The following is a 72,089-nucleotide window of genomic DNA, read 5'->3' on the forward strand; positions in this document are numbered from 1 at the left end:
TTGATTTTGCCATTTGATTAGGGACTTTCCGTTTTGAATTTTCCTCGGAGTTCAGTATTTTTGTGAATTTCCTTTTTCGTTTGATGTGATTAAGCTTTTGATTTTGCGCCATTCGATTAAGGAATTTCCGTTTTGAATTTTCCTCAGAGTTTATTATTTTTGTGATTTTGACTTTTTTCTCTTTTTTTTGGCGTTTGTTGTATATCAGTGTTCCTGTTGTTCCTTTGTTTTCCTCTTAAAGTTAATGTGTTTCTTCAGGTTTATCCGCATTTGGTTCCTCTTAATCGTTTGATGACATTTGAACAGCGGTATACTACTGTTGCCTTTATTAAGCATCAATTTGATTGACAATGTGTTGTGTTTTAGGTATATCCTAGTGTGTCTATGGATAGCAAAATGGACATATGTGGTGCTCTGATTCTTCCTTACACCATTTGCAGCTATAATAAAAATGTAAAAAGAATAACCTGATGCTTCTTAAGCTTGATAGATCATGCTGCAATACGGGCACTACAAATAACATCATTTTATTATAATAATTAGGAGAAATTGTTTATCTGAAGTAGATAGTTTACTATCTGTTAATGTGGAAGTCATAGATTCTTCCTTTGAAAAAAATAGTTAATTATGTATTTGATTACCAACTTTAAAATTATCCCGTGTATAAAGTGCAAGCCGAGAACTTGCTTCATATACTAGGGTCTACAATAGATTTTATAATCTTCTGGTGTCGCCTTTTATTTGCCTGCGTAGGCATATGATACAAAACTTTGCATATCATCGACAGTAAATATAGGAAACAGAAATAAGAAACCCGTTACCACAGGTTAAAGAAATCAATGTCGCTCCGATTCGCACTTGATTCGTATTGATCGGGTTCATTTTTTTAGAAAACAATATAGTCCCCTAGCAATTCAATTACGTAGGTGCGAGATTTAATCGTATATGTCTGTTAAAGTATGTTAATAGACATTTTGTAATGGTGATACTAGCTTCATATAGTATATAAATTTGAAAATTAAAGTTACCCGTTCCTGCATGGAATTGAGTGAAAACTGGGGAGACGTTGATAAATATCGTTTTACTATATATTACGTAAAAAAACGAATTACAGTTGTTTCTTTCCAAAGTATTCAAGAAAAGTGTCAAACACCTACGATCTCAAAAGCAAAATAGATTGAATACAATAAAAATATTTTAAGCACAAAAAAAATTATGTACACTTACGAAAATAAAAGAAAGACTTAAGTTACCGTTATTGGCAAAGGAAAATCGAGTAACAAAAACTTATAACGGTACTTAACATGAAAAAAGGACAGACATACGCAAATACATTAACAAATGAGCGACGCGTGCCTTGCTGGAAAACAAAAACGGAAAAAGGGGTCGAGGTATTCATCATGTCCGTACCGGGTTACCAATAAATGTCTTTTTCAAGGAGGATGCAAGAGGGGAAGGTTATCTCTTCATGTCTGCACATTCATTATTTCTTATAATGTATAATGAAATAAAATCGACTGCGGTGCATTCGATATAGTTAACCTATTTTTACAACGTGTACCTGTCATCAAGCTTCGTGTGTTTTTCAAGTTCTTTCTCTTTCGCTTTGTGAGAAATGAAATCCAAAAGGATAACGAAAGTAATAGGAGAGGATTACATTTAAAAATATATATGAATCTTGCTTTTATTAGCTGATATTACTAAAAAAATTTCGATGCCTACACTGCATTGGAAAACATTTGAAAATAGATTTGAATTTAATCTAAAGTTTGAAACAACACAATCACTATATTTGACATCGCTATCTTTTTGTCGGAAAGGATTTTGCATTAAGAATATACTTGTATCGTCTTTCTAGACACCAAACCCGTGAGAAGAAATTCATGGAAATATATAATGTAGTCATAGCGCATTCAAAAAGCATGATGCACATGTACTAGGTGTTCATTTACATGTAGTTGTAGTTTACCTTCAACTGTACTGGGTTTTTTTCTCTATTGTTTAAGTGTAGCTACTGTTTGAAGAGGCCATCAGGTAGAATGGTGTTTACTTAAGTTTATCCAAAACAATTTACAGACTCGATAAATCTTAATCTTGACAAACATTTGTATTTGTATATTTATTTAAAGTGATTGACAGATTATGTCTCCGTCATAGGAAATTAATCATAATCCCTGCCTTGAGGGTCTAGTATAATACTATTATGAAATATATGAGAAGAACATAACCCGAAGCATGTCAACAACTGGTTTTAGAATAAATGTATTTATTTCCGATTCAAACACCCTATAAGTGAATCAATACTAATACCAAAATATGTCATTCATAATGACCTGACAATAACTATATCCCTTCTGAATAAATCTGTTGAAAGGTTTGGTTAGTTTTGATGGGAATGCCGATATATTTGTGCTTTGAAAAATATATTCCCATAAAAAATTTGATGTAAAATACCTGAACAAATAAGATTTCTGCATGTTGAATTACGTTCACGAATGATGAACCTATTTGTAATATTGACCAACTTTAATAATATGTGCACGAGATTGGTTATCCGAATAAAGTTCTAAGCTAGCAAAACAGAAAATTCTAAGCTAGCAAAACAGAAAATTCATCATTTCTACTGATGTCACATGTATTGAGATAATTACAGGTGTCAAGCATTTCTGCTAAAAAACACTATTATAATTATTTGTTACTTATTTTGCCAATCATGTATAGATGGATATAAGTTTAAGCTTGACAAAAATCAATCAATCTAATCGGTAAAAATCAAAACCAAACGTTTTATCGTTAAGTTAAGTGTATCTAATCAGGAATTGGATTGGATTTTTTTTATCGATTTTCAAGATTGATATAATATTTAAGTCCGAAAATCAGTTAATATTTTTTTTTGTATAGATCCGCCATTAATTAGTATAAGCAAGGATTTCTATGTCCTCACAGAAGGAGATAACGTGACGATTGATGTAGTAGTAAAAAATTCTCCACCGGGTTCTACAATAACTTGGAGACAGGGGAGAAATAATATATATAACAGTATTCGTCAGACAATTGGAGAACAAAGTAACCCAGACCTCATTATTAGAAATGTCGAAGTGAAGGATGCAGGGAACTATACACTTTTTGTCAAAAATACATATGGAAACCATTCGAGTTTTACCGTGCTGAAAGTAATTTGTAAGTCTTTCCTTAATGTTAATTGTGATTCTCTGTTTTATCATTAGCTTGCGATTTTTTAAATCAACATTTTAAAATAAACAACATATTTCTATATCTTATAAAATTACTTCGTTTAATTTACACATTGTAGTAGTCCTTCATTCTTTTACTCGCTATATTGGAATTTGTTCATCCTATCAAAGGATTTGAAATTGACTTCTTCATGCTAAGAAAAATTAATCCGGGATCATTTACAATATATTATACTGTTTCTTGATGTGTGTTGCTTTCGTCGCTTTTTTTTTTTTTTTTTTTTTTTATCAAATTTGCAACTTTATACACCATCAGTAAATTAATTCATAGAACTTCATGTGGTCAACTCATAAATTGAGACAAATCACTGAAAGGCTTCTGGGCATTGAAATGCCCAGAAACATGTCTATTAAATTATTATGGCGTGTTTTAGCTAGTTTTGTTCCTCGAAACTGAAAAGAAGGCATGTATATTCAAACTCCTCCATTGTTCTTATTTAGAATCTATGAATGAATAAGACAGTGCATAAAATTATGATACTTTTCTATCACAGTAATACAAACAAACAACCATAGGTAAATAAATGAAATTGGTTACTTTGCTAAAAATAATTTATTCATACATGTACACAAAATGACTTTCAAGTATTAGTAAAAATAAGGAATACATAAAGGCAACAGTAGTACCGCTGTTCAAAACTCATAAATCCAGGGACAAAAAACAAAATCGGGGTAACAAACTAAAACCGAATACGTAATAAATTGAAAGTAGAAATGGGGAATGTGCCTAAGACACAACCACTCGACAAAAGAGCAGAAAACAGCCCATGGTCAACAATGGGTCATCAACACAGCTAGAATGTTCCATAATAAGTACTTCTGATTTGCGTATATAGGCAAATATTCTATTTCAATTTTATAATGTTCATGTGTTTGTTTTACTTTTCAAGAAAACATTTGAAAAAGGATTTTATAGTGGTCCTTTAAGGTTTCATTTAATTCCCACATTACCGAAATTTCAAACTTATTGACATGGTAACAGCTTTGTATCAGCATTATTTTGTTTATAATATGTGTTTCTTTCTTTTAAATGTTCTGTTTGACCAGTTGGGTCAGAATTAGTGGCTACATACTATGACTGTTTTGCTGATCACTTGCGTATCATTTACTTATAACTTGACTTTGTATATCAATTCCAGCTGCCACAATTCAAGGAAACAGAAGTAAATTAATCAAAACTGCAAATGATTCAGTTACAATAGAATGTAAAGTGTCTGGTGGAAGTAGGGTTATATGGCGACAGAATGGTGAACAACTAGAAGGAGTTAACAAACTATCACTGAAAATCAATCGCATAACTCGTTCAGATAAAGGAAATTATACATGTGAAACAAGTTTGAAAACCATTACTGCAACGAGCAGCATTCTACAGCTTGATGTCAAAGGTAAAACACTTCAGGATTAAACTATCAAATATATGTAGAATTAGATTTGTAATTGCTAGCAATAACGGATGCCAACCTCGTTTCCCCATTGCCAGGGTAACGGCAGCCATTTAGCAAATTTTAAAGTCATTAATATTGCATTTACATATGTCTATCAACATGTTTGTAAAATGTCAGTAAGTTTGGAGCATTTTGAAGTTTTGGACATTTTGGCTGTTTCCATGGTAACGGCAGCCATTTTAAAAATTCCAAAGTCAAATGGAAAGTCTGAACATGCCAATCGACATTTATGTAAAGTTTCATTAAGTTTAGGGTATTTTCCATATTTTCGCATTTTTTTTCTATTTCCATGGAAACGGTCTCCATCTTGCTCATTCCAAAGTTAGATGCACAACTTCGCATGGTGGTCAACATGATAGCACAATTCCATCAAGATTGGTCCATTCAATTCCGAGAAACAGCGTGGACAAAAAGTGTTGAAGAATATAAATAACTAGATTTGTAATTGCTAGCAATAACGGATGGCACCCTTCCCCATTGCCAGGTGAGCGGCAGCCATTTTGAAAATTCCAAAGTCAAAGACCGCATCTACAGATGTCTATTAACATTGTTGTCAAGTTTCTTTAATTTTAGAGCATTTTGAAAATTTTGAGATTTTTGCTATTTCCATGGTAACGGGTACCATTTCCAAAATTCCAAAGATAGGAGCCACTTTGGGACATGTCATGTTAAGTATCCATTAAGTTGTAGAAGGTTTGATCTAATATTTTTGCAGAAAATGCAGCTTAAATAAGATTTCCCATAGGGCCAATATTAAACTTTCTCCCTGTTTCATTGACAATGGCGGCCATTTTGGAATTTCCTAATATTGCCAAAACATCTGGGCATACCAAGGAACATTACCATAAAGTTTCATCCAGCTAGGTCTTATAATGAAAAATTTAGAATTTGCATTTTTAAATCTCCAAAGTCAAAGAGCACATCTTCACATGCCAATTGACATTTTTGTAACGTTTTAAAAAGATTGGAGCATTTTGATTTTTTTTTAATTTATCGCATTTCACCAGTTTCAATAGCAACGGCAGCTATCTTGTGAAGCCATACCCCGATAGCAAATCTGCACATGCTGGTTAACATTATGGGTTAATTCCATGACAGTTAGTTTATATAATTCCGAGATATTAGCTGAACAAAAAAAATGGAAGAAGAATAATAATATTAAGAAAAAAAGGAAACGTAAAATAACAATATGTCACCCAAACTCCGTTGAGGGTGCCATGATAACGAAATGTCACCCCATTTCCGTTGAGGGTGCCATAATTATTGTAAGATATTTCATTCTCATCTAAGGTTAAATCATATATATATATATATATATATATATATATATATATATATATATATATATATATATATATATATATATATATATATATATATATATATATATAGGACTCTAAAGTGCGATGGGGACGCTAAAGTACGATGGTCACGCTAAAGTGCGATGGTCTACGCTAAAGTACGATGCCTACACACGCTAAAGTGCGATGGCCCGCGAAAGTATAGACGTAATAAACGTACTATGGATTATGACGTTAACAGTGTTTTATACAAACAAAAAATGAACATGCCGAAAGATAAATGTAGAATATTTGATTAACAACTTTAAAGCAAACGTCCATGATTTACTACATGATAACCGTGTTTTGTCGGCTGAAGCAAATGTGGGTTTTTTCGGTGCTAGAAAAAGGACTTTTGTCCTGCAGTCGACCATCTTACTATACAGATACAAAAGTATACGCATAAGTATCCTTTATCCTGTTTCTATTTGAAGCTAACGGATACATTGAAATCATTGTTTATGTTGCAGTTTACTTTGCCGTCCCCGTTCAATTATTGTCGATTTTAATGAAAATTAAAGTCGGTAAAATAAAGGTACGTCATATTTCCATGCGTAAATCATAACTTGTCTGCTAAAAAATTAGAACGAATTTTGTATTTGTAATTTACAATGACGACTTTGAGAGGAGATGTTCACATTAGTGATAGACTGTGTGAACGGCAAGCTACACCAATTATCCAAATATGTGATACCGGCCTGATTAAAAAAAAACATATACAGGATATATAGATTTTTGTCACACCTAAATTACCATTTTAGCAATTATTACATGGTCGTTCTTCTTAATTTAAAACAATGATCACTTAAGCCTACCGGTAATTATAAAGCCTATCAAATATGTCATAAAACCTTGTACTAGCTTTCGCAAGAAGACTATTTTTTAAATCCGTGTTCTTTATACTTTAATCCCTTTAACATTACCCTTTTAGTCCATCGCACTTTAGCGTGATAAACCATCATACTTTAGCGAACAAACACCCATCGCACTTTAGCGTGATACGCCATCGTACTTTAGCGTAGACCATCGCACTTTAGCGTGACCATCGCACTTTAGAGTCCTACATATATATATATTGCATATGAGAATAAAAGACAAAAGTGAGAGCTCAACACCTAAAAAAGACGATAATCTAGATCAAACCACACAGAAAAATCTCAAGTATGCCGAACAATATCGATAATACATTCATGTAATGGTAATTGTTGTAGACATACAAGGTGTACGAAACAAAGCGAAATGTTGTTTGGTATTTTGGAATAGTGTATCGTACATAAGGAATGGTGTGTTGTTTTAAATTTATTGTAGGATTTTGAAAAAAGTATATCGAAAATTTCAATAACTCTTAACACGTTACACCCTTGTCAATATTGAATTCTTCAAATCATGTATGAGCCATTTGAAAAAAAGGACGGGATTGGTGTAATTGTTTATAGGGTAATGGTTTAAGTGGGACATTAACTATAGCTGTTTTATTTGCACTCATTCCACATTTCGAAATTGTATATAAAAAGGATCAACGTATTTGTAATTTTTAAAGGGACAAATGTATGAGATGTTGTACTTATTTTGCCTATCTCACCAACAAATGTTTATCATGGATATTGCATGATGGTCCATTGTGTTAATGTGGTGTTGAGATTTCCAGCAGTAGTCAGGTTCATATAATTAAACCTTTTAATTGTGTGTGTATTTATATTGTACCACTTCTGTCCTTGTGTAAATACAATGAATACGCTGATAACATGTTTTCTTAAAGTTTACTAAAAAAATATCTGACATGGAAATAATCAGCTTTAACATTTCAGACATAGCATTAGTTTTTACGACCAGGGAAAAGGTTGAGGTTAATCAAGGAGGTAAAACAGTACTTCCTTGTTCTCATGACTCCTATCCAACACCGACAAATGTTTATTGGACAAGGAATGGTGTCAACATTTCTGCCTATAGGACAACGAAATATAATGGAAGTACCATTGCATTTCCTTCATTAGTTATCTATGATACTGGAAAGAGTGATTCCGGGACTTATATCTGTTCAGTGTCCAATAACTTAGGTACTGGATACAGTAAACCACTACAACTTCTCATAAGAGGTATGCAAATCTAACTTAAGAGGTATGCAAATCCAACATGTTAAAATGGTATTGTAAGCATCATTTTAGTCTAGTTACCTTAATTCAAACCTATTTGTTTCAATCAATGTGCACTAAAACAGGTTGTAAAGCAGAAAAGCAGTAAGGTCAAGTGTATTATGTTATACTTTGATATACCAGACACTGGATTTGTCTATCGTCTACATTAGACTTAAAAGTGCCGCTCACGTCAATGTTAAGAATAGCTTGAAGTGAAAGTCAATATTTAAGTTGAAAGGCATTCAAAACAGATAATTTTATAAATAGTTATACCAAACCTAATATAAAAACTTACCTTTAAGGCAGACAACTCTGAGTATAATGTGTGATTCAAATTTTTAAAGACTTGCATGTATTTAATCCATTTTTTCAGATATTTTTAAACCGGTTAAAACTCTAATGATGTGATTTATTAGGTTTTGATGTACTTAACGACGAATTATAAAATGTTTAGACTTATAAATCGGAGGCCAAGAGTTAACATTTTCTTTTGAGACATAGAAGAGATAGAACGTGAGAGGCAAACACGGGTAGCCAACATAGCATTATGTCATTTTTGTCATTCAAAGTTTGCAGGACAACAAAAGTTAAGATAAGGACTAGAAAAAAAACAACAGTCACCAAAAATTTATAAATCTCTATATTGAAAATACTCTTGATTGTTATATGCCATATGTCCATAACATTTTGACTAAATTCACAAGGCTAATAACTATGAAAGACCCATTGTTTTATCTGACTGATATTGTTACGGCCAGAAATCGCCTTTAAATTGTAGCCAACAAAAGACACAAATCAATAGTAAAATTTAACAATATTTAATATACAAAAGTTTACAAAAGGTATTACACAAATATTACTGTTAACTTAACTGTCAAAATATGAGTCCAATCTGTTATCTTTATCTGTATCCGGAAATCTTTCGGAATCCAATTTGAATATTACGTTCACTACTAATGTCACAATCCAGTATGATGTTGTTTGTAGAATAAAAGTGTCAATCCAAATGCTGTGAATACTAATGTCTATCAATGTCTATGTCCAAGTTTAATTATAAGAGTTTAACTTTAGTGTCTGTATATATAGTGTTGTCATGGAAAATTCTAGAACACTCTATAATGGAACATTGTGGAAAATCCTGGAAAGTTACAACGGAAGTTTCTGGAATAACGTAGAAGTTTAAATTACGCATCTTTTATAAGGATCATTCTAGAAAGTTCCAATCATTCATAAACTGCACAGTTATAAGATTATTTGGTAAACAACTATCAGGCCATACAACACAAATTAGGCCAACATAAATAAACATAATAATTACAATATCATAACACCTCCCCCCTTAAAAGAAGTTTTAGTGTAACAAAAACTTATCATGAACAATATGAACAAAAATACATAATATATACAAAGTGATTTTATAAGCTCTAGATAAAGCATCAGCTATTACATTATCTTTACCCTGAATATGTTTTACAATTACATCATATTCCTGTAACAATAAACTCCACCTAGTCAACCTCTGATTCTTGTTTCTCATTTTATGCATGAAGGTGAGAGGATTATGATCAGTATAAACAAGAATAGGATATACGGTGGGATTCAAATATACATCAAAATGTTGAAGTGCTGACAACATTGCAAAACACTCTTTTTCAATAGTTGAATAATTTTTCTGATGTTTATCTAATTTCTTAGAAAAATATGATATAGGTTTTTCAACATTATCATCTGTCTCTTGATATAAAACAGCTCCTATTCCTACATCGCTTGCATCAACGGCAAGTTTAAATTGTTTTTCAAAGTCTGGAGTAATCAGAACTGGACTATTAATTAAAAGTGATTTGCTATTTTCAAAAGCTTTTTGACAATTTTCACTCCAGATAAATTTAGAATCTTTCCGTAAAAGATGAGTCAATGGTTGAACAACAGTAGCAAAATTTGAACAAAATTTTCTGTAAAATCCAGTCATGCCTAAATATCTCATAAGTTGCTTTCTATTTGTAGGAGGTGGAAATTTGGAAATAGCTCCCACTTTAGCCATAATAGGTTTTACTTGACCTTGGCCAACTGTATGCCCTAAATAATCAACAGTGGCCCGACAAAATTCACTTTTACCAAGATTAACAGTCAAATTTGATTTTGACAATCTATCAAAAGTATCATACAAATGTTTTAAATGCTGTTCCCAGCTATCACTACATACAATAAGATCATCAATATAAGCATAACAACAGTCTAAATCTTTTATAACATTATTGATCATTCTTTGAAATGTAGCTGGTGCACTTTTCATGCAAAACGGCATTACAGTATATTGAAATAAGCCATCTGGTGTAACAAAAGCTGATATTTCACGAGCTCTCTGTGTCAATGGAACTTGCCAATAACCTTTCAATAAATCAAATTTGCTCACAAATTTTGCTTGACCAATATTGTCAATACAATCGTCTATCCTTTGAATCGGATAGGAATCAGATTTTGAGACTGAATTTACTTTTCTGAAATCAGTCACGAAACGAAAAGTTTTATCTGGTTTTGGCACAAGGAGACAAGGAGAGCTCCATTCACTGTTACTCGGCTCAATAATATCATTGTCAAGCATATATTTAATTTCTTTTCTCATAACTTCAAGTTTGAGTGGATTGAGCCTGTAAGGATGTTGCTTAATTGGACAAGCATCTCCGACATCAACATCATGACAAACAGCAGTGGTTTTGTTTGGCACATCTGGAAAAAGATTTTTAAAAGAAAATACCAAAGTTTTTATTTCTTCTCTACGATCAAAAGACAGATGTGCAAGTTTTGAATCTAAATTTGACAAAATTTCTGAATTTTTCAATCTAACTGTCTCTTCCATAGTTTTACAACTAAAAATTGGTTCAATTACATCTGGTTTGTCATGATTGTTCTCAAATTTAACCATGCCTAAAGTGGCAACTGGTTTACTATCACATAGAACATTAGTACGCTCAAAATATGGTTTTAACATATTAATATGACACACTCTGTTTTGTTTACGCCGACCTGGAGTTTTTACAATATAATTCAAATCATTGATTTTACTCTCTATTGTATAAGGACCACAATATTTAGCCTGTAAAGGATGTACAGGGACTGGCAAAAATACAAGAACCCTATCACCAGGCTCAAAAACTGTGTCCCTGGCATCTTTATCATACCATATTTTCATCTTGCTCTGTACATTTTTTAAGTTTTTCTGAGCAATTTGACAAGCAGTATACAATTTTTCTTTAAATCTAGATACATAGTCTAAAAGATTCAAGTCAGTATGTTCAGTAAGCCACTTTTCCTTAATCAATTTTAACGGTCCCCTTACAGTATGACCAAATACCAACTCAAAGGGACTAAATCCAAGGGATTCTTGAACAGCCTCTCGAACCGCAAAAAGTAGAAAGTGAACTCCATCATCCCAGTCTCTGTCAAATTGAAGACAAAAAGTTCTAATCATGTTCTTCAATGTTTGATGAAAACGTTCTAAGGCACCTTGAGATTCTGGATGATAAGCACTTGATCTGTACTGAGCAATCCCTAACAAAAGGTATTACACAAATATTACTGTTAACTTAACTGTCAAAATATGAGTCCAATCTGTTATCTTTATCTGTATCCGGAAATCTTTCGGAATCCAATTTGAATATTACGTTCACTACTAATGTCACAATCCAGTATGATGTTGTTTGTAGAATAAAAGTGTCAATCCAAATGCTGTGAATACTAATGTCTATCAATGTCTATGTCCAAGTTTAATTATAAGAGTTTAACTTTAGTGTCTGTATATATAGTGTTGTCATGGAAAATTCTAGAACACTCTATAATGGAACATTGTGGAAAATCCTGGAAAGTTACAACGGAAGTTTCTGGAATAACGTAGAAGTTTAAATTACGCATCTTTTATAAGGATCATTCTAGAAAGTTCCAATCATTCATAAACTGCACAGTTATAAGATTATTTGGTAAACAACTATCAGGCCATACAACACAAATTAGGCCAACATAAATAAACATAATAATTACAATATCATAACACCTCCCCCCTTAAAAGAAGTTTTAGTGTAACAAAAACCTATCATGAACAATATGAACAAAAATACATAATATATACAAAGTGATTTTATAAGCTCTAGATAAAGCATCAGCTATTACATTATCTTTACCCTGAATATGTTTTACAATTACATCATATTCCTGTAACAATAAACTCCACCTAGTCAACCTCTGATTCTTGTTTCTCATTTTATGCATGAAGGTGAGAGGATTATGATCAGTATAAACAAGAATAGGATATACAGTGGGATTCAAATATACATCAAAATGTTGAAGTGCTGACAACATTGCAAAACACTCTTTTTCAATAGTTGAATAATTTTTCTGATGTTTATCTAATTTCTTAGAAAAATATGATATAGGTTTTTCAACATTATCATCTGTCTCTTGATATAAAACAGCTCCTATTCCTACATCGCTTGCATCAACGGCAAGTTTAAATTGTTTTTCAAAGTCTGGAGTAATCAGAACTGGACTATTAATTAAAAGTGATTTGCTATTTTCAAAAGCTTTTTGACAATTTTCACTCCAGATAAATTTAGAATCTTTCCGTAAAAGATGAGTCAATGGTTGAACAACAGTAGCAAAATTTGAACAAAATTTTCTGTAAAATCCAGTCATGCCTAAATATCTCATAAGTTGCTTTCTATTTGTAGGAGATGGAAATTTGGAAATAGCTCCCACTTTAGCCATAATAGGTTTTACTTGACCTTGGCCAACTGTATGCCCTAAATAATCAACAGTGGCCTGACAAAATTCACTTTTACCAAGATTAACAGTCAAATTTGATTTTGACAATCTATCAAAAGTATCATACAAATGTTTTAAATGCTGTTCCCAGCTATCACTACATACAATAAGATCATCAATATAAGCATAACAACAGTCTAAATCTTTTATAACATTATTGATCATTCTTTGAAATGTAGCTGGTGCACTTTTCATGCAAAACGGCATTACAGTATATTGAAATAAGCCATCTGGTGTAACAAAAGCTGATATTTCACGAGCTCTCTGTGTCAATGGAACTTGCCAATAACCTTTCAATAAATCAAATTTGCTCACAAATTTTGCTTGACCAATATTGTCAATACAATCGTCTATCCTTTGAATCGGATAGGAATCAGATTTTGAGACTGAATTTACTTTTCTGAAATCAGTCACGAAACGAAAAGTTTTATCTGGTTTTGGCACAAGGAGACAAGGAGAGCTCCATTCACTGTTACTCGGCTCAATAATATCATTGTCAAGCATATATTTAATTTCTTTTCTCATAACTTCAAGTTTGAGTGGATTGAGCCTGTAAGGATGTTGCTTAATTGGACAAGCATCTCCGACATCAACATCATGACAAACGGCAGTGGTTTTGTTTGGCACATCTGGAAAAAGATTTTTAAAAGAAAATACCAAAGTTTTTATTTCTTCTCTACGATCAAAAGACAGATGTGCAAGTTTTGAATCTAAATTTGACAAAATTTCTGAATTTTTCAATCTAACTGTCTCTTCCATAGTTTTACAACTAAAAATTGGTTCAATTACATCTGGTTTGTCATGATTGTTCTCAAATTTAACCATGCCTAAAGTGGCAACTGGTTTACTATCACATAGAACATTAGTACGCTCAAAATATGGTTTTAACATATTAATATGACACACTCTGTTTTGTTTACGCCGACCTGGAGTTTTTACAATATAATTCAAATCATTGATTTTACTCTCTATTGTATAAGGACCACAATATTTAGCCTGTAAAGGATGTACAGGGACTGGCAAAAATACAAGTACCCTATCACCAGGCTCAAAAACTGTGTCCCTGGCATCTTTATCATACCATATTTTCATCTTGCTCTGTACATTTTTTAAGTTTTTCTGAGCAATTTGACAAGCAGTATACAATTTTTCTTTAAATCTAGATACATAGTCTAAAAGATTCAAGTCAGTATGTTCAGTAAGCCACTTTTCCTTAATCAATTTTAACGGTCCCCTTACAGTATGACCAAATACCAACTCAAAGGGACTAAATCCAAGGGATTCTTGAACAGCCTCTCGAACCGCAAAAAGTAGAAAGTGAACTCCATCATCCCAGTCTCTGTCAAATTGAAGACAAAAAGTTCTAATCATGTTCTTCAATGTTTGATGAAAACGTTCTAAGGCACCTTGAGATTCTGGATGATAAGCACTTGATCTGTACTGAGCAATCCCTAACAAAAGGTATTACACAAATATTACTGTTAACTTAACTGTCAAAATATGAGTCCAATCTGTTATCTTTATCTGTATCCGGAAATCTTTCGGAATCCAATTTGAATATTACGTTCACTACTAATGTCACAATCCAGTATGATGTTGTTTGTAGAATAAAAGTGTCAATCCAAATGCTGTGAATACTAATGTCTATCAATGTCTATGTCCAAGCTTAATTATAAGAGTTTAACTTTAGTGTCTGTATATATAGTGTTGTCATGGAAAATTCTAGAACACTCTATAATGGAACATTGTGGAAAATCCTGGAAAGTTACAACGGAAGTTTCTGGAATAACGTAGAAGTTTAAATTACGCATATTTTATAAGGATCATTCTAGAAAGTTCCAATCATTCATAAACTGCACAGTTATAAGATTATTTGGTAAACAACTATCAGGCCATACAACACAAATTAGGCCAACATAAATAAACATAATAATTACAATATCATAACAATATATGCATGGAAAATTCAGGCTTTACACTTCTCCCTATCTACCACCACGTATACACTTGTGTCCATCGAGATCGCCTTCTTGTATTACTAGTGAAGGTGATCTTGCAACATTTTCTGGCTTACCTAGTTTCAGGGTAATTTTTCTAAAACAAAGTGTACATAGATCCAAACACACGGAATTAATTGTATTTCAATCTTCTTTTGCAAGACCAAAATTGGGACCTTTGTATTTTTATTTCAACAAGATGCCAATTTTGTGTTTATAGTCAGACTATAAAAAAGTAAAAACACAAAAATACTGAACTCCGAGGAAAATTCAAAAAGGAAAATCAAAAATCAAAAGGCAAAATCAAAAGTCCAAACACATCAAACGAATGGATAACAACTGTCATATTCCTGACTTGGTACAGGCATTTTCTAATGTAGAAAATGGTGGATTGAACCTGGTTTTATAGCTAGCTAAACCTCTCACTTGTATGACAGTCGCATCAAATTCCATTACATTGTCAACGATGCATGAACAAAACAAACATACTCAAAGAGTAAAAATGTCAAAAATAGGGGTACAACAGTCAATATTGTGTTATCATCTTAATATCACTACATAAACAACAAATGTAACAAAGTAGCACAAAAAGGCATACATCAAATTTAACATTCTCATTTTGCTTTTCTTATACGGCTGAATTTATCTATGTAAAGTCTACCCATAAATGAAAGAAGGTTTTCATTACTGGTGTAAAATTGCGCGTTTGAAATTCGCATAGGTAGACATAAAAATAATTTTGTTGTATGACGGCATACATAAATGCAGACTCACGTAAAGTAGATATAACAAAAAACAGACGTACAGTAAAAATAATAAATAAAATAATGGTGTGGTTCAAAGTATGACGGGATACATAAGTACAGTTTCACGTCAAATATGGCTGAATTTATCTATGTAAAGTCTACCCATAAATGATAGAAGGTTTTCATTACTGGTGTAAAATTGCGCGTTTGAAATTCGCACAGGTAGACATAAAAATAATTTTGTCGTATGACGGCATACATAAATGCAGACTCACGTAAAGTAGATATAACAAAAACCAGATTTAACAGTAAAAGTAATAATAATAAATAAAATAATGGTGTGGTTCAAAGTATGACGGGATACATAAGTACAGTTTCACGTCAAATGTATATCATAAAAAAACAGACTAAAATGTAAATCACACTTTAATATAGTTCCAGCTAAACAGACTTCACAAGCAGGGGCAGTTGTTGGAATCCTTGTAGCTATCGTGTTTGTTGTTGTTGTCGTTGTTGCCGTAATCATTTGGAGGCGGAGGTTTGTATTGTGTAATGTTAAACAAGTATTATTGAATTTTCTGTGCACTAAAACGTGTTGCTTACCTGTCGACGAAATTCTTTTACAAGATAAGCTAGAAAGTCTTCGTAGAGAACAAAACGAATAATCGTCATCCGGTTCATTTGAAACCATTTAAGTCTGAGGACATTAAGGACCATATTTTACAGTACAAATTTGAATCCGGTAGAATTCAAAATTATACTTGTACGAATTGGAACTCCAATATGTACTAAGAAATTAGAATGCTGGATAATTCAAATAAAACTCCATCACAAATAAAAAAAATGAAATTTCGATAACCTAGATTTATTGTAAAGGACCAGCAGGGGTGGGTTGTACTAGATAAATAATTATAAAGAAATGCATTATTATGAATTTTTTTACTTACAAATATAAACAGTTTTAGGTATCAGAAGAAGAAAAAACACTTTGTATCTTGTTAAAAAAAAGGCGTACATGTAACCATCAAAATTGTGACGCATAAACCAGTTAATGAAGACAATATATTAAAAAACAAAAGGTTTAATATCTTGGTTTATTTTATAGAAAACAAAAACCAGGAACAACAAAAAGAGGTACAGCTAAAGTTTCAATGCACCGAGGTAAAACGTTTATAGTAGTTTGATCGAAGAATTGAAATAAAACAACAAATTAAATGAACAAAAACACTTTTTTATTGGGAAAACTGGTTGAGCATTTACATGTATATTAAAAGGTACAGAATTATTTTTTCTAATTTTACTTACTAGGTACTTCAAGTCGTTTTGAACACAAGATAACGAATAAAACCGTTGTAAAATGCTTTTGAAATATTGTGAGAAGTAAAAAAAAAACACAAAAACACAATAACATAGGAATGGTTAAAAACGTAAATGGCAAGACGAATTATTCAAGAAACTGCACACAAGTGAAATGCTTAATTCCGAAGACAATTGGACTTAAGGCATAGGAGGCACTTTTTGCATGTGCTAGAACTAGTTTTCAACATGCAACTTTCTTTGAAAAAGAATGCATTATATCTTTCTACACAACAAATCTTCAAATATTTTGTCCTCGCGCATTATGAAGAGACGTTATCCGTTGAAATGCGTATATGTTACCCTTCCCTGAGCACCTGCGATCACCACCAGTTTTGGAGGGGTTCGTGTTGCTTAGCCTTTAGTTTTCTACGTTGTGTCTTCTGTACTATTATTTGTCTGTTTGACTTTGTGTGGCCATGGCGTTGTCAGTTTATTTTCAATCTATGAATTTTGACTGTCCCTCTCTTTTGCAATTTATTTTGTATATAATGTTATAAGTGACGTTATGAAAATATATCCACAATGATATTTTTATCAAAAAGGCAACCCATAATGGTTACTGAAACTCTTCCTGTGTTATTAAATTGGTGTCTTGTATGACAATGAATTGCACTTAATTGGTCATAAGAATATGAGCATTCATAATCTAAATTTGATTTGAATTGTGTATCTAAAACATCTAATAAAATAAGATAATGATGTATGATTTCAATGAGACAACTAGACACAAGGGATCACAATGTTAATTAAAGCAACTATCGTGGGATATTTTACAATGAACAAAAGCCAAGCTGTTCAGTTAGTTGAAAGAAAGGTTCCGACATGACAAAATGTAGAATTTACTGCCGGTGCCAATAAATATCAATGTCAGAAATATAAAGATGATGAAACTATTTCTTGGGTATAATCAGAAATTACAGTGCTTTAGTTTTTTTCTCACAGAGTCCATTTGTTTTATGCAATAATTGTTCGGATTTTCTACAATTTAACATTCTAGAAGAACGAGGTGACAGTGCAATTGGACTGCACTTTAATAGTAGGCCGATGTCTTCTGTAGCAGCCGATGATAGTCATTTATCTACTAGACCCATAGTAGCAGCTGATGCTGAATACCATAATGTATCAGATGTAACTAGTACATGTATTAGGGTGGAGGACCTAAAAACGTATATGCAGAAAAGACAAAGACATGAAGAACTTAAAAAAGAATATAAGGTATTACATAATGGTTAATTAATGTTCTCCTGTATATGCTTATGAAATAATAAATAAAAGTTTTGGATCAAATAAACTTAGTTTAACATCGTTAATATTGATAGCACCATTTTGTGTTATTCACACAGGACAAATGGTTTAGATTTGAATCTTATCACATTGAAATGGTATTGAATCAGTTTGATTACTCTCTGTCCTATTAGTATTGTTCACCTGATGAATACAATCTTGAATTTGTATTTGGACTACACTTATAAGGTGTATATAGATTATACCACTGCATCATGTGTGATACGATCTTTATCAACTCGACCCATTTAAATTTTCAAATATGTTTCTCTGATGATTTCTAGACAATATGCAGACAATCATTATACTTCGAATAATATTCGAATGATCTGCAATAAGGTTTGGTCCTTTTGATTGACGCCATCATGCATGGTCGTCTTTTAAATGACGTCACAATTGAAATTTTAGAAAAAAGGGAAAAACATAGACGTCGTTTTTGATTTTTAATCAATGGCAAACTAAGATCAAACGATTCACACGTTATTAAATAAACAAAATCAACATGTCTGGAAAAGTATAAATCGCGTTAGAGAAATTAGTTCAACATTCTTTATTTATTGTTACAATCTCATTCCAATTTTATATTTTATAAGAGCATACCGAACATAGCGGAACATCCTACTACTCATGCACAGACAAAGGATAATATGCCGAAAAACAGATTTAAAACCACATTTCCATGTAAGTGAAAACAAATTAAACACAACTTTAACAACTGCATGTCAACGTACGGCATTCAACAATTGTAAAACCCATTCTGAAAGTATCAATTGAAGGCCCTATAATGACAAAATGTAACACAATTCTAAAGACAAAACTAAATGCCTGGTTTATGCACAAGACAATGAACGAAAAACAAATATAATATCTTAAAACTGACGTCAATCTAAGACTTAGAGGGTCCCGACTTGGAACATTCACAAACAGAATGTGGCAGCGTGTCCAGTTCTCCCTCTAACTGGTGATAGATGTGTAACGTCACAATATATGAAAACACTGTGAAAGGCAGTAAAAAAGAGCTGAACTCATCAGAACGATATATAGTGGAAAATCAAGTTACAAAAGGACATATTGGACGTGTCAATGTATTCACATGTATATATATACCCACAGCAAAAAAGACAATAAGTACAGATCTGAAAGTACTTACAACTAATAAATCATTGTCATTTTACAATGCGAAATTATTCCCAAAATTGCAAGTGTTCCGATTACTGCAGTCCCTTGTTTTGAAAGGATAAAACCGTTTGCAATTAATTTTTCAACTATTGATTTATAATTGTTAATTGTATGCTTCTACAGTATTCATTGCCTATTGTTCTTGTTTCAAAGTTGCTTTGGGTTAATTTGTTATCGTTACATGAAATATATTGTATCTTATCTTTATTTCACATAAAATTGTCTCTGTTAAACGATTTTAACAGCAAAAAGAATATATGTATATTTGTTTCAGAAACGTGTGTTTGTTCCATTTTCCGAATTTGCAGACATTTGACCGTAAATCAAGGCCGTTGCAAAATACCTCAGAATTTATGAAAAACATGTTTTTAAAATATGCTCCCACCTAAAGGTGTTAGATATCTTTTTACTGATAGTACTGGTTTATGTGATGATATCAACCCCACTTATACTTTAACAAATAAAGAGTAAATATAACTCTAGTACTTAGAGTGAAATGTACATTTTGTTTGATTTATAATTGATACAATAGTTGCCACTTTTATATGTTGTAGATGACCATACAAGAGTGATACTGAAATCCGATGGAGGATCTGATTATATTAACGCAAACTATATTGACGTAAGTAGGATATGACGTAATCTAAATAGTAAAATGTGCTTTTTTATGAATCTGATTGTCGTTTGATGATGTGGTTCATAAGAATGTCTCGTTTTTCGTTTTTTTATATAGATTCGATTGTCGGTTTTCACGTTTAAATGGTTTGAACTAGTCATTTTTATGCTCTTTGTAGATTGTTGTTCGGTGTGAGCCAATAATCCGTGTTGAAGACCGTACTTTTATAATTTGTGACTTGGAAGGAGAGTTTTCTCATTGGCACTCATTACCACATCTTCTAATATCTTTATAAAAAAAACTTGTTTTAATTTTTCAAGACAGAATAGTCGCGTATATTGTTATGATTCGTATATTCAATTGAAATTGAAAATGTTTGTTTTGTTCTATTAACCTCTGTTTAATTATTTCTTACATTTCAAAGTTAGCATATACATTTTAGATACTTTAATTAGATGTATATGTCTTCTCTATAGGGGTTTGAAAAAGAAAGATGCTATATTGCGAGTCAAGGTAAATATTTAGTATTATTATACTTCATGTCAAAATGCCAGATTTTGATTGGTTAATACGAGGGTGTCAATTTACTCTATTACCCTTCATGGAGACGCTTGATCAAGTGTGCGCTTTATTAAATACGACTCTATCCTATGACAAATACTCTATCACCCTTCACAGAAACGCTTGATCAAGTGTGCGCTTTATTCAATACGACACTAGCCTATGGCAAATACTCTATTACCCTTCACGGAGACGTTTGATCAAGTGTGCGCTTTATTAAATACGGATGGTTATGTACAAGATTTCACAGTTTATTACTTTGAATTTTAAAAAATCGACAGTAATAACAGAACATTCAGTATAATAAATTAAATAACACATAGCTGAGAGGGTGATAGAGCAGATTGGAACCCCTCGAAAAGGCATTGTCAACCTTGGCTTCGCCGCGGTTGAAAATGTTTTCTCGAGGTACCAATCTGCTCTATCACCCGCCTCAGCTATATGTTATTTATATATTGTACAACGTTGATGACAGTGCTTATCACATAAATAAAGCTTTACAATTCAACTTATAGTTTATTCAGACATACATACAAATCGAATAAAGATAAGATTGAATAAAATAACAAACTAGAAAATAAACACATTTCGCATAATTATTTGTAAAACAATCAAAACGTAAATAACATCAAATGAGTATCATATTCGTGATTAGTGTGTTAACATTTTTTTTTTTTTATCAAATTTCGAATCATTTAGACTTAAAATGGGAATTGTTGAAGGTTTCAAGGAGATTACTGAGAATTCTTTGTTCGAAAAAAAAGAGTTCGTTGCTTCCAAAATTTTCGTTCAATCTAAGTTAGTGGAAAGACAATCTATCAATAACCTTAAAGTTCTGATAGTTTGCAGTGTACATTATGTTTTTATTAAAAATCATAGCTCAATAATAGTAAAAACATGTCTCGTTTGCAGGTCCAGTCAAAAACACAGTTGCAGATCATTGGAAAATGATATGGCAGGAAAATATTCATCAAATTGTCATGGTAACAAATTTAGTGGAAGGTATAAAGGTGCGTAGTTTGTAGTTTTATGACAGAATATGTTGTTAAACTAAGAAGAAATGATCAAACAGGGCTTCCATATATATGCTAGTTTTACCCAATAATAAATTAATCTCATTGGCTAAGATCATAGGAAATCATCTTTGAAAAAAACTCATTTTCTCCTCGGAAAAAATCACGAAAGGTTAAACTACGATTTGGAACAGCGTCGGGGTATCGACATTTAAATTTGGCAATGTAACGTCAACGACGTAGGTTTGTGACGTCACGTAGATTCCCATATTTTTCTTCTTGCTTTCGGTGTTTATTGTCTATCCTCCTTCTTTACGGTAAACTTCATTGAATAGTATAACTGATGAAAAATAGCATCTGTAAAAGCAGAGAATAAGATTAAAAATAAGAATATTATAACTTTAAATTTCAAACAATAGGATTGTTACTAAATAAACAAACCAATGCAAAACAAAAACAAAACAAACAAACATAGACAGACATTAAACAATACAAACATGTATCATTGAATAGTAAAACCAGATGATTTATTAAGTAAATAAAAATAGGGAGCAGTTTTTAAAGTTTCTTAAGCAAATGGATAAAGTTTAAACTCATTTAATGTAACAATTGTTGACTTTTAATTTCAGTTAATACTGTGTTATTAACCCCACAATGGTGATATTAACCGATGTTTAATGTCATATCACAAACTCATTAAAAGTCAATAATTTTATTATATATGTATGCATGAGTAGCTCCTTTTCTGTTTAGATATACCTTATACAACCATATGTTTCCCTTTTCCTCGTGATAGACTAAATGTGAACAATACTGGCCTTGTGGTGGTAAACAAATGGTCCATGGAAATCTGATCATCCGTCTTAATGCTGAAAAGGAAAGAACAGCATATGTCACAAGAGAAATATCAATTGAAGACAAAAAGGTATTTCATTGAATGTTATTGGCATGAAGGCATGGTTGTTTATTTTCTGTCAACCTTGCAAAAAGATAAATATGCAAGATACTTGAAATATAGGATTGAAGACAAGGATATGATAAGCTGAAGGTCACAAGGAAACAGACCAGTAACAACTGTTGCCGGAATTTTTTCTACACTAGTATCTAAATGAAGGTGCGAGGCAAAAGACGATTAATAAAATGTGTCCATTTATCAACAATGATCAACTAAAACGTGTACCTGTATTAACTAAAACGTGTCCGTATAAAGCCTGATAAGAGAGAAAACGTTCAATCATACCGTCTTGTTTCTATTGAAAATTAACAAATGTTATTGTCCATTAATAGAATAAACATGCATTGATATTGATATTAATTATTGGCGTGAAATTCCTACTGAAATAGCAACCGTGTAACAGTCCAAGAGATGAAGTGACTGGTCATGATTGTGTTGGTTTAAAACAATAGTACATGTATATTTATATCTAAATAACAGACAGCAAATACACTTTCCCTTGACTCATTCACATGTTATAATACAAAAAGTCCTTGTGTCAAAGTTCTAACAGGGCAATTTTTGAATACATGAATACGATATGATCAAGAATATGAGATCATTTTAAAGGGGCACTAGCTGTCAAATTCATGTTCACCAATTTTATTCAAATTCTCATATTTTATTTATAAAAACATGAACAATGTTAAGCATTTATCCAAACTATTAACAGTCTAAAATAAACAATTAACAGAGCACGGGCATGAAACAAAGTAGCTATGTTTCGTGTGTAATTTAGTCAAGACTCTGTCTAATTATTTATCGAGTTGACCTCTCAAATCATCCAATGACCATATAAGCGATGTTAACATAAATAAAGATATAAATAGATTAGGCAAACTCGTGCTGTTGGATTTTTCTTGGTCTATTTAATTTCATCTTATTTATGAAAAATAAATGATTATCATCGTTTTTACCAGTAAAAGAATGATAGTTTGTGGATCGCATCAGCCATTCAAATGATTTACCTTTGTTTCACTTTTAATGTTGACATTCTAGATCTGTTCCTTTAAAGAACTTGACACATACAATTCACCTGTTATTCATCTCAAGCTAAGGTGTTAAAGTTCACATAAATACGGATTCAATGAGGTCGAATTATCCACTTGCAAGCGAATGATTCATAATTAATGTTGTTTTTTTTTATAAAACTGGAACCATACTGGCTGCTAAAAACGGATTATTATTTTACAATTTGCTTTTCAGTAATTATTGAGCAAAACAAATAATATATTTAATGTTTTATTTATCTCGTAGCTAGTGCCCCTTTAATATGAAGTCGCTGACAAGAGAATTGAAAGAATTTCTAAAAAATTCTAAAGGTGGAATTAAATCTCCTAGACTAACAAAAATAACATGGATAGCGAGAATAAAAACATTGTAACGGTTTTGACGGCCGATCAAACTCAAAATGAATGTTATAAATTCTAACAACGGTTACTGTATAACATATAAAGCCGATGCTGTAAAGTGGAAATGTATTTATTATAACACAAAAACACATATTGGTATAGCCTTTTGTTATTTGTTAGAGTGGCAAAACACGTAATGTGACGCAGTACCATTTCACAGCTTGGCCAGATCATGGAACTCCAGATCCATTGTATCTTGTACTGTTTCATAGACATGTGATATCTGATCCTAAAGCTGGACATTCAGGACCTCTGTTGGTTCATTGCAGGTAAAATTTTATTTCGAAAAATGTTAAATCATGCAAATGCACATTGATTTTTTCTTTATACATAATTGCGTTTTTGATTTATGCATTTGACAAAGGGCCTTTCAGTTTTAAATATTCATCAGAATTCGTTATTATTTATGTTATTTGTTTTTTAATCTAAGGCATATCAACCTTAACAGACACGCAAAAACGGTCATCCTTGCATTTTAAGCATACACAATAATTTAATAGGTAAAAGCATTTACTCGCTCAATTCATATTGTAAAAAAATCAAAATATCCATGTATATTTGCAGCTAATGAGTCCTTATTTTTGACCAATTTAAATTGGCATTGCTCTTGTAAATAATTTTATCTTTATTTTTTATATTAAACAAGAATGTGTCCTCAGTACACGAATGCCCCACTCGCACTATCATTTTCTATGTTCAGTGGACCGTGAAATTGGGGTAAAATCTCTAATTTGGCATTAAAATTAGAACGATCATATCATAGGGAACATGTGTACCAAGTTTGAAGTCGATTGGACTTCAACTTCATCAAAAACTACCTCGACCAAAAACTTTAACCTGAAGCGAGACAGACGGACGAACGGACGAACGAACGGACGGACGAACGGACGCACAGACCAGAAAACATAATGCCCCTCTACTATCGTAGGTGGGGCATAAAAAGTGTAGTATTTAATCCTTTACTAAATATTTGGTATGTTTGATGCTTTTTCAGTGCTGGTATTGGGAGAACAGGAACCTACATTGCCCTTGACGCTCTGTTGGAGGAAGGACGTACTACAGGATTTCTTGACATTTTCAAATTTTTGAAGAAAATGAGATACAGTCGAATGAATATGATCCAAACCTCTGTAAGAAATAATATATTTCAAACTATGTAGTTCGTTTATAATATTGTTTCGCAATGTTATATGCACCATAGTCTGTATAGAAGAGGTGAAAGTTGTCAAACTTCTTAGTCGAAAATAAACTGACAACGCCATGACTCAAAAATGAAAACGACAAACAGACACACAACAGTTCACAAAACACAAATAAAGACCGATCAACACGAACCCATTACAAACTGGTTGTGATTTCCGGCACTCTGGAAGGATAAGAAGGTAACAGGTAACCACGGTCATGTCAATAAATTAAAATACATTGACAAATGAAACAAGGTAATTAGACATTACGCAGTACCTGTATAGAATTTTATTGTATGGTACAAACATACAAGTATCTGTCCTTAAAATCATACTTTTTCATTATTTAAGTAAACTAAAGGCTCTGTCCTTATCTGGTAATAGTTCTATTATATTATCTGGTAGCTACGATTTGATTGTTTGAATCGTTTTGTTTATAGATTGTATGTTATATATTTTTAAAATATGTTTTTTTTTATTTCAAATCGGGTGATTTTCCGGTTTTCGGATTATAGCTCAAAAATGCTTTGAACAGTTTCATGAAACTCGGATGAATGATTTATATCTATTGACGAAACCTTCTTTTCGAATTTTATGAATTTTAGATTTCCATTTCTTAGTTTTCATATAAAGGGGGATTTTCCAGTTTTCGGATAATAACACTAAAATGCTTTGAGCAGTTTCATGAATTTTTTTTTGACTGGTTTACACCTATCAAACAACCCCCTTTAGTTTGTTTCATGCTGCGACTCCTTGTTCTCCTTGATGAAGGTCATATTCTTGTTTATTATTACCTGAATCAACTTCATGTGAACTTAGGAGGGTAGTTATCGCATTAGCAATCATACCACCTCTCTTTATTTTTTAATTGAAATTGACATATTCGATCTAATATTCATTTCTAAATATAACTTTCAGGATCTCAAAAGAAAGCATATTTAGTAAATAATTTGCAGGTTTGCTCTCAATAAAGAAGGACATATGTTAAAATACTACCACATATATGTAAGAAGAAGTTTTTTTGTCCTTAAAGAGTAATGTCTCATCTACATCTTAATAGATTGTATGTCAACATACATATCCTTTTTTTATTTTTAATTCAACTTACCTAAAATGTAACCTGATCGTTCATTCTTTGAAATTAGAATCTAATTACATATTGTTTTCTCTATATGTTTTGTTATAACAGAATCAGTACGTGTGTTTGCACTATGCCCTTCTTGAGGCTTTCACTATGAAAGATACAAAGATTCGTAAAGACGAGTTCAGTGAAGTATGGCAGAGTATACGGACTGATCAAAAAGCACTTAATCATCAAAGGCTTAACAAAGAATATAAGGTACACAATCAGCAATTTTGAAAATTTACAGTTTATATGACATGTATCTGGATGCATAATCAGGTTTGTAATTAAAAAGACATATTGCGTATACAACAATGAAACAACACCTGAAGGATGAAAATGCAATGAACCTAATAGGTAATAGACGGTCAAAACAAAGACTGTTAAACTTACCAAATCAAAACTTCTGACTTGTTTCGTTGTTAAGGTTATGTTAGGTATTGTAGGTGTTTTATTACCTTTTAAAATCAAGGTCCCCAATCAGATTTTGTTGTATAGAATGAAGCTAATATTTATTTATGTATTTGTCCTACACGTCAAGAAACGTGTTGTTGACCTTTTGTTCTGGAAATGCATATTCTCTGTATTCTTTCAATAAGTAATCACAGACATTCATAATGACAAACCTGAAGAGGTTAACGTTAAACCTTCACAATAGTTATCAAAGGTACCAGAGTTCTAATTTAGTACGCCAGACGCGCGTTTCGTCTACATAAGACTCATCAGTGACGCTCATATCAAAATATTTATAAAGCCAAACAAGTACAAAGTTGAAGAGCATTGAGGATCCCAAATTCCAAAAAGTGGTGCCAAATACGGCTTAGGTAATCTATGCCTGGGATAAAAAAATCCTTAGTTTTTTTTCGGAAAATTCAAATAAACGACACTGAAATGATAGATACATTATGTTACTGATCTACAAACATTACTTAATATATATTTAAGAATTTTTGTAAATTCATTGGGGTGTAAACGCGTCGACCAAAGTACATTTTGTGTGAAGAGCTGTAGGGTTTCGTTTTAAAAATGTACGCATGGTCAACGCTTCTACAACCCTAATAAATTACTAAAAAAAAAGCATGCAATACATATATTTACATTTTTCCGCTATGATTTTGAAAATACGATTGCTATCAAGTTTTTCTTATATTTACCTGCGCACTTGATGGAGGAAACGTGTGTCATCATGTATGTACCAAGTCATGCAATTCATTTTGATATAAACAATTACGCGAGATTGCTGTTAGCCAAAATAACGTATAATAATGAAACATACGTCAAATGTAGGTATTAAGAAATCTAATATGTATATAACAACAACAGTAAATTCTGCATCAAAAATGGATGACACTTCAAAAAATCGTGTTTTATACAGTTATTCGAATAATTTAATCATGTTTATGAGATTGTTATTTTCAATTTCATGAACATCTATTTAAATCAATTATATGTTTGAATTAAACGCTATTCAGGAACTCGAACAACATGTAGGAGAAACAAAGGGTCTGTCACCCTCAGTAAGTAAGACTATCTCCTCCTATGATTTTGTTATCTCACATCATCTTTTATAAGAAATCATTTGATTGTAATTAAAGTGCACTGTCTATTATGACGAAGAGTATTGGTTTACAGTTATGAGTTTTTTGCATGTTTAGATAAACGTATCAGTAAATGTATTATTTTTCTTGCATGTATCTTTTTACAAATTTCACTATTTTTTTCTTCATGGCTTTTTATGTTCATGCTTCATATTCATACTCAATGCGTTCTTCCGTAATAATGTTAAGACGTATATGCTTTATGCTTTCGTGGTTTGTTTAATATACGTAATATGAAAGATATGACTTTATTGTGGGTGCTTAGTTAGTAGATCATTGTTACATTGCATGTGATGATATGACGTTTAGTCGAATAAGATGTGCTATGTTTACTATGCTTTCCATGACAACAAATTTAAAGCATGATTAATTTTGATACAGCTATTGTCAGTTTTAAATCATAATAGTTATTAACAATATATATGTCATTTCAATTGTATTTACTCTTCTTTGCTTTTAAGTTATTCTTACTTAAGAATTATCTTATCTGATTATAGTATTATTTGTATGTCGAAAATCATTAATTATTACACATAACATACATAATATTCAAGATTATCATTAACATCACACTCCTTTAAAGCGTTCCATTCTAAGACTTCAAACTTGATTCGTGTGGATATTTCAGGGGCTCTATGACTGAAATATGTCAACGATTTGCTTTCATGTTTCATAAAAATTATATGGAATTGTAAAGACCGCTAGATTTAATGTGCATTGCATAATATCTTAGTAATAATTAATCTCTTGACACTTTCAATTTGTCAATTTCAGCGGCATAATATTTAACAATGTCAAATGAAAACCACTTTATATTAATATGTATGCTGCTTCTCCGTGTTGATTTCTATTCAAACTTTCTTTCTTACCTCTAGTTCAAATACTTAATTCTCTATTTAGCTTAGAAAAAACCTCTAGAATGATTTTGACCTTTAACCGTGTTTCAATTCCGTTTAGGCCTTCTGTTTTGTGACTCCCAAGCATGTTATTTTGTAGTTTGTCAAATTTTATGTCTGAAGCTTGACTAATGATGGTAACTAGTAACTTAAAAACATAAATAAGATTAAAAAAGCTAGTTCGTAAAAAAGTCCAATCAAATAATTTTACTGCAGATGTTAAATGCGACGAAGGATGATCAGAACCACAACCAATATAATGCTGCAATGAGTACAACAAACTTAGCAAAAAACAGAAACAAAGATGTTCTACCCAGTAAGTTATGATGTTCTTTTTTAAATATTTTGCTTGAGGAGAGCGACGAGATATATTCACAGTCTTAATTTTGTGTATTTAAAACTATAAAAAACATTAATTTTGGAACAAAAGGTTCTTTTCAAACAATACCATCAGTTTCTGATTGTAGATCAAATGAAAAAAAAACATGTTACTTCATAATTGTGTCAAATTTAATGTTGATGGTCTGACAAATAAACTAATTTCCTGACTTCAATTACAAGTAGAGATGTTAGGTAAACGTCATGACACGTCAACGAAACAAAATTAGTTGAAGTAAAAAGATATATGTAACTTTAAAATAATTTAGATTTATAGAGATTACGTCAATTATGATAATAAAACGATAGTAGATTTTTTTTTTTTCAATTTCTGTAAATCTAAATCGATTAATCATTCACCATACCTACTGGGTTTTGTTATCTAATCAACGTGTGGTTTGTTCGATCTAAGTTATTCATCGGTCAAATTTTGATCGTAACATCATGTTTTCGTGCTTTCCTCCTAAAAACCACGTCACATAGAACCCACACATCTCTCTCGAAGAGAAGAATGAAGATGGTGTAGATCTGCGTATCGTTTAAAAATCATTAGAGAAACAGATTCCATTACCAAATATCGTGCAATAAAATATTTATAAACTCTCGACAGTTATATTTAAAAAAAAATTATAACGATCGGCAAGCCATGCGTTTCAAATGTGAGAAATTACCTCTTTCGATTGAATGAATAGCGTATCACACTTGATGCAGTGAAAAAATCTATATATATCTAGCATAATACCTGTCCCAAGTTAGGTCCACTGACCTTTTTAAGTCTTGTATGATTTTTTATTTTAGTGACTTGTGTATAATTTGGAGTTTAGTATGACGTCAATTTTCACTGAACTAGAATACATATTTGTTTAGGGGCCAGCTGAAGAACGCGTCCGGTTGAGAGAATTCCTCGCTGCATTGAAGACCCACTGTTGGCCTTTGGCTGTTGTCTGCTCTATGGTCGTGTTGTTGTCTTTTTGACATATTCCACATTTTCAATTTTATATCTTAAATAAAAAAAAAATATCAATGCCATCAATTGTCAATTTCATCACTCATTATGTATTATTAAATGCTATAAGTAACATATTTTGTGATTTTAGTGGATGACAAGCGAGTTTATCTTGTATCCTATGGGAAAGGGAGATCAGATTATATCAATGCAGTACAAGTACCTGTAAGTTTTATAAATCTCAGCATTTTCAGTGATTACAGTTATTTCTTTAGCGTTCAAACACCTCAGTCTGAAACCGTCAAACATCTGCTTTCTGTGAATATTTTTTTCCCTGTTTAAATATAATTCGATATATTAACAAAAAGGTAGTTTACATACCAGATATTTGAACGGTGGTATAAACATTTTACAGTGACTTGTAGGATTAATACCAAAATATAAAATGCAGACAACAGACAGAAATATAACAAAGTATATTCAAGTATCACAAATTAAGAAGCACATGTTTATGTATACATAAAAGCCTAGCACAGTTTTATCATCTGATTTTGTAAAGGAAAAAGAGATTATGTATGCGGGTTTTGATTATTGTGTCGATTTTAGATTTTTATACAGTGACATAACGAAAGCACTGTTACAAAAAAATGGGAATATTATGTTACTTGATACTTATTATTAGAAAACAATGCTAAGTGTTGCACATTTCAGAGGTAAAATACGGACGTTTTGAACTTACAAAAGGCTTTATATCTTTACAAGGTTTCGTTTTATTTAATTGTCATAAACGACAAATGAAACTCAAGTATTGTCAACCAATTGATTTATTTTAAAACAAGGTATTATTATTTATTTAATATTATTTTTCGTTTGTTACATTTGTAATGACCTATGGTCAAATGTTACAATTGTGTATTCAAGTCTTACACCAAGTTTGTTGGATACATTACCACACAGCTACCATTACCAGATACTAAGGTAGATTTCTGGACAATGATACGGGACCACAGCTCTTCCACCATTGTACTGATTATTAACGACGCCAACGAGGTTCGAAATACATTTTATACTAAAGTGAACTAAGAGCAGTGTTTCATAAATGGGGCGTACAGTTGTATACTCTTTTGACACTGGTATTCAAGTTTTATATAGATAATATGTTTCGTACTTTTATTAGTTTTTTGGCTTTTATAATGAATCTGACTGTGTCACTTTTTCTACTCAAGAAGTTGAAGTAAAAATATGCGCTAAGTAAAGTTGTGATCACATTTAAAACTTTGAATTTTTCGAAAACTAAGGATTTTCTTATCCCAGGCATAGATTACCTTAGCCGTATTTGGCACAACTTTTTGGAATTTTGGATCCTCAATGCTCTTCAACTTTGTACTTATTTGGCTTTATAAATATTTTGATATGAGCGTCACTGATGAGTCTTATGTAGACGAAACGCGCGTCTGGCGTACTAAATTATGATCCTGGTACCTTTGATACCTATTTACACCACTGGGTCGATGCCACTGCTGGTGGACGTTTCGTCCCCGAGAGTATCACCAGCCCAGTACTCAACACTTCGGTGTTGACATGAATATCAATAATGTGGTCATTTTTATAAATTTCCTGTTTACAAAACTTTGAATTTTTCGAAAACTAAGGATTTTCTTATCCCAGGCATAGATTACCTTAGCCGTATTTGGCACAACCTTTTGGAATTTTGGACCCTCAATGCTCTTCAACTTTGTACTTATTTGGCTTTATAAACATTTTGATATGAGCGTCACTGATGAGTCTTATGTAGACGAAACGCGCGTCTGGCGTACTAAATTATAATCCTGGTACCTTTGATAACTATTGTTACAATTCAAGTCTATTTCATATATCAATCTTTATTTTTGTGTATGTGTGGTTCTTATAAGACCAACAATATCACATGTTCATTTTTATAATATATTTAAGGCTGACTTGTTGTACTCACAATCGGGTGATGATTTGACTGTTGGTCCATTCGGTATAAAGATATCTGCACGAAAAAAAGGCGAAAATGACATCACAAAGATAAACATGGTTCTCTCTAGAAAGGTAAGATATGCTACTTTTTATACTGCATAAAAACCTATAAATGGTCACGACATCGAAAAGAAACGGAAAATATTATTCGGAAAATAATGAATGTATTTCTCAATGCATAGCTTTAATTCCTTTAGCGAATTTTGCTATTGATTGGTCCTTTTTGATTTAGCAGTTCTTTAACGTTTACATTATGTTTTGGAATTTCAAATTCTTTTGGCTTTAAACATAAAAATGATGTGATAATAGTTTAAAAACGCATCTGTACAAACGTGTACTGTAAATGTTATTATTGAAGCCTAATTCAAAACGTACAGTTACAAACTGACAAATCAAATGTTTCAACAAATACTCGCCTTTGTCTGTCTGAACACGTACTTGATAAAACCGTATGATTAATGTTTTGTTGTACACGACATTTTTTGAATGACATTCTTTGTGTTCGTTTGAGGTCAAAAGTAGGGAAATCACAAATAATGCACATTTATGAGCATCAAACAAAAAAGAGCAAAATTGAAAATATATCATAAATTCAAATGTTTATTTTTGTATAGGATGACAAGCCGAGACAAATAGTATTGTTTCAAGCCATCTGTAACAGTATACCTGACCCTGCTGTACTCGGTAAACTTGCTGACCTTATTTCAACACGTGCAACTATGTCAAATGATCCGATAACCGTTGTAAGCAGGTATAAAGAATGCATCTTATTCGTCTGTAACATGAAATTGTTTTTCTTTAACGGTTAAATGTTAGACATATCAAAAGAATAGTAAATGAAAGGTTAAGAATAAAATTATTGGAAAGAATAATATCATTTGCCTCAATGGTGAAGGTGAAAATGCTGATGTAATATTTTGCTGTAAATTGGAATTTTGAACTCCTATTTAATCATATTCAGACGATTCGTTTCTCGGAAAAAAATGCCAAAAATGATTCTGATTACTAGTAAGTGAAAAGAGTGGAAGTGAAAACTGTCATCAGTTGCTGTTGTTTTTTTTTTTACCTCAATGATAACATTTATGTTTTCCTGTGAACTTATAGGGAAAAATTGTTTTTGTCGCCCTTCTAACATCCGTACAGCTGCCAATGTACTGACACTATATTTTACACTTTTACATACGGGAATGCCTGTATTAAGGCCAGACAATTCTTGTCTATTCGTTTCATGTGTTTGAACTTTTTATCTTGCCAGGTCATAAGGTATTCGGTTTTGAATTTTTCTTTGAGTTTCGAATGTCTTATTTGATGTACTTCTCTATATCTTATCTAATGGTATTGCTATTTTGTTAACACAGTGACGGTGCCAAGAATTGTGGATTGTTTTGTGTTTTCACTAATGCTGTCGCCAGTATGCAGATTGACAACAATGCAGACATCTTCCAACTTGTGAGACTTCTACAACTGAGACGTCCCGAGTTCTTCACAGACTTTGTAAGTACAAACATTAAAATACACACTTATTTACTGACTCTGACTGACAGACATTTCATTGATTATTCATAGATGTATTTTTCTTTTCAACGTGTTATCACGATTAACATACTTTGAATAATTCTTATTTTTCTTTCTTTTGGAGCATCAATATTTAATAAGAAGATGTGGTATGATTACAAGTAAGACAATTTCCAACATCGTCAAAATGATGATCATTTAAGCAACTATCGGTCACTGCACTGTCTTTAAAATAAGCTTGAAGAGAAAAAACTCCAGTCGACTGAAAACTAAATACTTTGTTAAAAAAAAATCACAGAAAACATTAGACGAATTTAGGTAATCTAACAGGGCTTGGTCAACTAGTAAACGTGTTTCTCATCTCGAATCGAGATATTCTGTCAAACAGATATTCGACGTTTAAAAAATATTTATATTACGCATTATCATTTTTCATTCATTATGAATAAATCATTTTGTTTTTGCAGGAGGAATACAAGAGATGTTATGAAGCTTTGCAAGTTCACCTGGAGTCTGCAAATGTTTATGCTAATTTCTAGTTTTAAACAAATTCATGAAAAGACTGAGTAAAAACGAAGTGTAATGTGTCATTATTAATTGTCTATTTGTAAATATTGCTGCATACATTCTGCACATGTTGTTGTACTACAGCAGATGGCAAACTGTTGGAAATTGATACTCGATGTTTTATTTTCTTGTAGTTGTATTGGTAAATTGTTAAGCAACTACATATTGTTTGTTTTCAAAATTGATCGTAATATATAGTCAACAACAACAATGTTAAGATAAATGAAGTCAAATCAAGTATTACGCTAATGACATCATAAACCATTTATCTTAAATCATTTAAGGTTTTTAATAAAAGTCATTAGCCCTTATTGCTTTATTTAGACATTTTCGAATAAAATGTATTACACTTGTTGCTGTACCAGTTTTTGCACAAAACAAAAGTTCAATGTTTATGTAAATATCCATTAAAATCTGAATTTAACAATACATCAATACATTAACTTTGATTTCGCTTAAAATTGCTATAAAATGCGTGGTTAATTTACATTTTGTTTATATATTATTTACTTTACTCAAGTACGCCAGACCAACATGCATGTGCTTGACTTAATTGGACAACAGTATTAGCTTAGCATTCATTAAATTTCATTATCACATATTTGTAACGAATACGTCGGGTTTTGCATATGCAATAACCTCAAAATTGCCCGGGGCAAAATAGAGGATATTGATATTGTGCCCTGATTCTAAATGACGTCACGTCATTGTATCCCTAACGACACGTGTGTGATCAAATGTTTAAGGTTTTACCTTTTATCTTTCTTTAAATTGTTATAATTGACCTTTTTTTCTCTATTCTGCAGAACATAAATATGTGATAAAAATATTATAACATGTCTTTTCCATATTGGCCCTGGTATCATCCTTCGACCCATATCGGCCCTCGGCTAAAGCCTCGAGGCTGATATGGGAGTCTCGGGATGATACCAGGACCAATATGGAAAAGGGCATGTTATAACCTATACTTACATAGATTTTTCATTTTGATCTCATTCATAGTCTTATTTCTTTAAACATTTTATCTATTCAATCCGAGTAACCCATATTCATTTTTCTCTAACTTTTGTGCTATTTTCACATTTCCTGACCGGTGTGAGAAAAATATTTCTCCTCACTAGTGAAAAATCTGTTCTCGGCAAATGATAAGTCGAAATTTGATTATGACGTCTAAATGTTTTGTTTTCTTCTGAATTTTCCTATTGTGACGTCATGAAAAAAGGCGACCATGCCTGATGACGTCGCATATAAAGAACACAAATTTCTGAAAATCTTTGAAAAGGAAGGATAAAAATCATTAGAGAAACAGATTCCTACACCATAACTCGTGTATTACGATATTTCTCCACTCTCGACAGTTAAATTTTAGTTATTTAAAGAGCTCGGCAAGCCTCGCGCTTTAAATAATAAAATGTAACTGTCTCGAGTGGAGAAATATCGTAATACACTTGTTGCAGTGTAGGAATCTATATGTATACACTACGTACTGTGATATTTCTAAGAATATATTTATAGGTGGATAGCAAATTTCAGTCTAACGGTACATTCTTTCATTTTATTTATCATTAGTATTTGATTAGTGGACAGATACACATTCAAATATATATTTTCACTTGCATCAGTTATGGATAAATTTCAAAGGTTGGTTTACTTAATAAAAAAAACATGCCTTTCCTACAGATGAGTGGGGATGTGGTTATTTCTTTTTTCGAAATGAACTGTATTCACTTACAATGAAATCCTGTATTATTCCATTAGCATCTTTTGACAAAATAACGTTTTTTTTATTTTAGAAATTTTCCCTTTCTTAGCAAAAATATACCAACTTAACCTGCATATGAAATATTCATTTCCTAATTCATTCGGTTTTCAAGAGCTTTCAGCTGCTACGAAATGTCTGCGCAGAGAGTTGAGGAACCGTGGTTTTGTCAAATAACGTCTAGTTTGCTTTTCATAAATAGCCCTTTTTGATAAATTTTCCACTCCAAAAATAATCTATGATTGTCTTCAAATAGAGATTTTAGGTATTGACGTTGTTTATCATATCTATTACGTGTAATGTGGTTATATCTATTCGTATTTGTGTATTTTCAACCTCAAGTGTTCAGTCTTTTTGTTTGGTAATATCGGTTTGGTATTGCTTAATTTTTATGGTCATGTTTTTTTATTATGGCAGAATTGCTTTCAATTTGATTATTTGCATTGTGCTTTTACGCCATTTGGTTTTCCTATGCTGAAATAGTTACTTGTTTTATTGGGATTAAGATTATAACACAATGTTTACTGCTATACACCATATTTTTTACCTAGTATGGTTCTTTATTTTTCTTACACTTTGTTGTTGTCAAGAAGGTAGATTTCGATGCATCTGTCATATACTTGTAAGTGAGAGCTCTCTATAAAACCGACATTTGCTTAGTAAGGAAATACTTGTTTCAAGTTAGACATATGACAGCTGGTCTTCCTTCGGTTGATGTGTTAAGGTTAAGAGGATGTTTTGTTTTCTTGGGAGTTTAGTATTTGTATTATATTTCTTTTACTACATTTGTACTTTAAAAATCAATATTCCAACAAATGATTATTTTGAAATGGTAGCACCAAAAACAGTAACACTTCTAGTAAAAATACAACCAATAGCATTTTATATATTAATTTATGGCTCTATTCTTGGCTCATAACATGACTAAATCACAAGTTATATATTAATTTCTCATGCAATCTGTAGGGGCTGTTATTATGTTACTGTCATGTGTGAGTGTGATTACCGAGGTAAAATAACCACGTGTATGTAAGTTCTAGGGAATGTATTTATCATAGCATAAGATAAAAGCTATCAAAATCCAATATCAACGTAGGCTATCGCAAAAATTAACAGTATGTACTTTTTTATGTACATGTGTATATAACACAAAAACAATGTTAATCTTGTGGAGAGTTGTCTCATTGGCAATCATACCATATCTTCTTGTTTTATATTAATAACAGTTTACATGACACTTATGATTCTATGTGTACGGTGTTTATGATTTATTTACTTGTTAGTGTATACCTTGCTTTTGTTTTTCTTATACAATTTGTTCAATTTCTTTTTTTGTATTTAGATAGTTATAAATAAAGTTGGCTTTTGCTTATTTCAATTATGTTTTTTTCCTTATATGATATATGCAGTCTACCACAAAATTCAAAAATGATATCGCTTATAAACGCCCTGACATAACACAATGTTACACATATACAAATGATAACCAATAGATTACAGGCTTCTAACGTGTGACCTGCTTTTACAAAAATGTAACTTGTAAACAGGTTTTCAAGCACTCAACGATAACCCCTCACCGAGACAGTGGTCTAACAACACAAAATACAAATAAATTATGAAAATCAGTTTAAAAGGACCGAACAGTTTAGTTAAAAAACAACATAACAAACAAATGCATGAAATACTAAAGAAAAAAAAAGTACCGATATTAGAGATCTCAACAGATCGATAAAATTTCATGTATCTTATCTTATTCTACTGTCTCTAACGTAACATTGACATAAATAAAACCAATAGAAGTATACTGCTTTTCAAAGATCATAAATTGATATAACTAAAAGAAATCCGGATCGCAAAAACCAAAACTGAGAGAAACACAAAAACTATGAGAGGAAAACAACGGAACAACAGAAACACTGAACTGCTTCAAAAACAAACGCCAACATACATGGAAACAGAAACTATTTGATATCAACTGCCATATTCCTTAATTAGTTCAGGACATAAACATTAGAATGTTATATTCGTTGGTTAACTAGAATCTACTACTTCACTTTTGAAAAGATCAGAGCGAAAAATGTGAGACATACATTTTGTTTTCAGTGTTAAATTCGAGTCTCATGTTAATTGATTTCTCTTCTTCCATTCATTTTTTATGGAATCGATGGTATGTTAAGGTTTTTAAATGTTTTCTGTTTAAATTAGAACTTAATATTGAAAAAAAATTGGCATCATATCGAGTTACTAGACATGTGCACGAAAAGAATCGCAAGAAATATCTAAGTTTTGTCAATAATCTAATAATCGTCACTATAGAAACCTTTTAAACTTTACGATGACCGGAGGGAAACTATTTCAATAACCTTTTGAATTAAAAATTGAATCAATCATATAATGTTAAGTACAAAAAAAAAGAAATTGCTTTATAATCTATTAAATAGATTTGTTATTTTAGGAGTTCATTGAAGAACATAGAAATCGATTGACCTTAAATTCACAAAGCAAACTGTTGTTTGAAAATAAAATTAACCTAAACATATCATTCTCAAACTTTGTTAGAATCATATACATAATTTCAAGTCGATACAATTTTGAATCGAAATGCAAAATTGCAATGTCGTGTATCGTTTATATAAGGAATCATTCTAAAGAAGGAAACACTTATATTTTGCTAAAAGAGAAGCTGAAGATGCCAGAGAAACAGTCACAATCATAGGTCGAAAGTAAACTGACAACACCATGGATAACAAATAAAAAGGCAAAAAGACAAATAATATTACACAAGAAACAACATAGAAAGCTGAAGACTGAGCAACACGAACCCCACCAAAAACTGGGGGTGATCTGAGGTGCTCCGAAAGGATGAGCTGATCCTGCTCCACATGTGGCACACGCTGTGTTGCTCATATTCTTAAACATCCGGTAAATAGTCTAATTCGGTAAGTCACAATCATGGTGAAAAGAGAATTGGATTGTAAATACGACATAAGGAACATATCCGATCTCATCTTTGAAACGGTTATTCCATAACGGTCAACCAACCGTAAAATTTACGAAGGGCTGATTTCAACTTCACCATTTGAAATTATTGTTTTAATAGCTTTCTTATGAGCAGCAACCCTCTATCAAGGAACTCATGCTAGGAAATACAAGTCCAGGACATAGTTTAAATTTGTATATTTATACTCCTTATGCAGGCGCTCCTAAAATGTTGCTACATAGAAATAGAAAATTTACAATGAGAAGCTGAAATCATCTCGTTTGTCGCAAAGTTTTGTTTTTAACCGACCTCCATTGTCAATTTCTAGTTTTAAGTCAATATATGAGACTTAACTGTATCTGTTGTATCCTCCTTTTTGATGGGATAGATGCGTTCAGCATAGTCACCAAATTTTTAATTATTTAGTTTGAAAACATCATCTATATAGCGGAAACTAAAGTTAAAATACATTGCTAAATTCTTATCGTTCTTCCTAGGAAGTTCCAATATGAAGTCAGCCTCATGACAATAAAGAAACAAGTCGACAAGAAGAGGGGCACACTTTTTTCTCGTTTGAATGCCGACAGTCTTTTGTGAAAAACACATCCTCCAAACGATGGCTATTAGACGTTTACTGCGTGGAGATGCTAGCAAGGTTTCCATGAGACTTGGTCCTGAAGCAAGCATTGACGACATCATTGATAAGATGGACAGTATATATGGATCTGTTGATGAGCCCGATTCTTTACTAAGCTAGTGCTATACTGCTAGACAGCAAGATGATGAAGACGTTGCAACATGGGCTTGTCGATTAGAGGAGATACTAAGCAAAGTCAAGAACAGAAAGAATATCACCGATGAAAACACCAACGACATGCTGACGTCCAAGTTTTTTGATGGATTAAGACCGGAGATGAAGAATAGTGTCCGCTACAAGAAAGATATCATCATAGTTTTTCATTCCTTAATGAAAGCTACAAGATAAATAGAGAATTAGCAAAACCTCAACCATCTTTGAAAAAGAAACAACCTATACATGCTACTAGTGAATCAACGACAACATTAGTAGAAAACAGGCAAATTTAACAACTAACATCTTTGGTGAAACTACTCTCACACGGTGTCAAGGCTTTAAAGGAAAATATAAATTTTGACCAACCATCTACTAATATTCATTGGTTAAGAAGAGATACATCATGGACACCACATAACCCAGATGAAACAACTATATACAGACCAATAGAACAAAAATAGAAGACACAAACAGAATGATTTCACATGTTGACGATGCAGACAGGTAGGACACTACGCCATAGACTGGACGGTACGACTTGATCATTCAAAAATGACTCAGCGTGCTCTTAACCTCCAACAATCATTCATCATGACACAGTCAACACAAATCCCTGAACAAAAATCATCTACATCAGGATTACTTGGTTCATCAAATAAAGTTACTATTAGTAGAATTAAATCAACAGCAATTTTCGACACATGTCCAACTGTATCAACGATAAGTGAGAGTTTTTACAATCAACACCTACAATCAACACCATAACAGTCACTCAGATTTCTTTTGAACATAGAATGCGCCGGTGAACAACGTCTACCTTACAAGGGTTACAATTAAGCTGACTTACAATTTAAAAGAGCAGCCTGGTTTATTCCCCATCATACCAAACAGCGAATATCATATACAGGTACCACTGCTTATCTGAAGTTATAAAGGTCATCAATCAATGACATGGTAAATGTTTTCTACACGATGCTTACCTGATAACACCATACTACTTAGCTTTCAGATGCATGACTTTAAAGAGAAAGAACTTGAAGGACAACATGACCGTTTGGTACTGGTAAAATCAGCAGAAAAAGCCGATTATCTTACAACCTAGAAGTAGTTATCAAAGCTTATAGCTATATGGACAAGATGTTATCGTATCCATCCACCGTGTTCAATCTGTATGCAACTTCAAACTCATTAATACCTTAAATTTTGTACCAACTATAATCACATTCGACCAGAATCAACGAGATAATATTCCAGTTCACATTCCGAACATTTCTACTAGAACATTTACCGTTGTACCTAGAGCTCTTTTATGTGAACTTCAATCAGTAACTATAATAACAGAACAAGTAAAACAACGATCAGATAGCTATAGGTATCTTCAAAGAAATACACTTACCGAACGATATGAAACTAGATGAACGAGGAAAGAACTTAATAAACTGATACAACGACATATTCTCCAAGAGCAACACAGACATTGTTTGTATGTCGTTAGTGACACAACATATAAATTTGACAGTTAACACTCCATTTAAGCAACGACACCAACAAATTACACCTTCAATGCTAGAAGAAGTCAGAGATCATCTTAAGCAATTTCTGTCAGCAGGCATCATAAGGCGTTCACATTTACCGTGGTTGTCTAACGTCGTCTAAGTACGGACGAAAGATGTGAAATTGCGCATATGAGTTGATTATCGCTAACTGAACCAGCTATTCATCAAATATGCCTACGCACTTCCGAGAGTTGAAGAATTCCTTGAGTCGCTATGTGGCAATGAGATATTTACAGTGCTTGATATGAAGTCAGGTTATCATCAGGAAACGAACAGCTTTCACTGTAGGATCTCTTGGTTTCTTCGTATTCAACCGATTGCCATTTAGATTAGCAAATTAACCAGTTACATATCAGCGTTTGAAGGAGGAATTTCTTGGTAATCTACATGCAAGAATTTGCTTCATCTATTTAGACGATCTAATCATCTTTTCGAAAACCTTGGACGAAAATCTAGATGGCCTCAAGAGCGTTTTCCAGCGTCTCCGAGAAAATGACCTAAAGCTATCTCCGAAGAATAATTGTTAATTCTTTCAAAGAAAGGTGAAGTACATTGGTCACATCGATACAGAGAAAGGAGTTGCACCGGAAACATTAATTGTCCAAGACCAAAACCACCCGAAGAAGTCCGCGAACTCCTAGGCGTCGTTGGCTACTACAGAAAGTTAATCAAAGATTTCTCAAAGATTACTCGTCCTTTGACAGCTTTGTTGCCTAAAAACAGGGGGGAAAATTAAACGGAAGAAACCAAAGAAAGATCACACGCAACAACCATGGCAATGGAATAGAGAACAAGAGAAAGCCTTTTAACAGTTTAAAAGCCTCCTTCATCACCGCCGATATTAAGCTTTCCCGAAACCGAACATCCATTTGAGCTCCACACCGACGCTTCTTTTAATGGACTTGAAGCTGTTCTTTATCAGACACGGAAAAGAAAACAACTATTGTTAGCTTAACCAAGCAGAGGCTTGCCAATATCAGAGAGAAACTATCCAGTACACAAACAAGAATTTCTGGCGTTAATATTGGCCGTCACTGAGAAATGTAAGGATTACCTATATGGCCAGAAGTTTACAGTCTACACAGATAACAACTCTCTGACTTAAGCACTTACCACAGCCAAGTTAGATGCCTCAGGACTTACAGCATTAGCCTCCTTCGATTTCAACATAGTTTATCGACCAGGAAAAACAACGCAGGTACTGATGGATTATCACATCTTCCTGATATTCACACCAAACCAGATAACATCTCAGATGAATCTGTCAAGGCCATATGTAGCTGAGTACAGCCAGGATCATATATAAGTCTTTATCGCACCAACCAGATGCTTTGGACAACATACATGATATGCAAAAAAAACACCAAATCAACATCACAGATGAGCGGATGAGCGACTCTACAATAAGATAAAGGACAGACAAAGTCAGTAATAAGATGAAACCCAGAAAGCATGATGTACCGTCGTCATCATTTCAGAACATGCTGCATAATAAATTTTGCAAGTTGAAGATCAAACGTGGTACATTATACAAAACAACTCCTGACAACGACCCTACTAAAGATCAACTTATACTACCAGCCTCTCAGATCGCAACAGGAATCAGATTAAAACAGAACAAAATGGGACACCAGGGAAGAGACAGGACGACATCATTAGTCAAAGATCGCTTCTTCCGGTATGGTATGACTAGAGATATTGAGCAGTGGATCTAGAGATGTCCAAGATGTATATGGCGTAAGACTGGAAACTGGTTCAAAAGATTGTTCATATTATATTGTACCAATATGTCATAGACATATATCATAGAATAGATTAATAGAATACTATAGTGAACAGATAACAACCTTTGTATGGTAAAAGGGGTTATGAATGACACTCGTTGATGAAGTATGATACATTCGACTTGTTTATAATACGCTTGGTTGATTAATTAGATAAACTATTTGATACGACTTATCAAAACCATGTATTTGTATTGGTTATATACAATTGCAAGTCTATTTCACACTATGAATGTCACCGCATTCTCATACTCAGTATAGATTATGGTACATGGAATAGAATATTATATGCGATGTTGTAACATTGTTATTTACGCCAGAATGATATTCATATGTTTCTAGTATAAGACTTTAATAAGACTGTCATATTGATAATTGTGATAACTATATGCTATTGTTATTGCAGGTTTATTTATTCCTTACGTTAACTTGTGTAATAAAGTGATGTCAAAGAAACATATACTTGTTGTTTATGGAACCCTTGTAAAACAAGATTATTATAATGGCGCCCAAAGACACATCTACGCTGTCACAATACATTTAACAAAGTTTGCACAAGTTTAAAAGTTGTACGCACAAGATTTAAAGTTGGGCGCATAAGTTTTAAAGTTGTTCGCACGAGTTTTAAAGAGTTGATTTTCTTAACGATCCGATACCAATTTCTTTCACTACAAAATCTTAATACTTGTCCACGTTGCCTATTCTTTCAAGATTATTCTAACTCATTATATTTAGATTTTTGTATTGACTTTGCATGTGACTTTTCAATCAGATTTTCTTTACGATCTTATATCAATTTCTATCCCGTCCAATCTACATACTTGACAGTGACCTTTTCTTTCACGATCATTTTCTCGGTATGCTGAATGACTGTCGTGATCGAATTTGTATCAATGATCTGAATAGAGGAAGCTGACGATTTACAACACTTCAAAGATTGGTAACACGTAAAGTAACGACAAAGTGGGGATACAAGTGTATATCACAGGGAAGTATTTCTTATAAGTTGATCGGGAAAATGTACTTAAGAAATCGTAACATTAATATACAAAACTACTTTATATAAAGATGGTTGATGAATCTTTTTATGAAGAAAAGTACATATTGACATGTACTTTTTTGGAATTTTACCCTTGACTTTGTAGCAAAAAAACAGCAACTTATTTTAAAAAAAATTCATGTGGTATAAATGCCGATTTATATTTTATGGTTCTACAATTAGTATCAGCTATTATGAGTGTCAATGTTTTACACACATTTAGACGACAGCATTACAAACTGAAACTTATATATTATAGGGCACTATTCAGTCACACAAATCCCTGTAAAATAATACGGCTATAGAGGTATATTTTAGCATTCAATAAAGCGCAGAGGTTTGGTGAGCCGCGGAACCGCAAATCTAGGATAAATCTCCAACATTCATAATATTGCAGACATATTGTCATTCATAAGTACTTTAGTGTATCTTTTATTTAAAAAAAAAACATAAGGATCATCGTTTGGTCATGCCTGCGTTTTGTTCAATTTGACTGGCTTCCTCAATAAGGATCCAACTCAAAATTCGTTCAACACATTTGCTTTGGCCTGCACATAAAAGATGAAACCTCCCCTACTTGTTCATCTTAGTCTGTGAAAACATGCAAAAGTTTTAATATGCTAATCAATGAATAGGTCGATATCTTGATATATATTGTTCTAATTTCGCCGTATTCAAAGAATGGTCCAGGTTTTTCATTAAATCATTTTATTTTTTTATTTATTTTACACTGGAATTTAACTGCTTTAGTCTTCGATAGGCACATTTTTTATGTGATGTTAACAGCTTATGCTTTACCCTCCTGAGCACCTGCAATCTCCCCTAATTTTTGATGGGGTTCGGGTTGCTTAATCTTTATTTTTCTATGTTGTGTTATGTGTACTATTGTTTTTCTGTTTGTCTGTTTTACATTCTTATTTACATTTTGTTGTTTTGATAGTGATATTAAGATGATAACACAATATTAACTCAGTGCTGTACCCCTATTTTTGACATTTTTTTACTCTTTGAGTATGTTTGTTTTGTTCATGCATCGTTGACAATGTAATGGAATTTGATACGACTGTCATACAAGTGAGAGGTTTAGCTAGCTATAAAACCAGGTTCAATCCACCATTTTCTACATTAGAGAATGCATGTACCAAGTCAGGAATATGACAGTTGTTATTCATTCGTTTGATGTGTTTGGACTTTTGATTTTGCCTTTTGATTTTGGATTTTCCTTTTTGAATTTTCGTCGGAGTTCAGTATTTTTGTGTTTTTACTTTTTATCCATGGCGTTGAATTTTATTTTCTATTAATGAGTTTGAATGTCCCTCTGGTATCTTTAGTCCCTCTTGTATTGGTTAAATAGGGTAACGCATTAACAACACATACATGTATAGAAAATATTAAAAAAAATAACCTCTCATAAATACAATAAAACGCACATGTAATATATCAGAATACTTTCTCTGATGAACAAATAAATATCCGAATTGTAAATAGTTAAAGCCTCAATTAAAGCAAGCAAATGACACATATTTTCATATCTCAGTATAATTTGCATTTATTCACAACAATTTTAAAAAAAGTTAGTGGTTTGGAACAAGATCGGAGAGTTATGAAATTAAGTTTCAAAACACTGCAGAATCATAATTGTAGGATTATTATGAAACTGATACACCTTAACTTGGGACATCTGGTACAAAATCAACCATAAGGAGTGTAACATTAACTCAAGCAAGTATGGTGACTATCTGGAGCGGATCTAAGATTTTCGAAATAAATTGCGTAATTCGACAAAACTGAATATAGTCATGTAACATTTATTTATATAATTTTATGCTTAAAACTCATATTAATCTTGAGAATCGTTCGATTTTTTTTTGGCGATGAAAGGTACGCCCTCTACTGTATCAGATAGTTTCATAAGTTTGAATGTCCATTCGGTATATTTCGTCTATCCTTTTTACAGATCTATAATGACACTAGCAGAGTCGCTATAAATGTCCGAATGTATAGGCTGGTTAGTTAAACACGAATGCCAAAGTTAAGCATTCTTCACAGAAGTCAAATGTGGTATGAATTAGTTTTTTTCTTCACGGTATATAAAAACACACACCTGTTCGTAATGTTTACCTTTAAACTCGATGGTATAAATCAATTATTTTTAAGATAGGATTTCGCTATTTTGTTCTGAAAATAAACTTTATCAAAAACTTTATAGAAAAATAAAATTAAAAAAAAACCGGGGTCACCGTTCATTTAAGCTCCCAATCTGCCTTCGAAAGAAGTATATTTGTTTTGGTACTTTCTCTGTTGATCTAATAGAAAATACAAGAAAAGATGAAATAAAAAACAGAAATTACAGAAATCGCTTTACTTTTCAATTATTTAGTTAATTCCAGCTTTTTTTTAAATAATAAAAATAATATAGGTCAGCGATAATTCAATTTGAAGGCAACACAAATGGCATTTTTGCATCAAAGGGAGATCATTTGGAGCTTTTCCAATGACTTAAACATTTTAATAGTCAGCTGGGGCCAACACAAATCATGTTCGTGGTTGATGTTTGTAGCATATTAAAAGTAACAACGAAAAATGTAATTAATAAAATTTGTAATAAAACAAAATGTCTAAAATGTTGCTGCACTTTTTGTTCCCTCGAGTCTCCTTAAATGCTCGAATATAAGCATATTGTCGCAGATTATGACACATTAGAACTACATCAAATGATGCTACAATTAATAAATGTATCTACAACAGGGAAGTTTAAGTTATCTTTTACGATAATATTCCCCGGAAAGCTCTACTAACTGGAATATCACTAACAAGTGTAAGTGAATGAAAAACTCTCAATATAAAACGTTTACGAAATGATGGAGTTATATATATATTGTCTGCTGTTCTATTTTGTTAAAGGTGACGAAGTCACAGTAGGTATGTTATATTGATTAGAATAGCTTTATATGTTTAGATTGTTCATTTTTTTAAATGTTGCATCTGTGTCATCAGTTGATAAATACTGATGATGTGCTAAAAGTAAGATGAATAAATAAGAACCTGTTACGACGATAAAAAAGCGACTGATTTTGACGAACAGTAACGATAAATATGTGAGACCTTTGGCGAATCATAAAGATATTTGACGAATCACAATAAAATGTTTACCAACCCAACTTGACGCTAACGGTAGCCGTTAGATGCCGAGCTGTAAGGGGTAAGGGTGAAATCGTGACGATATTGTATAACGACGTCAACCATCGAAGTGAAAAATTAAATCACAAAAATACTGAACTTAGAGGAAAATCAAGTTTTGTACGGAGTCTTTAATTAAAGTGACAGTTGTGTGGTATACTGATCCCTTACCTTGTAGCGTAAAATTTTGAAAAAAGTAATTTGATTGATAGTGTCGAATAACTAAACTATATGATTGATTATGTCGAACAACTCTAAACAAACTGTTCGAGCGAAAACATAGTTCTGACTTAAACAAAAAAACATAATCTGTACTGGAGCAACTTAAAGCCATTATGAGATTGCAATGATCGTATCCTATATCTTATCCTTATACAACTAAGTTCTAACAGCATGAATAAAAGGTAGTAATCTTTTCTCTTATAAGAATCCATGTTTCCGTAATGTCATGACAAATCGAACAATATATTAATGTATTAAGATAATGCTGGTAGTAAATCTAGGCCTCGAATATCATGTGTATAGTGAGTTGTAAACATGCAAGTGCTGGTCAGAGTGTTTCGACGAAAATATGATATTCGAAATTAAAAATTAACCTTCCCCTTTTTGTCGTTATATTTAATTGTGAATTCATCCTCGTGTTCAATATTTAGGCGTAGAGTAAAAATGGTTCAAAACATGGTCAACAACATTAAATTACACGGTATGATATCTACTAAATTATGAGATTGATCAACTTTTTTTATATATTTATTGAACAGAGGACGACTCTCACTTGTTAAAAACTTATAATAATGCATAAAAGGTAGAGCACGAATATTGTACATAATTTGGTGTGTTCGAAGATATTCAATAAACTTTTGTTTTTGAAAAACGTCCAGAAAATGATACAGCTTTGACCAAATTGGAGGACACACTGACAAAGGGTTAAAGTGTTATTAAGTGTCATGTACAGCCCCGTTTACACAGTATTTACCTCTGAAATTTTTCATATATTGCAGATAGTAAGACGGATGGCGATATCACAGTTACATGTTCGAATAACTATTACCTCCCAAACTGCCAATGGCAACATAAGTCATCACTAAACCAATTTAAAGATCTTGCAGGCAGCAACAAATATCAAAACCCTGCAACATTACGAATGACAATTAAATCGTTTACCTTTGCTGATCGTGGATCATACCGTTGTAAATGTTATGATAAGAGAAGAGATTATAAATATAGCTCTAGTATGACAATTGGTAAGTTTATGTATTATTGCTGTCAAGTACTTATTTTATTTAAAAAGTGAGCAAACCAGCAGTGTGGTCGTGATATGCCGTAAATACTACACGGACGTTCTTGAAAATTAAATTTTGAATTCCTCTTCACTTAAGTCCGTACGCTCCACAGAGAGTCATATAATCAACAAACATGTTATAAACATATCACAGCTTAAGACTTCTGATGAACATTTGAAGGTCCCTATAGGTACTATATATTGGTTACATAAACTACCAAAAAACAACAGTAAAATATCGTTTCATCTCGGCTTCTAGTAAGTGTTCTACAACTATTTTTTTAATACAAAATCAACATCCTTAACTTCTATCAAAGACTTGCTTAAAACCTTTACTAAATTCTTACATAGTTGTAAAGATTTAGTACTGAAGTTTGGTTGTACCTGTAGAAAACACTTTTCAAACGGGATGGTACATCCTCATTTGTATGGAAATATTGTTTACCGTGCACAGAAATTTAGAAACGATCCTGGTAAACTTATGTATCTTTCGAATAAATTTATTCTAAAAAGTAACAAAGTAACACTGTATCAAGATCATAAAATGTTTTTTATTGGTACCAATATTGATTTTGTTATCAGTACATTAAAAGCAAACTAAATATTATTGTTCTTTACATATTTACCTTCATGGATCTTTAATCTGTCGATACCTGTATCTTGGCATTTCACAGTGTCATGTTTTTTCTATGACTGTTTATGACGTCTTGAAACTAAATCCTCCATTGGATGTTGGACGTGTAGTGATTGATAATTAGGTCTTAGATGCATGATTGTTTTATTAGTTGTTAGTGGCTTTGAACTATCTGTCAGTATCTTCGAGTACTCTCAGATCTATTATTAGTGTCTTTTTGTTGTTGGGATATACAAGTACCCGGCCATGTCCACTCTATAGATGTATTTCTTACATCAAGAAAAACAAATGTTATTTAAAAACAAATTCGGTACTCAAAATAACATAAACAATTTATTGATATTGCTGATGATGAAGTTTTTACGTTGTCTATATATCAGCCTTCTGGCATTGGAATTCTACAAAATATTTAATTTCTTTTTATTTCAAATGCAACCTTTTAATTTGGGATTACGTATGAAGAACAAGCAGGGAATATTTGCAACTGGACGTTGGATGTTACGACACCAAGAACAATGAACTGATTCATTTCTTTTTGTTCTCATGTTGACCCATAATTGTTTACATTTTACACATTGTGACTTGGACGGAGAGTTGTCCCATCGGCACTTATACATGTAACACATCTTCTTACTTCTTTAAGTGTAGATTTATTCACAGTTAACAAGTAGATAAACTTCAAATATTTTGTCAAACCTTCATAGAAATTTTAGCAGAAGGTTTCAGATTAATACATAATGTCCAATGCAAAGTTTAAAAAAGGTATTTCCAGTTTCAGTATTTTTCTGATAGATTGATTAATTACTTTTTTACAGTTAACATTAACAGACAGTCTGGAATAATACAAAATTCAGATGATATATTTGTCATTCTTTATTTGAATCTTATAAAACTTGTTCAAAAACTTATCTCAAGACCAATAATAGCGTTTACAGAAAAAAAAGTTATGATTTTTTCAATCTGTAGTTTACTGATAAATGAACTCACTGTTTTGAGTCAACATTACATTTGATAGCAACAATGGCACGACACAGGGATTCATGGAATCCCTTGCGAAATTTTATACTTTGGTCTTATGTTGTGCTATTACACTAGTGTCCACGATTATGGGGTAGGGTTTGGAGAACAACTAGTTTAATCCTGTCACATTTTATATTAGCCTGTCAAAGTTATTTGTTGTCATTTGTTGCTGTGTGTCTTATATATTTATTTTGCATTTAAACCAGGCTGCTATTTGTTTCGTTTGAATTGTCATTTTCAGGGCATTTTATAGCGGTATGAGTTGTGTTTATTGTTGAAGGCCGTACGATGACTCAAGAAGGAGAGTTGTTTTCTTGGCAATTATGCTCTTCTTACGTTTAAATTGATAGAGAAAATAAGTATTTGATGTCGATTTGAAAGAGCGACAAGGGACGTCAAACAAGGAAAATTATTAAGACGTCAGAATTGACATGATATTTTTAAAAGGAATGAACATATATTTTCGACAGGATGTCGATCTGAGTATAATGTGTATATATTTAAATTATACAGCAACCTAACAGTTTATTATTTTAACTTTTTTATTTTCTAGATACAGCAGATGTGAATACAGTACATAGTTTAAACTGTGATCATACTGGATCTCACTATAAATGGGAGCGAAAAAAGCGAACCTCATACCGGAGAATTGATATAAACAGTAAATACTCTAACACTACGTCAAAAGTACTTACGCTATTGAATGTTGACCTGAATGATGATGGTATATACAGATGTGGATATCATGATAGTTACCGATGGCAACATGGGGATTTGTATTTAATTGTGCAAGGTAAGACAAGCAAAGCTTTTACACTAAGTATATAATGACACTATATTTAACCAACAGAAGATCGAAAGAAAAAGATTTGGAAATTAATGAAAGAAAAACGAATATGGGTGTGAAAATCTGAACTTTAGAAAACTGTCATTTAAAACTAATTTACATGTCAAAGTAAATTCAAAAAGGCAAAAAATCTCTTATAAAGAATGTATGTTACAGTTATTTTCTAAATTTCGGAATTTTGTAAATGACTGACTTTTCAGGCAATTTATAATATACCTAACCATGACAGGCATTATACAAAATGACAAAAGAATAAGTAGTAATTTTGTAAAAAGACTGAAGTTTTGAAACTAAATTCAACATATTTTTTCTCACTGTCGCCTAATTTGATAACATAAAAACTAATTTATCATTACACAACTTCATAAAAAGTAACATTTCATAATCATTGCAAATAACGGAAAGAACTTCTACGCCAACGTAAGAAAACATTGAGATTGAGTATCTACTTGAAGATTTCCATTCTTAATTTTGTATGGCATTTCCCATAATTTGGACGACAAAAGAGATCTTATATTTAATCACTTGTAACTTTTTCGGGAGTTTGTCTTATGATTCTTACTTCAATTATAAACTGGGATAATGGGTCTACGTCAATAAATAAAGGCAACAGTAGTATACCGCTGTTCAAAACTCATAAATCCATGGACAAAAAACAAAATCGGGGTAACAAACTAAAACCGAGGGAAACGCATTAAATATAAGAGGAGAACAACGACACAACACTAAAATGTAACACACACAGAAACTGAAAGACTGAAAGTAAACAAATATTGTAATAAATGAAAAGGGTGTTGCTATCTTTGTAATACTGCACATTCTGCTCATGGTGCTTTTCCCTCAGACTCTCAACAGAAGAACTTCTTCTGTGAGATCTGGGTCAGGATCCTTTAAATTACATGTTCAGGGAGACTTATAGTCTAGCCATGGACAATGCCTATGCTGTTTTAAGGCATCGCTATTGATGTAGATACATACCGGAATCGACTGACACCTATTAAGGAGAGGTGCATATTTTTTACAATAAAGAAAACAATTAGATATCTAACTATACAAGATAAAATTTAAACAAATTGAATAACATTAATAAACTTAGAAATATATTTTCCATTATAATTAATACTAAAACAGAAAATACCTTCTAACATACATTTAGATTAAATTATATCAATTATATTAATTATCAAATTTGGGTTTTTTTTACTTTCAAAAGTTTTAAAAAGTTCTGAACTTATCTATCAAGGAGAGGTTCGCATTTTGGCGAGCCAACTCTAGTCTTAGCTTATATAGTTGTACGCGATGATTCTATGACAATGTAAAATATTAGTGCTAACTTGGATAGTCTATGAAAAGATATATACTATGAAATTAAGAGCTCTGGGACATAAGGGTTACAAATTTTATTGAAGCCGTAAACTTCAACTTATTTGGTTGTTTTTGTTGTATGTTTCACAATTCAACTTTCAGTCAGTTCCAATTGCCGTGATAAATCCTTTCAATCTGGTAAATTTGCTTTGGCGCAAGGGTAAAGGTTGAAGTCGAAAAAGTTTATGATACTCTATATTTTTGCTTCCAACAATATCACGGGTATCAAGACTACAAGGTACACAGTAAAGAAATAATAACATTAACCATCAAAAACAGCATCGAACTCATACTGAGAGGGCTCAAGAAAAGCGGTTCCTGTATCACTAGTTAAATCAACTGCTGCCGAATATGAAATATGCATGAATTGTGTAACAGTTCAACAACTTTTCTCATTGTTTCTGCTAAGTTTAATCCTAACATTTATGGAATTTGGATGACTAGGAGAAAATAATAATGTCTACAAACACGTGGATGTTGCTGAAGATTGTTTCTTCCTATGTCCCTTTTTTAGTTCATCTCCTGTAAAAAAAATAGTATCCTCGTTTATCATAGCAATAACAATGATTCTCATTTCTAGTAAATTGCCTCTGTCTGTTTGGTTACCCTATGCTTATCATCGAAAAGTATAAAAAAAAAATACCTTGAGGCCTTTTGTACAATATGACTTTGTAAAGTAGATAAATTAATGACTACAGCTTTCATGGTATAGCGTAACTGCATGACCAAGTATTACGTATGAACGATCGGATCTATTCACGATAAAATAAAATCTTCATAGCTTGAGCAAACTCAGACCAAAGAAAATAAGGGTAGTATGGTTGTCTTTGGCAGTCTTGAATAATAAAATTAGACCACAATAAGTCTAGGTTTTCATTATTTGAGATAGTTAAATATTTGGAAAACAAAATGAATCAACTGTAAAATTAATAAAGCACCTTTTTAGCTTTAAAAAAATTTCACACTTAATTTTTTTTTACAGAGAATATAAACTATTTTTTATATTTTATAAGAGTAGTAATGGCAACAACTATGACGAAATTTCTTATTTCGAAAATTAAAATAAAAGCTCGTTGTATAAAAATTTGATGTCAATATCTGTACGAAAGTTTATCTTAAAGAATTTCGTTGTAATTTGCATTTGCCAATTTGTTACTACCGAAATATGTAAAGGAAAACGGATTTTGATACCGTTTCTTCCTCGCAGCGTAAAAAAGGCTACCAGCGTTTCTGTTTACATAATTTTCACTAATTACATTATAACGATCATTTTAAATGATACTCTCAAACGAAGACATTAATAAAGGGGTATAAAGTGTTTTATGTAAAAACTGAGCGTTTTCTGAAAAAAAACTTAAATGATGATGATATTGTTTTCATTGTTCAACTGAGAGCATATAATTAGTGATAGATAAGTGGTAGTCCACCTATTATATGATAGATTTAAATATAAGAGACCAATTGTAGTGCGCAAGTCATGTTTCTGATATATTCGTAATCATTTAAAATTCGTACTAAGATTAATTACTAGTATGTTAGATATATTTTTCTCTGTCCTTACTGACAAAACTGTTTTAAAAAATAGGTATAATAATCAGAAAATCTACGTGAATTATCATTGTTGTATCATGGATGTATTACAATGTAAAAGTAGTTATGTAGTCTTTATGTTAACAAACCTATTCTCCAATCGTTTATGTTTCATACAGAGTACCCAAAAATACGCATTGACAACACTCAGACGAAAGCTGCTATTGGGACCAGTGTCTACATGAGGTGTACTATTAGAAAAACACGTCCATCTGTAACAGAAGTATGGTGGGTCAAAGGAAATAGCCGAATTCAGGCTGACGAGAGGAAATACGAGGTACGAAATGGAACAACTTATACAAGTTTAAATGTGTTCAACGTCAATACAAATGATGCAGGAGAATATAAATGTTATGCAAGGAACGCAAGGGAAGAAATGTTTGCAAATACAACACTGGTGACTGGAAGTAAGTTCTTGTATTTTTAAAGACAAATTTATGATTAACACAAACATTTGTTGAAAATTGTAACCAGACCTTGGGTAATGAAATTTTAATTTCTTGTATCTATTTACAAATTGGAAAATAATTTAAAGTACGTACAATAATGAATTGAGTATATTTCAATATCAAGTAATTGAAAGTAACCAATAACTTTGCATTTTTTGCTTTGTAAATATTCTTAGTTTTGACATGTTCGTGGTTTCTTTTTATATACTCTGATTGTAAGTAATCATTATATGTGAATGAATATTGATACCTAGCATTACTAAATTGTTCATAGTATTTTTATACATTGCATAATCATCTTCATTGTTATTTATTCAATTTTAAATTTCAAAATGCTAATTCATCGAAGTTCAATCTGTAATTTTCTTATTTTAACCATTAGCTCTGAATATTATCTGTCTCTTAAATAATTAATGCAGTACAACTATGACCGTATTTCATGCCAAAAACAATACATCTTTCTTCCTACCAAATCAAATAAATGAATTTACATATTGATATAAAGGACAACGTCTACTGATGGCCATCTTCGTTAGCCAAGGGTCGCGATTCATTCCCACGTGGAGAAAAAAATCATAAAATCGAGATGTTGAAATGAAATGTCTTTTTTAAATAATCCAAACAACATCTCTGATGTATTATTGGCTTGTACGTCAATAATTAAACGACATCCGTATTCATGCCAATTTTCATTTAACCTTTGTAGAAGACCGGATACTGTATCACGTGTAAATTTACCTATCTATATGCACTTTTGTTCTCCCGTCTGCTTATAAATATAATGGGGTCATATTCCAAAACGTAATTTCCTCTGTCATGTCTATAGTTATTAAGATGGATATATGCAGGGATACACAAGGCACGTTCGTGCTTTATAACGATTCCTGACTTTGTGAATTGTTTCTATGGAACTTTTGTTAAGTTTTAATATAATATTTAGGACTTTGACCTGTATAATTTTAAAAAGCCATCACATATAATATAGATTATAGCACACCATCGAACGAACCATTGTACTTTACACTTCAGCGTCTCCATGGAACTTCCGAGTCCGACTTTTATTTAATCAATTCATTTGGAAGTTAGTATAGATATAGCATTTTATATAAAGTGTCTCATTAAACAAATTATTTGACCAGCAAACAAATTAGAACGCATTATAAATATTTTGCAACAATAACAACAGTTTGTGATAGGATAAAATATAAATTTAAGCAGTACTCCTTATAAATGTCGGTATATCAACGTATAATATATGATTGTTTACTCTTATTTGATTAGATAATCCACAGTCACCTATAGCTGCCAAAGATATGTATACAGTAAAAGAAGGAACATCAGTTGTTCTGCGATGTGATCCTCAAACATCGATACCGCCAATAACGGAGCTTTGGTGGCAAATACACACGTTTGGTCATATTCGTAATTTAACAAATTCTTTGAAAAATTTCGATGGTACACTCACAGCACCTGACTTACATATAAAAGATTTTAGATCTCCAGAAGTTGCGGAGTACACCTGTAATGTAGCTAATGCCTTTGGAACTTCTCAAGTAGGAATGGAAGTACAATTAGGAAGTACGGTTTTGTATATTACTGTTTTATTTATATATATTAGTTACAGCTGTGGCCAACGAGTATGAAGCTAACGGTAGAATCTTTGGTTAGCTCAACTATGAAATGATTATTACCTTAAAGTTTGGAGAAGCAACCCACCATTTTATCATTCAATGAAAACATTCATATCATTTCTTAGTTTTAGGATAAACACAATATATTTACATTGTCAGAAAATATACATATATTGTAAAAGTGTATGTGTGAAAGTGTATACAGTCAGCACTTGTCCATCATATCCAACTATGGTTTATAAACTTGATGTAACAAATTCAACAGACAACTTAAATATATCATTAGGTGTAATGTCTGACGAAGAAGAACAAAATAAGGAATTTCTGCAATCAGTTAACTTTTCACCATTATCAAAATATCAATTGGCAAATCAAACACACCTAAAACATGCTTGTGAATGTAGTTATTATCATTATCACGTATTTTTAGATTTAAATGGAAAACTTATTTTCGTACTGACTTGTAAAACTAGTGTTACCATATTTAATTTATGTCACTTAATTCTGATTGATTCTCTCCTTAATTATTGACTCCACTATAAGCTGGCTGTACCTTACCTAATAATGATTTCATGGTTGAGCTAGCAAGGAAGCTTACCAAAGATTATATCTTTAGCTTCACACTCATTGGAATCGGCTGCAAGTATGGCGTGCATTTGGAAATTAAAAATCTTGGAATGGAAGTGCAATCAGAAGTATGGTTTTGTACTATTTTATCAATACTTAGTTTTGCAAAAATGAAAAGTAAACTTTCACCCTTCATTTTATAACCACGAAATACAAGAAAATGACTGACAAACCAAGAGAGCCAGCTTTGAATGATTGTTTTTAATTTGATCGTTAGCCAAAACGTCATTTAACTTAACAATAACACCTTCTTAATTTCGTCCTTCTGAAGATATTTTCTTGATTAATCCTAAACCTTACCTGAAAACCAAGAATCGTTATCATAAACATACACTGGTTATTTTAAACATTTATCATATGAAAGGACCATTTTGGTTTATGATTATGAATTATGAAGCGACTGATGACAATTTCATTTGAAGTCCTTTAAATAGTTATGCCTATACATGACATCTACGTCATAATTTCAGTGTTACAAAAGTTTTAAAGTGCGAGAGAAATCTGTACAATGTATATATATAATGCTAGCCATGCGTCCCGACAGCTCATTTGAAGATCCATATGGAATAAAGAAACATATCAAGTTCTATCAAAGGTCAAGTTCACAGAAGACTTGTAATCATATCAATTATAATATGGGGTTCATTTTGAATTATATATCATGCTTTGTTTGGAGATTACATTGGAACTGAGAGTATACCTGGTGATATGAAATAGTTCTAAGGTCAAGGTCAAGGTTTTATACGTTATCTTTTAAACCACTAGTCCATTTTTTACTAGACTTTATATGATATTTTCCTATGAAATGATACAGAGTTTTTCTAATTTTTCGGTCACTAAGTGTAGATGAAATCTACTCTAGCATTTGTCCCATATAGATAGATATTGTTCTTTGGAAAAAGACAGATTTGGATTTTGGGTCAGTATGTCAAAGCTCAAATTGATAGTACCTTTAGTTACATTGAAATTATGGTAAATTTGTTTTGGGACCATATATTTTGACTGAGAACATTTACAATGTATAAGGGTTTTTTATGCCCTACCTACGATAGTAAAGGGCATTATGGTTTCTGGTCTGTGCGTCCGTTCGTTCGTCGCCCGTCCGTCTGTTCATTCGTCCGTCTGTCCAGTTCCAGGTTTAAGTTTTTGGTCAAGGTAGTTTTTGATGAAGCTGAAGTCTAATCAACTTGAAATTTAGTACGCAGTCATGTTCCTTATGATATGATCCTTTTTGGTTTTAAAGCCAAATAAGAATTTTGAACCCCATTTTTACGGTCCACTGAACATAGAAAAGGAAAGTGCGAGTTTCAGATTAAAGTGTTTGGTCAAGGTAATTGTTGATGAAGTTGAAGTCCAATCAACTTGAAACTAAGTTTACATGTTCTCTATGGTATGATCTTTCTAATTTGATGCCAAATAATATTTTTTACCCAATTTTACGGTCCATTGAACATGGAAAATGATACTGCGAGTTGGACATCCGTGTACTTTGGACACATTCTTGTTTATATATATTTTGTCACAATCTGGTTTGTTCGAAAGTCGTCACACGCGCATATTAATTTTCTTTTCTTAAATTTTAATAACTATGCCCAGTTTTATTGGGTGTTCCGTGGGTTTTTGTCTATAATAAGAATAGTTGCATCATTTTACCGTTAATTGTAATTTGATTCGTCTTGTCTAGTCTTTTCGGTGCGAATATTTATCAATTTGTTCAATTTGTATCTTTGATTTTGCTTTTTGTGTTTACTGTCGTGTAAATTTCTTGAGTCGTTGATGCAAACTAAATTTTCCTGTCTTTTACCCTGTATCAATTTATCAAATCTATTAGTTATCTACTATTGTTTTTTTTTTTTACTTCTGTCAGAACCTCCAAATGTGAGAGCTGTAGCCGCCGTATATATTCCAATCAGAGGAAGAACGTTAACTATTACTTGTAATATCAATAATGGAACAAGGATGTGGTGGAAACGATTCAATGGGAGAAATGAGATAAATGTAGATATAAACAAACCCTCTGGTCAAAAAACATCCTCTTTGAGTATACGGAACATACAAACTGCAGATGATGGAAATTATAGGTGTTATGGCGAGAATGAATTTGGTAGTACTTATGTTACCATTCGAATTTCATCTCGATGTAAGTAAAAAGGTAGAGGCGTTAACAATTATGTGATAGTTTAGTCATTTCACACATTGTTCAAAAGAGAGTAATGTTTTATTACCTTAAATAATTTAGTGACATAATACATTTTTCTGATAACTCATTCGAAGATAAGTGTTTTATTTTAGATATAGTCAATGTAAGTTAACCTAGATTTTAGTTACTTAAAGTGACACTAGCTACGAGATACCTAAAAATTGTATATCCGGTTTTTTTTTCAATCATTAATGAAAGTTTTCACAAAATTTAATGAAAGCAAATCCAGATAAGTTCCAGGCCATTGCTATTGGGAAAAAGACTAAAAATTATAATTTAACTTTTAATTTAGAAGGCATTAATTTTTCATGTGATGAAGATGTTAAGTACTGGCATGAAAATACGGATTTTTTGTTGTTTACTTATTAAAATTTGCTGTTACAAAATATTAGATATTATTATAAATTAAGGAATGTATTTCTGCAAAGCTCTGATTCCTTTCACGAATTTGGCTATACTTTTTGGACCTTTTGGATTATAGCTCTTCATCTTTTATGTAAGCTTTGGATTTCAAATATTTTGGCTACGAGCATCACTGAAGAGACATGTATTGTCGAAATGCGCATCTGGTGCAACAAAATTGGTACCGTTGATTTTATTACTACCACTGGGTCGATGCCTCTGCTGGTGGACTATTAGTCCCCGAGGGTATCACCAGCCCAGTAGCCAGTACTTCGGTACTGGCATGAAAATACGGATTTTTTGTGTTTACTTATTAAAATTTGCTGTTACAAAATATTAGATATTATTATAAATTAAGGAATGTATCTCCCTCATGCAAAGCTCTGATTCCTTTCACGAATTTGGCTATACTTTTTGGACCTTTTGGATTATAGCTCTTTTATGTAAGCTTTGGATTTCAAATATTTTGGCTACGAGCATCACTGAAGAGACATGTATTGTCGAAATGCGCATCTGGTGCAACAAAATTGGTACCGTTGATTTTATTAAACTCCTTGGTGTAACGATATATTTTGATTGTGAGAAGTAATATCAGTTCGTATATACTTTTCAGATATTCCACTAGTATCTTTACCAACTGAAATAAAAGAGGTTAACAAAGGTAGTGATACTTTACTAGACTGTTCGTATGATTCATACCCAAACCCGACAAAGGTTTTTTGGAAGAAGGACGACAATATCATTAAATCATCAAAAACTTTTAGAAAGACATATAATGGCAGTTCAGTGGAAATATCTGTATATAGTTATACATGACACAAAGCAAAGCGATGCAGGAAAGTATGTCTGTGTTGTGGAAAATTCTATCGACACTGGATATAGCAAGATACTTGAACTTATAATAACAGGTAAAAATTTGTTTGAACAGAAACTTTGTTTGAAAAGAATCGAAAAGTAATCCACCAATACAAATTTATTATCTATTGACTGATTTGAAATACCATATTGTATTTGTTTATCTAAAAAAAAATAACATGTCAGTCAGACATGCTCTGGTATGTTTGCTTGCAATCAACCTACATATGTTCAGTAGCTCACGAACAATTAAAAAGTGGTTATGTTAAGGATAGGATAATACAGCTTCTGACAGTTTTGAAAATAGACACAACGTCACCGGAAAAGTGTTTTGTTTATAGTTTATATATCGTCGCTGTTATGCAAAAACCTCGTATCTAAGGTTTTGATAATTTTACAACAGGCAGTAAAAACTGAAATCTTTTTATCGATTATTTAGAATTAAATATGTATGTTCCACTGTATGCGAAAATATCTGATCTTCTAACCAATCAATTACCAAGAGGAGCAAACATTTCATCACCTATATTGTATTTTCAAAGCTTTTCATTATTTTTATTAGCTATGAGAACCTAAAATTGATAAAACTGTACCTGTTATAATGTCAGCTGCCGTGCAAAGTGTTTTTCTTTTGAGATACGATATTTTCGCACAACAAAATGTCTCACCAATCCGACTACACTTTTTCGTCACAATTGTCAGAATTCGGATTAATGATTGGTTAGAAGATCAGATATTTTCGCATACAGTGGAACATACATATTTAATCCTAAATAATCGCTAAAAAGATTTCCACAAAAAATTGAGATACGAGGTTTTTGCATAACAGCGACGATATATTGCTCTAAATACAACGATCGCTTCAGTTTCCGATTTACAAAAAAAAATCACGTCTTTCGTGTTTCGTGTTGGCATTAGACCAACCTTATCAACGAACATACTTACCCTTCCGGTGCACCTGAGATCACCCCTAGTTTTTGGTGGGTTCGTGTTGCTTATTCTTTCGTTTTCTAATTTGTGTCATGTGTACAATTGTTTGTCTGTTTGCTTTTTTTCATTTTTATCGATGGCGTTGTCAGTTTATCTTTGATTTATGAGTTTGACTGTCCCTTTGGTATCTTTCGTCCCTCTTTTATCCTTGGTTAATTATGAATCCGATATACCGTAATGTAGATGTTAATGATGCATAAATGAACCGTTTGTTCTTCAATCTAATGTTCAGAACACTAAGTTATCTTAGTTTGAAGAAATTTTTTTTAGTTTATTGTGTTTTAAGTGGATTTTTGGTCAATTTTTAGGATTTATACAAGAACGGTAATCAACTGCTTTTAACAACAAATCGTCATTTCAAACAAAAATGTAGATGCAATGTATGATGTATAATCATCGTCATCGTCAATTATGACTTAATTTTCGTACTGATTGTTTTCTCCTACAACATAGTTTAACTACAAAATAAGGAGATGATATATGAGTGCAAATGAAACGACTCTCTTCTATAGTATTAATGTCGTTGATGTCAGCCACTTGAACTTAACTGTTGAACAGACACAATCCATTATCGTATAGGCAGCGTTTAAAAATCACCTGAAATTCTTACATCGCTGTTTTGTTTTGTGACGTAATATCAACTACAGTATGTGCGGTAATGAATCATTATCTGTTATATTAAAGAATAACTTATCAAACAGACTATCGTTAGAATAACACGGCATATATATTAATAGAGGGAGATAATCAAATGACTGATAAAACAAAATTTCATTACTTTTCGTTATAAATAAGAATTCTACACAACGTGAAGTTCTTTGGTTTGCTGTTCACCTGTTCAATTGACAGAAATATTTACAAGTTTCACTCATAGTCGTTATTTAAGTGTATCAAAAGCATAAAATTATCGATACTTATTATCAAGAACTAGTTCCGTTCTTTACATGTGTTTGTTCAGATTTGTGCTTGATTATTCATTTGTTTTGAAACATCATTATCATTATCATTATCATCATTGTTTTAGAATCAACGAGAGAAGGTTATAAATGGACATGAACATATAATTTTAAGTCGAAGATAAACAAAGAAAAACGTCATGAGGAAAAAATACTACAAAAGAAACAATTGAGCAAACCAAATGCAACGAAACAAACGGCAGGGATCTCAAGTGCTAAAGTGAGTTGCACAGATTCTACGTGTTGATCGTGGAAGTAACAAATACAGTGATGTCAACGATATTGAGTATTTTTCGTTTGAAAGGATAGAAATATAACGACACGCGCATTTTACTTTGTATTTTTACATCATCTGTCTTCTGATAGAAAAAGAATATGCCTATAAGACGCCATTGGTTATCACTCTGTCGGTGACCTGTATTATTCTGGTTTGTGTTGGTCTTATGGTTTGTTACAGGTTAGTTTCAAACAGTAACATATTTATTACGTGCAATAATTATATTTAAGTTACCTAAACATAAAGACAATTTGTACGCCTATACATCAATAACTTTGACACATTTTCTTTTACGCTTGGCTTGATATTTAAAAGAGAAAGGTTGATAAAAGACCAACTAACAATGTAAAATTGCAAATTCTGGAAATCCGAAATTACTGAAGCATGCTACAAATGTATGTACATGGGTACATTTTTCAAGACCGTATACAATGTATGTATTTGAAATGAATAAAGTTTTGTTCACACATCGTTGTCAATATAATGGAATTTGATGCGACTGTCATAGAAGTGAGAGGTTCAGCTAGCTTTAAAACCAGGTTCAATCCACCATTTTCTACCTAAGCAAATGCCTGTACCAAGTCAGGAATATGACAGTTGTTATCCATTCGTTTGATGTGTTTGAACTTTTGAATTTGCCATTTGATTTGGGACTTTTCTTTTTGAATTTTCCTCGAAGTTTAGTATTTTTGTGTTTTTACTTTTTATTATAGATGCAAAACAAGCGTTTCGTCAAAAAAAAAATCTGTTAAGGGACTCTCGAATCAAACAAGTAAAAAAATACGAGGTTCAAGAAAATGGAGGACCAAATTTCCAAAACGTTTTCATAAAACATTTTATAAACAATGTTAAGAATGTTTTTTGCAATAAAATGCATTTGATATTACTTGTTTTATTTACATTCTACTCTGCATTACTGTATTTGTTTTACTGATTTAAGAATTAATTTGTGTTTGTAGACGTCGTCAGTGTAATAGCAATCTTTATGAGAGCCCATACTTTAAACAAGGTATTGTATATAAATACACATATATTTTATCATCTTTTATGATCTAATACGCATTCAAGTACTGTGTTTGCAGACGCATGCATTTAAGAATTTATAATCATTATAATGCTAGCCTTATATTTAGAAGTTAAAAAACAGTTTAAAAAGATAAACATTTGAGCTAATGTGGAGTTTACAATAGACGTTTGAAAATTATTTTGATTTAATACAATTTAATCACCTGGATACCCACATAAGATACATGTAACTGACATGCAAGTGTCATTATCAATAAAGTTTATGTCTTTCCTGTACTGCAACATTTTTGCCAAACTTAAAAATTAAGTCTTTCAAAAATCAAAACAGTAGCTGTATGGTTTTGGGCACACACTACCTTATAAGCAGTGGGAATGAGATATTCATACCGAAACTCGAAAATCTGAACATATTAGAAAGCATACTAATATACTAGTGACTTCATAAAGAATTCTAAAACTTAATGTAACTGTAAGACAAAATGACAATAACGAATTACCAACATAGACACAAATGTCTTGTTTGAAAATATAAAAACTTTCTCTAAAAACGGAATAGCAAAATTTAATTTAAAAAGTCTGCTTCACTTTTTGTACGAGTATAAGAACAAACAATTGACATTCCGATAGGGATAAAATAATTCCTTGCTTTGCTGACAAATTGTTTTGTTCGTATGAGGATCACTTCATACAACTATTTTCGTGACGAATGCAAAATTTGCATTATCCCCTAATTTATTAGTACGTTTCCCTAATGAAATTCTATAAAATATACAATGTTTGAAATATCTTGTTTTAATACATCCTTTTGTTATGTATAGTGGGTACTACACATGCAGTACACACTGATTCATAAAATTGACTCGGACCAAAACATCAAAATGACTTTTCATGAGATTTGAATAACCATTTGATATCTTCCGCCTCTTTTTCCCGTTGTTATTTTTTACAAATGTGATTTTGTGAAACTCGATACTTCTTCCAAAAATATAAAATTTAATGCATTAACTTTCTAATAACTTTTATTCTAGTATTGTGTCTAAATATACCTAATATCAAAACCGACGATGACGATACATTAATGACAACGGGAAGTGTTGTAAGTCTTGCTGGGATTTAAATTTCGATTTTTTCTTTTGATTTTCTATGTATTTTCATGTTAAAATATAGCACATTATACATTAACAATTAATTAATTGAAGTGAAAAATACTATGCAATTACATTCAATAATAAACCAAACGGCTTCTACAAAAAACACATACCATGATTCAATATTTTTTATACATTTCTATTTTTTAGGATGAAAGAAACGAGCTTAAGGAAACTCGATCTTTTACTGTGCATGAATTTCTGCAATTGTTCAATGACACAGATACATTCACGAGACATGTTCAACTGGAATTTAAGGTACGAAAATTAAGATGTATGTATACAGTAATGATTAACTTTGTCGCTATGATTATTAACTGTATTGGCAAATTCCAAAATCACTAGTATGATAATCTCAAAAGTTTGTCATAATTACATATATACACAGATTTAATAGCCTGTCTAAATGTTATCGTTTGTTAAAACACTTTGTTAACCTTTTTTTTCTATAATTAAGATCGTACATACCGCCTACACTGCCACTTGACAAGGGTATTAAGGAGTTAAATTGAGAAAATAATGCAGTTTTAACTATGTACATTGTATTTTTGACAAATTGATTATAGAATGAATTATAGAAAAGAAGATTACATCTCTCTCTCTCTCTCTCTCTCTCTCTCTCTCTCTATCTCTCTCTCTCTCTCTCTCTCTCTCTCTCTCTCTCTAGGATTGCGGTTCAATAACTAGATCATGTCCGTCATCATCTGTGACACAGTATATCAAATTATTTTGGCGTCCAAAATATTTCCACATAAATCATTTGAACTTAGCATCTTAAACCTTTTGAACATTACCCCACTATCAAGAAAATCATTATAAGAATTGCAAGCTCTGGCACATTGTATCAATTTGAAGATATATATTAATTTCCTTGAAAGTCCTACGTAAATGTTGCTACATAAATTAAGTTTTAAAAGATGACAAAATTGAACTTAAATTGTCATGGCAATTTTAAAAGTACTATATTATCTGTTTAAACCATTAACGGTGTTGTGGAAGTTTTAATTGACTAAACTTTAACAAATATTATACAAAACATAAAACGTTTCTCTTTACTTTAACATTTAGAATCTTATGGAATCGTACAATACTAACCAAAGCGGAAGTGAATACTATAACACAACTGCATTGATAAGTAAGTAGAACAAGCTAATGGTGCATATTCAATACCGTTCGAGATAACATTTTGATCGTGATTACTTCATTATCAATTTAACAAAATATCGATAAGACATAGTGCTTCCTTGTAAGTGTGACTTCTAGTATTTATGAAAAAAAATGAAGGAATACAAGGTAAAGTTCATAAGCATACGAGGTATCCACTTTTTATAAACCTGTGTCTGTCAAATATTCAAATCCTACAGAAACGAGCAAGCTATACGACTTTCGAAGATCATTATATTGCAAGCAGTCACGGATACCACATGCAAATAGGAGAATGGTAAAACTTAGATTGAGATGCACATCTTATTGATGATTTGAAAACCATTGATAATCATCAATTATATTATTAAAAACAAAACTTTTCTTAAACACAGCCTTGACAAACAACAAGGTCAGTATTAAGAAACTTTTAATTATACTGTGGATTGATTTATTTTCGTGGGTACCAATTTTCGTGGTTTGAGAAAAACTTGCATATTCGTGAATATTTAATTTCGTGGTTTTTGCTAAAACTGCTTACATTCCTTTAGCAAATTTGGTATTCGTTGAATATTTAAATTCGTGGTTCATCGGAACCCAAGAAATCCACGAAAATTGTTATCCAACGAATATTAATGAATCCACAGTATTAGTTTTATAAACAAAACATAAACGAGAAGTTTCCTAGGGTCTCTTAGAAATAAAAAATCCAATTAGAATTGACAACTTAATGTCAAAAATTTCAAACAATAAAAGTACTAACAGCGATAAAAAAAAGTATCAGGGTGAGAATCTGAATTCTGAGCAAAGAAACAAATCTTACAATGGAATTAATGTGTCTTGAGATTTGATTATAACTAATATATTTTCTAAACAGATTATTGAGTTACGTATATGAGTACAAGCGTTAACGATGACAAAGGAGTAGGTCCGGTAAGGGCTGATTTTGGCCTCAAATTTCAGGTTCATCTGACCACAGATTTTGGACACTTTTTAAACACTAAAGTGTCTATTTCAGTTGATTGAATTAGTTTATGTGAAAGATTTTAACTGATTTAGTCATTAAACACGCTCCGATTCAAGCTTAAATATGAAAAATCTATCAAATATGCCCGAAAGTCACTTTTCAAATGGTTTTTGTCAAAAATGAAAGAGCCGCATCCCTGTTTATTCTCAACCTTTATACATGTTATGTATTATAATCAAATACAACTTTTATTTCAATATTAAGAATGAACACAAATGCGGCCACTTTCATTTAAGACGGAAACCGTCAAAAATTTAACTAAAATGCTAAAATTGTGAAGATTTCATTATTGAGCATGACTTAATGATGCTAGTACCCGATATATGCCCATTGTATTGTCAAAAACAGCCCAAATCTATGTAGCAGAAGCATTCTACTTTCCAATAAATAACTAAATTTATATTCTAACAATTTTATAAAATTTATATTTTGGGGCCAAAAAAGAGGTCTTACTGAACGTATTCCTTTAAAGGATAGAAATTAATAGCTAGTTCAACTATATGTGACAAACTGTGTGTTATTTCTTATCATGTTATAAAATAGGAAGCCTTCAAACATGCAACAGGGAACATCGTATTTATATATGTATATAAATAAAAAGCATCAATTTGCGTTGTCTAATTTGTGTATTTTATTTTGTAAAAAAAGGACATTTTAGTACATTATAGTTCCGTACCTTTTTTGTAAACATATCAAAATTAAATACTTGTTTTGTTGCTTTTAGAGATGCATGCTATTTATGTCAGTAGTTCCACAGTCAAATTCCTTTGGCCAGTTTTGGGAGTTTGTAATCAAGAACGGAGTAGAATATATTATCCTCCTTACTAAAGAAACCCAACAGGTATGATTTCATAGCTTTCAATTTAACAGTTAATTTTTTTTAATTTTGTTTAATGTAAAAAATGGTGGGTAAACTTAATTGAACTAAGCTAACATTAAATAGAAAAAAGGTACTCAAGTCATTGAACGATAGTAGGGCAAATTGGTACAACTGTGAACACATATCTCGATAAGTACTGTTTATAAAAACGAATATACGTACTTTTCGACTTATATTATTCGGTTCTTTTCGTAATTGTTCTGTTTTTATTGTAAAACAACTAAAAACTAAAGAAATTAATTGATTTTTTTTTAATAATATATATATAATATATTTAACTATTTTGGAGACAAACTTGATATATATGGATTGGGCTGTTATCCACTTTAATTATTTATATTTACCCTTTGAATCAGTAAATGTACATGTATATCTTTTTACGTTTTTATGTTCGAGAGTAAACTAGACGCAATAAATGTAAAAAGAATATAATTATTAATGGTATATTTGTTCCTGATAATCCAATGTTCAGGGAGATTTTTCATTTTATTATTTATTTTAGGTTTCCGAATTTTACCCAGTAAGTGACAAAGCAATAGAAATGAAATATTTAAGACTTGAACTCGATTCATCGGAAAAGAAGAATAAGAACCTATTTTTGTTCCATTTACAGTTGACAGATAAGGTATACAGTCAACCCTTTTATCTCTTTTGCATTTTAGAACCAGACATTCAACATGTTTCAATATTTTAAGCATTAGACAACATAATAACCAAATGTTGTTCAGACTATGATATTGTTTCGGTAGTTCACGAAAAACAATGTAAATTATGTCCATATCAGTAGTTGCTACTTGAAATATAGCATGTAATCAAAGACAACATAACACACTATGAAATCTAACACAAAATATTAAAGCAAAATATTTACATTATAATGTTGAATTTGATCAATACATAGCTCAAAATCTTTGATCATAATATAGAATAATTCCTTAGCCGTAATATTCATACTGTTTGCAATGCGAACTTTTTGTGCAGAACACGAATGGTGTGGAACAAGGATCTGCTTACCCTACTGGAGCAACACAGATCATCCCCAATTTTTGGTGGGGTTCGTGTTGCTTTGTCTTTAGTTTTCTATGTTTTTTCTTGTGTACTATTATTTAAAATGGAGAAAGGAAATGGGGAACATAACCCATGTCATGCCAACAACTGGTTTGTCAGTTTGTCTTTGTCTTTTTAAGCCAGAGCGTTGTCAGTTTATTTTCAAATTATGAGTTTCGCCCCTCTTCTCAAATGCTTCATTGAATCATTACAATTCGAGAAAATGTTACTAAGTTGAAAAACTTGTGTGTAATCCATTTGTCCTTTTTGAACAATGAAATATGTTTCATCTAAACATTCAATTACATTATCTGCTGGTCATGAACAATTCCAAAACCATTCGAATTAGATATATTCATCATAATTTGAATGTTGTATATTTGTTAGAATTGAACAATGTTCGGACGACCTTCTGATTTAATTGTTCAAGGTGCTTTTGAAAAACTATCAGTTCTTGTGATATTGTGGGTATGAATTCCCTTGGGTTTTTTTACTTCATTTAGTGCCACAAAAATTGCCTTATAATTTTACATTTCATGTATTTTTTTTACTCAGTAAAATTATACTGTACCTACCAAACAATGGCGTAAAGAAAGGTACCTGCATTTGATATTGCGTCATGTCATCATATAACTCCCCCTCTTACCACGTATTGATACGTCTTTGGTCTAAGCGTTCCTGGTGACATCAGTTCATGAAAACCGATACAAGCGCATCACATTGATCAATTGTTATTTTCATGTTTGATTTGAATAGCACCTTAATTAAATGTATCAGACATTCTCAAATTAACGAGTTACAATTCTCGGAGATTCCTCTCAAACAACACATATACCCGTTGAATGTTACGAATCATACTGTGAATAACAGATTTGGCATTGGACAGGTTACTATTACTGTTTGCTATTTGCTCTTTTTTCTTTTTTCCCTTTTAAGGTGGTACCCAACACTTTCACTAAAACTTATTTGGCTCGTTTAATTTTCATAAAAGTATTTACTTTGACCCTTTAACAAAAATATAAAAATTTTAAAAATTTTGAACCAACCGTTTTGTCAGAAAAAATACACAGGTTATATAGAAGTTTGACAAACACTAATTTTGATCATTGAGAAGCTTAATATTCCTTTTACAACACAACGTAATTAAAACGTTTAGCTGACTTTACAGAGTTATCTCCCTGTAGTGTTAGGTACCACCTTAATAGCTTTAAGAATTAATTAGATATTTTGGTATCCGGTCGTTCCGGCCCCAAACCGATCCGGCCCCAAGTCAATCCGGCCCAAAGTCGATCCGGCCCAAGTCGATCCGGCCCACGTCGATCCGGCCCCAAGTCGATCCGGCCCTATAATAAAATAAGAAATAACTATATTGATCTTGGAGGAATTTGTGACACAGTATAAATGGAATTTGCAAAAAGTGTCCGATGATGGATGACAACAGGTAAGTGAAGTATTGGAGTACCAGTTAAAGAACTATTTTAAATCGATACGAAAATGATTGTTATTGTGTCGTTGGTTGTATAGCAGCTTCAACATATTTTAAAATATGAAGTTATTTTCCATGATAACTTTAACTCATGGCGATTTCATTTTCTTTTTGTTCATACACAGAATATCTAAATAAATATTTACAGTCCACTGGAACCTATTAAATTTAACTCATCATAATGACTTGATTAATCAAATCATTAGTCTATAATTGGTTTGTTTATTCAACAATTGTCTGATGATTGTGAACTAAGGTAATGCCACTTGTAATCACTTAATTAAATCAAATCCTGATTAATTGATCTTCTGGTTTAGGTTGGTGTATATAATAATTATAAATTATATTTTTTTTTCAGGTAACATCACAGGCTTCTATTTACTTGTTTGTTTTTCATAATATCAACAAGGTCTTTATAGATTGATATTTTGTTTGGTGTATATAATAATAACCTATAATGGTTTACTTTTATAAACTGTTGTTTGGATGGAAAGTTTTCTCATTGGCAATCACACCACATCTTCCTATATCGATATATTTTTCATAAATTTGACAATATTTTGAATAGTTGTGTGTAGAAAAAACACAAGTTATATGAGTATCCATTATTCTTTATTGCAAGATGAAAGACTTGTTAGGATCACAGTCAATTGAAAGAAAACGCTAATTACTGCTGATTAATGTTGATGTCTGAATTGTTTTAATATAATTATACCCAATAATCTTGAAAACTTGTAATAAAAACATAATCAACCTAGTTGTTTTATACTCATCTAAAGAAAATATTTTTTTATTTTTTTTTTACCGTACACCTTTAACATTATAATAAAAATCATAAACATTTATGAATTACTTTAATATATATCTTTATTTTTATTCCTTATAAATATTTTTTTTTATTGGGGCCGGATCGACTTTACATTTGGGCCGGATCGACGTGGGGCCGGATCGACGTGGGACGGATCGACTTGGGCCGGATCGACGTGGGGCCGGATCGACGCGAAAGCGATATTTTGATCACATTCTAAATAAGTAACAATAGATGTATCATTCCTATCTCATACTATACATTGATAGTAATGGTGTATTATATTAAGGTGGCTCGGTTGTCTTCCTCAATCTTTGATTTTGAAGTATCTGGTAACAATTAGTTTAGATCTTTAATGTTCATGTATGTTATTCATGCGTATGACTTTTCAATTTCATATAGAAAATTATGTATTTTATCATATTTACGATTGTATTTTCTCAAATAAAAAAACACAATTTGCCAAATAAAGGGATATAACTCAGATAAAGTAATTACATAAAGTGTTATGAACTTACCTATGTTAATATGTAGCAAGAAAAAAGGTCTGTCACCCCATTTCTTTCTTTTTCTCATCTAAAATCCTTTTATAAGAGCTATCTTTTCACATTGTATCTTAACATCCTATGGTGTAGCTTTCTTTTAATCACACTTCAACTTTAACCTGAAGCGGGACAGACGGCCGAACAGACGGACGGACGAACGCACGGGCGAATGGGCTCATAGACCGGAAAACATAATGCCCCTCTACTATTGGAGGTGGGGCATAAAAACCTGTCACCTTAATAAACAATCGTCTTTGATTTTTGTTGATTTTATTCTTTTGATAGGAAACAAAATACAGTACTCCTGTCAAGATTTATAAGACTACGAATTGGAACGAAGTAGATAAGCATTTACCATTTGAAGTCTTATCACAGCTTCTTGATGTAACCAGATTGTCGAAG

At 31.8% G+C, this 72,089-nt stretch overlaps 1 protein-coding gene across 1 annotated transcript; it reads left to right on the forward strand.

Annotated features, from left to right (window-relative positions):
- The first annotated feature begins 4,414 nt into the window (after nt 1-4,414).
- Nucleotides 4,415-37,469, forward strand: LOC143082230 (receptor-type tyrosine-protein phosphatase gamma-like). The gene is made up of 20 exons (XM_076257814.1): nt 4,415-4,639; nt 7,848-8,135; nt 16,168-16,270; nt 16,838-16,893; nt 18,089-18,306; nt 18,969-19,056; nt 20,109-20,176; nt 20,647-20,683; nt 21,644-21,741; nt 22,541-22,669; nt 24,271-24,419; nt 25,145-25,280; nt 26,524-26,673; nt 29,168-29,267; nt 30,427-30,500; nt 31,197-31,325; nt 32,229-32,351; nt 32,894-33,030; nt 33,638-33,773; nt 34,262-37,469. The coding sequence occupies exons 4-20, from the start codon at nt 16,884-16,886 to the stop codon at nt 34,331-34,333; spliced, it is 1,854 nt and encodes a 617-aa protein (XP_076113929.1). The 5' UTR covers nt 4,415-4,639; nt 7,848-8,135; nt 16,168-16,270; nt 16,838-16,883; the 3' UTR covers nt 34,334-37,469.
- The last annotated feature ends 34,620 nt before the right edge of the window (nt 37,470-72,089 follow it).

Source organism: Mytilus galloprovincialis, chromosome 7 (genome assembly GCF_965363235.1).
Source record: "Mytilus galloprovincialis chromosome 7, xbMytGall1.hap1.1, whole genome shotgun sequence".
In the NCBI taxonomy this organism is placed as follows: Eukaryota; Metazoa; Mollusca; class Bivalvia; order Mytilida; family Mytilidae; genus Mytilus; species Mytilus galloprovincialis.

What these genes read in the sequence shown, in the direction of transcription:
- LOC143082230 (XM_076257814.1), top strand. An exon ending in ATTTAGTGGAAGGTATAAAG is followed by an intron (nt 21,742 to 22,540) that starts GTGCGTAGTTTG and finishes TCCTCGTGATAG; the next exon opens with ACTAAATGTGAACAATACTG. An exon ending in TGAATATGATCCAAACCTCT is followed by an intron (nt 25,281 to 26,523) that starts GTAAGAAATAAT and finishes TTGTTATAACAG; the next exon opens with AATCAGTACGTGTGTTTGCA.